The sequence below is a fragment of the Leuresthes tenuis genome, unplaced genomic scaffold (assembly GCF_036924035.1).
Source record: "Leuresthes tenuis unplaced genomic scaffold, fLeuTen1.0.hap1 SCAF_63, whole genome shotgun sequence".
NCBI classification, from domain to species: domain Eukaryota; kingdom Metazoa; phylum Chordata; class Actinopteri; order Atheriniformes; family Atherinopsidae; genus Leuresthes; species Leuresthes tenuis.
Window position 1 is genome coordinate 286,772 of NW_027325417.1, and position 61,410 is coordinate 348,181.

A 61,410-nucleotide genomic window follows, 5' to 3' on the forward strand; every position below is an offset into this window, starting at 1 on the left:
CCGCTTTTTACCAACTATGGTTGGACATTCACACCTTCTTACAGCAGAACACCTCCGCTCCCTGTTTTGATTATGTATGGTTTGACATTCGCACCTTCTCTCACCCGCCTTTTACTATGGTCGGCCATTCACAGCTTCCTCTCCACCATACTTGTATGGTGGGATATTCACACCCACCTGCATCCGAAGACCTCCGCCCCCACTTTTGTTGATATTTAGTCGGTCATTCGCACCTTACCCGCTTTTGGCAAACTATGGCCTTCTTGCAGCCCAACACCTCTGATCTCGCTTTTGATGATGTAAGGTTGGGCATTCAGACCTTGCTTCACCTGCTTTTCACCAAATATAGTCGGACATTCACACCCACTTGCATCCGAAGACCTCCGCCCCAAATTTTGTTGATATTTAGTCGGACATTCGCACCTTACCCGCTTTTGGCAAACTATGGCCTTCTTGCAGCCAAACACCTCTGATCTCGCTTTTGATGATGTAAGGTTGGGCATTCAGACCTTGCTTCACCTGCTTTTCACCAAATATAGTCGGACATTCACACCTTCTTGCAGCCGAACACTTCCGCTCCACCTTTTAGTGTTCTATCACACCTTTTTTTCACCGCATTTTATACATTATGGTTGGAAATTTTCAACCACTCTCATCCGAAGACCTCTCCTCCCGCTTTTGTTAATATATTTGAACTTTATTCGGACATTCAAACCTTCTTGCAGCTGAACCACCTCCGCTCCCTGTTTTGATCATATATGGTCTGGCAATACTACCTTTTCTTACCCGTTTGTGAGTAATTATGGCTGGACATTCACACCTACTTGCAGCCGAACACAACCTCTCTCGCTTTTGATGATGTATGGACCGGCATTCTTACCTTTTCTAACACATTTTTCAGCAATTATGGTCGGAGATTCACACCTACTCACAGCCGAACAACTCCGCTCCCGCATTTGATGATGTATAGTCGGGCATACTCACCCTTTCTCATCAGCTTTTTGCAAATTATGATCTGACATTCACACCTACTTGCAGTCGAACAGCTCTGCTCCCGCTTTTGATTATGTTTGGTTGGATAATCGAACCTTTTCTTAACTTCTTTTTACATATTTTGGTTGGACGTTCACACCTTCTTGTAGCCGAACACTTCCACTCCTGCTTTTGATGATGTATGGTTGGGCATTCACACCTTTTTTTTGCCCATTTTTCAGGAATTATGGGTGGACATTCACACCTTGCAGCTGAACACCTCCTATCCCACTTATGATCATGTGCGGTTTGATTTTCGAAAAGTTTCTTTCATGTTTTCTAGCAATTATTGATGGACATGTAGACCTTCTTTCAGCTGAACACCTACACTCCCGCTTTTGATCATACATTGTCAGGCATTCGCACCTTGTCTTACCCACTTTTTACAAACTTTAGTCGAACAGTCACACCTTTTTGCAGCCGAACACCACCTCTACCGCTTTTGATGATGTATGGTCCAGCATTCTTACCTTTTCTAACACATTCTTCAGCAATTATGGTCGGACATTCACACCTACTCAGAGCCGAACACCTCCGCTCCCGCATTTGATGGTCTATAGTCGGGCATTCTACAGCGGAAAAGACTCATTCTTATGTTTGGTTAGATATTCAAACCTTTTCTTAACTGCTTTTTACAAACTTTGGTCGGACGTTCACAATATCTTGCAGCCGAACACCTCCACTTCCGCTTTTGATGGTGTATATTCGGGCATACGAACCTTTTCTTACCCGCTTTTTACAAACCAAGGTCGGACTTTCACACCTTCTCTTAGCTGAACAACTCCGCTCCCTCTTTTGATTGTGTACAGTCGGGTAATTTAACCTTTTCTTACCCGCTTTTTACAAATTATGGTCGAACATTCACACCTACTTGCAGCCGAACACCTCCGCTCCCGCTTTTGATGGTGTATAGTCGGGCTTTCGAGCCTTTTCTTCCCCGGTTTTTACAAATTATGGTTGGACATTCAGACCTTGCAGCCGAAAACCCCCGCTCCCTCTTTTGATCATACATTGTCAGGCATTCGCACCTACTTGCAGCCGAATACTTCCGCTCCACCTTTTAGTGATGTATGGTTGGCATTTGCACCTTTTCTTACCCTTTCTTACCCTACTGATTGCTTAAGATTAAGTTGTTTTTTCTCAAACTACAACATTTTTTTAATTGTTGAAACTTGATTTGAAGTGGATAAATAAGGAGGACAAACAGTTTTAAGTCAGGCTGATAGAAGGAATTAATTTTATAGCAAAATCTGTATTTCGTCATATGTCGAGAGATGCTTATTGCTGAAGAAGTTCTTTCTCATTCTACAAAGTACAACGTTGTTTATCGTTGAAACTTGATTAGACATGAATAAATATGAAGGACAAAGCAGTCTTAACTTGGTTAGAGTTAAGGAATTCGTTTTATAGGAGAATCCGAATTCGTGCATAACTCGTAAAATAGAGCTTATTTTCGGATTCCTGAAGAATGAGTCTGGTTCTTTCTCATAATACAAAGTTTGTTGTTTATTGTTGAAACTTCATCAGAAGTGAAGAAATAAATGAATGCCTATCAACAAATGTGGGATCTAAACTCTAGTGCTTCCTCTAAAATAATTTCCTTTCTCAATTCAGAAATGTGTGTGTGTAAGTCACAACACCCGTGACACCAAAACGGCTTTCTTTTCTCTCTTTTCTCTACACTCTGCACTGTGAGCACACACACCAAATCAGAAAGGCTTTTTTCTCTCTTTTCTACATTATGGACTGTGGGGACACAAAACCGCTCTCTCTTTTTTTTTTTTATTGTGTGCCAGGGCGTTGTCTCACGTATTAGATTATGCTTACGATACGAATGGGTTTATCAGTCACATCAGAATCCATACATACTGATCCTCCCGTAATAAAATGGTCGGATCTTATCAAACACACTTTGTTTCTTGTGACAATCAAGTCAGCGAAACAGCGTATACACGTCAAGACACTGAATCAAGTTTGCCACAAGAACTCATAAGTTTGGCAGTATTGCTCTGCCGTCAGCAATCATACACCCATTTTATTTTCGTGAGACATGTGCAGGCACCTGTTCATCTACTGTTCTATCACTATGAATTAGTTTATCTATTATCAATAAGGATACTTCTACAACTACTATCAAAGTATGTCCAGACTTCTTATGTTGTCAGTTGCTATATATGAATAAGTGGGTAGCTACTGACAAGCATTAAGCATGTCACACAGCCCAAACATATAACATTTCAGGACACACCACACAGTTAACAACCACAGTGAAGTGTCAAAGCCCAAACATGTAACATTCAACAGGACACTTACACAACACATTCAAATCAAACAGTCAGACAACATACAAGAACATATACCCCAGCCGGCATTGCTCCCTGCCTATTTTCCTACAGCTCACTATGTGTGCGCACACCTTTATTCACAAACTCTTCAACTTATACTCTTTTACCAAAGCTGCTACAGCTCGATTGGCCGAATACCCTTAGATCCTATTTCGGTGAATTTGACATCTGCCTTACATGTAACAGATTAGCGGTTTAGCAGTTTTAATTTAGTTTGAGTGAAGGAATTCATTTTATAGCAAAATCCGAAATCGTGAAGAACTCATGAAAGTAAGCTTATTCTCGGATTCCTGAAACTTTAGATTTGCTCTTTCTTTTACTGCAAAGTACAACGTTGTTTTTTTTTTTGTTTAAATCTTTCTAGACATGGTAAATATGAAGGACAAAGCAGTTTTAACATAGTTTGAGTGAAGGAATTCATTTTATAGATAAAATCCCAAGAGTCTGCTGAGAAAAGAGAGTGAATGCGAAGTAGACTTTAACACGGCTCTGGGAGCGAGCCGAGTGTGGGCTAACCGGGAGAATTGCTTGAAAGAAACGCGACACCGAATGAGCGGTCAGAACAAAGCCTCAATACGGTGTTCCCGTGGTGTTTTTGTTGCTGCCTTGTCGATTGCACAGGGGCAAGCGTTTCAACCAAGCAACGCTCACCATGGGGAAGGTGGCTATGGCAACTAGCCTGATGCCCTGCTCCCGCAGTGACGGATAATCGTACTCTGGTTTCTCTTCATAACATACAAGTCTTTCGCCTTTTACTAAAGACTTTCGTGGAGAGCAGCACTAATGAGTTGTTTCTATTTTTGGCAGGCTTTACCTTTGCGGGTGAAGCCCTTTCTGTCTGTGCAAAAGAAATCTTGTTACTGTGCAGAGTGACTTCTCTGAGTAATGTCGCCTTACTTGTTGTTCGAAGTTCGAAGCTGGAGTGCAAAGTTGTTGCTTGAATGGTGCTTGCTGGAGCATGCGGGAGTGCAAAGTTATACCATTTAAAAGGGCTGAAGAGTGCTCAGTGCAGCGGGTGGGCGGAGGTGCAACGTGACACTCTGGTCACCTATGGCCATAAAAAGAACACTGCTACAAGTGCGCATTGTGCCAGCAAGGGCCCTCGGACCTGAAACAGTGGACAGTTATCGCTTCTCGGCCTTTTGGCTAAGATCAAGTGTAGTATCTGTTCTTATCAGTTTAATATGTCCTCTATACGAGGACTACATATTAAATGGATTTTTAAGAATAGGAGTTGAAAAAGAAGCTTGCTCCGTTCACTCCAAGCATCGACCCAGTACTGCAGTGCCGCTGGGAACGGTGCGCTCTTCTCTGCTCTTGTGAAAAAGCAAACAGCGGTGCAGGATGGAAGTTTCAAGGAGCCCAAGATGAAACTTTCTTTTAATCTGCTGAGAAAAGAGAGTGAATGCGAAGTAGACTTTAACACAGCTCTGGGAGCGAGCCGAGTGTGGGCTAACCGGGAGAATTGCTTGAAAGAAACGCGTCACCGAATGAGTGGTCAGAACAAAGCCTCAATACGGTGTTCCCGTGGTGTTTGTGGCTGCCTTGTCTTTTGCACAGAGTAAAAGACAAGGCAGCCATCGAATAGGGCCCGATTGTTCCTACTTGGTCAGCCGAGGAGCAAGGGGGGGGAGCAAGCGTCTCAACCAAGCAAATCTCACCAAGTAGGAACAATCGGGCCCTATTTGATGGCTGCAACACCTGAAAGAGATATTGATGCGAGACCCGATCAAAAGCTTTTTCAAAGTCTAAATTTAAGATGACAAGCCGGGTGTTTCTGTCTCTAGCGTAATCAATGATGTCTCGAATCAGTACGAGGCTGTCGGTGAGTTGTCTCTCTGAGATGGCACAAGCCTGGTCTGGGTGAATTACCTCCTCTAAAACAGAGGACATCCGTGTCGTTAAAACCTTGCTAAAAAGTTTACAGTCAAAGTTTAAAAGTGTGATGGGCCTCCAATTCTTTAGGTCAGTCTTATCATTTTTATCAGAAGTGAAGAAATAAATGAATGCCTATCAACAAATGTGGGATCTAAACTCTAGTGCTTCCTCTAAAATAATTTCCTTTCTCAATTTAGAAATGTGTGTGTGTAAGTCACAACACCCGTGACACCAAAACGGCTTTCTTTTCTCTACACTCTGCACTATGAGCACACACACCAAATCAGAAAGGGTGTTTTCTCTCTTTTCTACATTATGGACTGTGGGGACACAAAACCGCTCTCTCTTTTTTTTTTTATCGTGTGCCAGGGCGTTGTCTGACGTATTAGATTGTGCTTAAGATACGAATGGGTTTATCAGTCACATCAGAATCCATACATATTGATCCTCCCGTAATAAAATGGTCGGATCTTATCAAACACACTTTGTTTCTTGTGACAATCAAGTCAGCGAAACAGCGTATACACGTCAAGACACTGAATCAAGTTTGCCACAAGAACTCATAAGTTTGGCAGTATTGCTCTGCCATCAGCAATGATACACCCATTTTATTTTCGTGAGACATGTGCAAGCACCTGTTCATCTACTGTTCTATCACTATGAATTAGTGATCTATTATCAATAAGGATACTTCTACAACTACTCTATCAAAGTATGTCCGGACTTCTTACGTTGTCAGTTGCTATATATGAATAAGTGGGTAGCTACTGACACGCATTAAGCATGTCACACAGCCCAAACATATAACATTTCAGGACACACCACACAGTTAACAACCACAGTGAAGCGTGTCAAAGCCCAAACATGTAACATTCAACAGGACACTTACACAACACATTCAAATCAAACAGTCAGACAACATACAAGAACATATACCCCAGCCGGCATTGCTCCCTGCCTATTTTCCTACAGCTCACTATGTGTGCGCACACCTTTATTCACAAACTCTTCAACTTATACTCTTTTACCGAAGCTGCTACAGCTCGATTGGCCGAATACCGAATAATCCTAATTCGGTGAATTTGACATCTGCCTTACATGTAACAGATTAGCGGTTTAGCAGTTTTAATTTAGTTTGAGTGAAGGAATTCATTTTATAGCAAAATCCGAAATCGTGAAGAACTCATGAAAGTAAGCTTATTCTCGGATTCCTGAAACTTTAGATTTGCTATTTCTTTTACTGCAAAGTACAACGTTGGTTTTTTTGTTTAAATCTTTCAAGACATGGTAAATATGAAGGACAAAGCAGTTTTAACATAGTTTCAGTGAAGGAATTCATTTTATTGATAAAATCCCAAGAGTCTGCTGAGAAAAGAGAGTGAATGCGAAGTGGACTTTAACACGGCTCTGGGAGCGAGCCGAGTGCGGGCTAACCGGGAGAATTGCTTGAAAGAAACGCCATACCAAATGAGCGGTCAGAACAAAGCCTCAATACGGTGTTCCCGTTGTGTTTTTGTTGCTGCCGCTGTTTGCTTTTTCACAAGAGCGCACCTGTTGAGGGGGGGCCTGGGGGGGCCTGGGTGATGGTGGGTCTCAGGCCCGGGCTGCTGCGACTGGTGTGACCGGGTGGTTTGTTTGTTGTTGTTGTTTGTTTGTTTTTTGTAGAGGTCCTCCGGAGTGGGGTTGGGTTGAGTGGGGTGGGGCGGGATGGGTACCTTCTGGGGGTACAGTAGCTCCCAGAATATGGTCGCTGCAGGCCCCGAGCCTGGTGGACATCAGGCCCTCCTGTCCTGTGTTGGCTCCCTGGTAGCGGAGATGCCTATTGCAGCCAGTCCCTGGCTGCCCCCAGTGTATATCCCCATACCTCTCTCCCTTCTGGCTCCTGTACACAGCACACACTCACACATGAAGGGTTTTGGGGGCGTGTGTGTTCGGTGGGGTGTAGTGGACTCTGCAGTAGTTGCACTCTGCAGTTCCCACCCATGTTTTAATTACACCTTAGACATTACTACTTATCAAACACACTCACACACACACATTAGGTCTTGGGGGGTGGTTACACTGAGTGGCATCTGGTGGGCGGGGCTCTTTGGGTATGTAGGCTGCCCAGAGGGCCACGCTCCCAGTTCTACAAGTTTGGCTGCCCCTCAATTTTAATTGCTCACTATTAGAAAATATTGAAGAGCCAGAAGGGTGAGGGGAGGGGTCTTCTTCGCACACCCCTGCTTCCTGGTTGCTGCTCGGGGCGGGAGGGGCCAGGAGGATTAATTAATTGTTCTGCTGGTTTGGGGTCTGTGGTGGCTGGGGGGCTGCTGGCCCCCTGGTGTGCCCGCTGCACTACACCCCAGCGGAGTCGAGGGAGGGAGGACGTGTGGATGTATGGGACATGAAAGTGTGTGTGGTAATGATTGGGCCTGGATCTTGGACTTGCTGTCGCCTGGCCTGCCTGTGCTTCTCCCGATGGGGGGGGCGGCGTGGCCTCTCTCCGCTGCTCGCGACTTCACCCACCTGTGGGCACGTCTTGACTCCCAGGGCACTTGGCCAGGTGTGCTGGGGCAGGCGCTGACCCACTGTGTGGCTGTCTGGGGCGCTTGGCCCTCCTGGGTATTGGGTGGGGCCTCTGCCGGGGGGTTTGGGGGCGCTCGGGCTCCTGGGGCCCGGATCCAGTGCACGGCCCATGTCTGGGCGGCTGGGGCCTGGCGACGTCGGTGGGCTTTTGCCCCTGGCTCCCGGAGGGCCTCTGCCCTATGCTTATGGGGGCTCTTTCCGGGGGCTTCCTCTGCAGTCTTCTGGGTGGATGCGTGGTTGCCCCTGCGGTGGGCTTCCTGGGTTCTGTGCTCTGTGGGGGCTGCTGGTGGCCTGGGTCTTGTGGCCCTCTCTGCCTGCTTCTGATTGCTTGGGGGGGCTGTGGATTGTGGCCCTGTACGCTTATACACTCATAACTAAGCACGGTTATCATGTAGGTCCTGTGCCATGGGTGTTGCATGTTCTCACACACACACAACCACATTCATTAGTCCAGTAGCATGGTCGCTAAGCAGTTGATGTATTATCATGTCGTCTCAGGTCATCTATATCCACAGCTGTGTTGTATGCGATGTATGTTCTGTTTTTCTCTTCTTTCCTCTTCTTCTTTCCTTGTCCCCCGGTCCGGTTCAGTTCTATTACATGTCATATATTGTAAACAGAAATAAATAAATGGGAATCAAGGGGAGCTTTACATTTATAAAACTTCCCTTGGCAAAGCAAATCTGTTTGGCATCAAAGGTATTCAGACTACAATTCTGCTGCCATAATGCTGAACACGATAAGGGGAAAAAAAAAAAAAGTAAAGAAGACAGTTCTGCCGAAAGCCAGGGACTAGACCTGTTCTAAGTTCTGTACTTTTTAAAAGGGAGCCAACACAGGACAGGAGGGCCTGATGTCCACCAGGCTCGGGGCCTGAAGCGACCATATTCTGGGAGCTACTGTACCCCCAGAAGGTACCCATCCCGCCCCACCCCACTCAACCCAACCCCACTCCGGAGGACCTCTACAAAAAACAAACAAACAACAACAAAAAACAAACAAACAAACCACCCGGTCACACCAGTCGCAGCAGCCCGGGCCTGAGACCCACCATCACCCAGGCCCCCCCAGGCCCCCCCTCAACAGGTGCGCTCTTGTGAAAAAGCAAACAGCGGCAGCAACAAAAACACAATGGGAACACCGTATTGAGGCTTTGTTCTGACCGCTCATTTGGTATGGCGTTTCTTTCAAGCAATTCTCCCGGTTAGCCCGCACTCGGCTCGCTCCCAGAGCCGTGTTAAAGTCTACTTCGCATTCACTCTCTTTTCTCAGCAGACTAAAAGAAAGTTTCATCTTGGGCTCCCTGAAACTTGCATCCTGCACCGCTGTTTGCTTTTTCACAAGAGTAGAGAAGAGCGCACCGTTCCCAGCGGCACTGCAGTACGGGGTCAATGCTTGGAGTGAACGGAGCAAGCTACTTTTTCAACTCCTATTGCTAAAAATCCATTTAATATGTAGTTCTCGTATAGAGGACATATCAGATATTAAACTGATAAGAACAGATACTACACTTGATCTTAGCCAAAAGGCCGAGAAGCGACAACTGTCCACTGGTTAACGTCCGAAGGCCCTTCCTGGCACAATGCGCACTTGTCCGCTAACACCCCTGTTCTTTTTATGGCCATAGGTGGCCAGAGTGTCACTTTGCACCTCCTCCCACCTGCTGCACTGAGCACTCTTCAGCCCTTTTAAATGGTATAACTTTGCACTCCCGCACGCTCCAGCAAGCACCATTCAAGCAACAACTTTGCACTCCAGCTTCGAACATCGGCACAGTCGCAACAAGTAAGGCGACTCTACTCAGAGAAGTCACTCTGCACAGTAACAAGATTTCTTTTGCACAGACAGAAAGGGCTTCACCCGCAAAGGTAAAGCCTGCCAAAAATAGAAACAACTCATTAGTGCTGCTCTCCACAGAAGCCTTTAGTAAAAGGCGAAAGACTTGTACGTTATGAAGAGAAACCAGAGTACGATTATCCGTCACTGCGGGAGCAGGGCATCAGGCTAGTTGGCATAGCCACCTTCCCCATGGTGAGCTTTGCTTGGTTGAGACGCTTGCCCCCCCCCCCTCTTTTCTCAGCAGACTCTTGGGATTTTATAAATAAATGAATTCCTTCACTCAAACTATGTTAAAACTGCTTTGTCCTTCATATTTACCATGTCTTTAAAGATTTAAACAAAAAAACCAACGTTGTACTTTGCAGTAAAAGAAATAGCAAATCTAAAGTTTCAGGAATCCGAGAATAAGCTTACTTTCATGAGTTCTTCACGATTTCGGATTTTGCTATAAAATGAATTCCTTCACTCAAACTAAATTAAAACTGCTAAACCGCTAATCTGTTACATGTAAGGCAGATGTCAAATTCACCGAATTAGGATTATTTGGTATTCGGCCAATCGAGCTGTAGCAGCTTCGGTAAAAGAGTATAAGTTGAAGAGTTTGTGAATAAAGGTGTGCGCACACATAGTGAGCTGTAGGAAAATAGGCAGGGAGCAATGCCGGCTGGGGTATATGTTCTTGTATGTTGTCTGACTGTTTGATTTGAATGTGTTGTGTAAGTGTCCTGTTGAATGTTACATGTTTGGGCTTTGACACGCTTCACTGTGGTTGTTAACTGTGTGGTGTGTCCTGAAATGTTATATGTTTGGGCTGTGTGACATGCTTAATGCGTGTCAGTAGCTACCCACTTATTCATATATAGCAACTGACAACGTAAGAAGTCCGGACATACTTTGATAGAGTAGTTGTAGAAGTATCCTTATTGATAATAGATAAACTAATTCATAGTGATAGAACAGTAGATGAACAGGTGCCTGCACATGTCTCACGAAAATAAAATGGATGTATGATTGCTGATGGCAGAGCAATACTGCCAAACTTATGAGTTCTTGTGGCAAACTTGATTCAGTGTCTTGACGTGTATACGCTGTTTCGCTGACTTGATTGTCACAAGAAACAAAGTGTGTTTGATAAGATCCGACCATTTTATTACGGGAGGATCAGTATGTATGGATTCTGATGTGACTGATAAACCCATTCGTATCTTAAGCACAATCTAATACGTCAGACAAAGCCCTGGCACACGATAAAAAAAAAAAAGAGAGAGCGGTTTTGTGTCCCCACAGTCCATAATGTAGAAAAGAGAGGAAAAAACCCTTTCTGATTTGGTGTGTGTGCTCATAGTGCAGAGTGTAGAGAAAAGAAAGCCGTTTTGGTGTCACGGGTGTTGTGACTTACACACACACATTTCTAAATTGAGAAAGGAAATTATTTTAGAGGAAGCACTAGAGTTTAGATCCCACATTTGTTGATAGGCATTCATTTATTTCTTCACTTCTGATAAAAATGATAAGACTGACCTAAAGAATTGGAGGCCCATCACACTTTTAAACTTTGACTGTAAACTTTTTAGCAAGGTTTTAACGACACGGATGTCCTCTGTTTTAGAGGAGGTAATTCACCCAGACCAGGCTTGTGCCATCTCAGAGAGACAACTCACCGACAGCCTCGTACTGATTCGAGACATCATTGATTACGCTAGAGACAGAAACACCCGGCTTGTCATCTTAAATTTAGACTTTGAAAAAGCTTTTGATCGGGTCTCGCACCAATATCTCTTTCAGGTGTTGCAGCCATCGAATAGGGCCCGATTGTTCCTACTTGGTGAGATTTGCTTGGTTGAGACGCTTGCTCCCCCCCCTTGCTCCTCGGCTGACCAAGTAGGAACAATCGGGCCCTATTCGATGGCTGCCTTGTCTTTTACTCTGTGCAAAAGACAAGGCAGCCACAAACACCACGGGAACACCGTATTGAGGCTTTGTTCTGACCACTCATTCGGTGTCGCGTTTCTTTCAAGCAATTCTCCCGGTTAGCCCACACTCGGCTCGCTCCCAGAGCTGTGTTAAAGTCTATTTCGCATTCACTCTCTTTTCTCAGCAGATTAAAAGAAAGTTTCATCTTGGGCTCCCTGAAACTTCCATCCTGCACCGCTGTTTGCTTTTTCACAAGAGCAGAAAAGAGCGCACCGTTCCCAGCGGCACTGCAGTACTGGGTCGATGCTTGGAGTGAACGGAGCAAGCTTCTTTTTCAACTCCTATTCTTAAAAATCCATTTAATATGTAGTCCTCGTATAGAGGACATATTAAACTGATAAGAACAGATACTACACTTGATCTTAGCCAAAAGGCTGAGAAGCGATAACTGTCCACTGTTTCAGGTCCGAGGGCCCTTGCTGGCACAATGCGCACTTGTAGCAGTGTTCTTTTTATGGCCATAGGTGGCCAGAGTGTCACGTTGCACCTCCACTGAGCACTCTTCAGCCCTTTTAAATGGTATAACTTTGCACTCCCGCATGCTCCAGCAAGCACCATTCAAGCAACAACTTTGCACTCCAGCTTCGAACATCGGCACAATCGCAACAAGTAAGGCGACTCTACTCAGAGAAGTCACTCTGCACAGTAACAAGATTTCTTTTGCACAGACAGAAAGGGCTTCACCCGCAAAGGTAAAGCCTGCCAAAAATAGAAACAACTCATTAGTGCTGCTCTCCACGAAAGTCTTTAGTAAAAGGCGAAAGACTTGTATGTTATGAAGAGAAACCAGAGTACGATTATCCGTCACTGCGGGAGCAGGGCATCAGGCTAGTTGCCATAGCCACCTTCCCCATGGTGAGCGTTGCTTGGTTGAAACGCTTGCCCCTGTGCAATCGACAAGGCAGCAACAAAAACACCACGGGAACACCGTATTGAGGCTTTGTTCTGACCGCTCATTCGGTGTCGCGTTTCTTTCAAGCAATTCTCCCGGTTAGCCCACACTCGGCTCGCTCCCAGAGCCGTGTTAAAGTCTACTTCGCATTCACTCTTTTTCTCAGCAGACTCTTGGGATTTTATCTATAAAATGAATTCCTTCACTCAAACTATGTTAAAACTGCTTTGTCCTTCATATTTACCATGTCTTACCATGACTTTGCAGTAAAAGAAAGAGCAAATCTAAAGTTTCAGGAATCCGAGAATAAGCTTACTTTCATGAGTTCTTCACGATTTCGGATTTTGCTATAAAATGAATTCCTTCACTCAAACTAAATTAAAACTGCTAAACCGCTAATCTGTTACATGTAAGGCAGATGTCAAATTCACCGAAATAGGATCTAAGGGTATTCGGCCAATCGAGCTGTAGCAGCTTTGGTAAAAGAGTATAAGTTGAAGAGTTTGTGAATAAAGGTGTGCGCACACATAGTGAGCTGTAGGAAAATAGGCAGGGAGCAATGCCGGCTGGGGTATATGTTCTTGTATGTTGTCTGACTGTTTGATTTGAATGTGTTGTGTAAGTGTCCTGTTGAATGTTTGGGCTTTGACACTTCAATGTGGTTGTTAACTGTGTGGTGTGTCCTGAAATGTTATATGTTTGGGCTGTGTGACATGCTTAATGCTTGTCAGTAGCTACCCACTTATTCATATATAGCAACTGACAACATAAGAAGTCCGGACATACTTTGATAGTAGTTGTAGAAGTATCCTTATTGATAATAGATCACTAATTCATAGTGATAGAACAGTAGATGAACAGGTGCTTGCACATGTCTCACGAAAATAAAATGGGTGTATCATTGCTGATGGCAGAGCAATACTGCCAAACTTATGAGTTCTTGTGGCAAACTTGATTCAGTGTCTTGACGTGTATACGCTGTTTCGCTGACTTGATTGTCACAAGAAACAAAGTGTGTTTGATAAGATCCGACCATTTTATTACGGGAGGATCAGTATGTATGGATTCTGATGTGACTGATAAACCCATTCGTATCTTAAGCACAATCTAATACGTCAGACAACGCCCTGGCACACGATAAAAAAAAAAAGAGAGAGCGGTTTTGTGTCCCCACAGTCCATAATGTAGAAAAGAGAGAAAAAAGCCTTTCTGATTTGGTGTGTGTGCTCATAGTGCAGAGTGTAGAGAAAAGAGAGAAAAGAAAGCCGTTTTGGTGTCACGGGTGTTGTGACTTACACACACACATTTCTGAATTGAGAAAAGAAATTATTTTAGAGGAAGCAGTAGAGTTTAGATCCCACATTTGTTGATAGGCATTCATTTATTTCTTCACTTCTGATGAAGTTTCAACAATAAACAACAAACTTTGTATTATGAGAAAGAACCAGACTCATTCTTCAGGAATCCGAAAATAAGCACGAATTCGGATTCTCCTATAAAACGAATTAATTAACTCAAACCAAGTTAAGACTGCTTTGTCCTTCATATTTATTCATGTCTAATCAAGTTTCAACGATAAACAACGTTGTACTTTGTAGAATGAGAAAGAACTTCTTCAGCAATAAGCATCTCTCGACATATGACGAAATACAGATTTTGCTATAAAATTAATTTCTTCTATCAGCGTGACTTAAAACTGTTTGTCCTCCTTATTTATCCACTTCAAATCAAGTTTCAACAATTAAAAAAAAATTGTAGTTTGAGAAAGAACAACTTAATCTTCAGCAATAAGTATAAAAAGAGGGTAACAAAAGGTGCAAATGCCAACCATACATCACTAAAAGGTGGAGCGGAAGTATTCAGCTGCAAGTAGGTGTGAATGTTCGACCATAATTTGTAAAAAGTGGGTAAGAAAAGGTTCGAATGCCCGACTAAATATTAACAAAAGCGGGAGGAGAGGTCTTCGGATGAGAGTGGGTGAGAATTTCCTACCATACAAGTATGGTGGAGAGGAAGCTGTGATTGGCCGACAATAGTAAAAAGCAGGTGAGAAAAGGTGCGAATGTCAAAACATACATGATCAAAACAGGGAGCGGAGGTGTTTGGCTGCGACAAGGTGTGAATGTCCACCCATAATTAATGAAAAACGGGCAACAAGTAGGTTCGAATGCCCAACCATACATCATCAAAAGCAGGAGTGGATGTGTTCGGCTTCAAGAAGGTATGAATGTCCATCAATAATTGCTATAAAACATGAAAGAAAATTTTCGAATATCAAACCGCACATAATCATAAGCGGGAGAGGAGGTGTTCCGCTGCAAGAAGGTGTGAATATCCACCCATAATTACTGAAAAATGGGTAAGAAAAGGTGCGAATGCCCAACCATACATCATCAAAAGCAGGAGTGGATGTGTTCGGCTACAAGAAGGTTTGAATGTCCGACCATAGTTTGTAAAAAGCGGGTAAGAACAGGTTTGTATGCCCGACTGTACACAATCAAAAGAGGGAGCGGAGTTGTTCAGCTACAAGAAGGTGTGAAAGTCCGACCATGGTTTGTAAAAAGCGGGTAAGAACAGGTTCGTATGCCCGAATATACACCATCAAATGCGGGAGCGGAGGTGTTCGGCTGTGAGTAGGTGTGAATCTCCAACCATAATTGCTGAAAAATGTGTTAGAAAAGGTAAGAATGCCGGTCCATACATCATCAAAAGCGGGAGAGGTGGTGTTCGGCTGCAAGTAGGTGTGAATGTCCAGCCATAATTACTCACAAATGGGTAAGAAAAGGTAGTATTGCCAGACCATACATGATCAAAACAGGGAGCGGAGGTGGTTAAGCTGCAAGAAGGTGTTAATGTCCGACTAAGGTTTGTAAAAAGCGGGTAAGAAAAGGTGCGAATGCCCGACAATGTATGATCAAAAGAGGGAGCGGAGGTTTTCGGCTGAAAGAAGGTCTGAATGTCCAACCATAATTTGTAAAAACCGGGGAAGAAAAGGCTCGAAAGCCAGACTATACACCATCAAAAGCTGGAGCAGAGGTGTTCAGCTGCAAGAAGGTCTGAATGTCCATCAATAATTGCTAGAAAACATGAAAGAGAATTTTCGAATATCAAACCGCACATGATAATAAGCGGGAGAGGAGGTGTTCAGCTGCAAGAAGGTGTGAATGTCCACCCATAATTACTGAAAAATGGGTAAGAAAAGGTGCGAATTCCCAACCATACATCATCAAATGCACGAGTGGATGTGTTCGGCTACAAGAAGGTTTGAATGTCCGACCATAGTTTGTAAAAAGCGGGTAAGAAAAGGTTCGAATGCCCAAACATACACCATCAAAAGAGGGAGCGGAGGTGTTCCGCTGTAAGAAGGTGTGAATGTCCGATCATAGTTGGTAAAAAGCGGGTAAGAAAAGGTTAAAATACCCGACTGTACACAATCAATAGCGGGAGCGGAGTTGTTCGGCTACTAAAAGGTGTGAAAGTCCGACCCTGGTTTTAAAAAGCGGGTAAGAAAAGGTTCGAATGCCCGAACATACACCATCAAAAGAGGTAGCGGAGGTGTTCCGCTGCAAGAAGGTGTGAACGTCCGACCAAAGTTTGTGAAAAAGCAGTTAAGAAAAGGTTCGAATATCTAACCAAACATAATCAAAAGCGGGAGCAGAGCTGTTCGACTGCAAGTAGGTGTGAATGTCAGAGAATAATTTGCAAAAAGCTGATGAGAAAGGGTGAGAAATCTCGACTATACACCATCAAATGCGGTAGCGGAGTTGTTCGGCTGTGAGTAGGTTTGATTCTCCAACCATAATTGCTGAAAAATGTGTTAGAAAAGGTAAGAATGCCGGTCCATACATCATCAAAAGCGGGAGAGGTGGTGTTCGGCTGCAAGTAGGTGTGAATGTCCATTAATAATTGCTTTAAAACATGAAAGAAAATTTTCGAATATCAAACCTTACATGATCATTAGCAGGAGAGGAGGTGTTCAGCTGCAAGAAGGTGTGAATATCCACCCATAATTACTTAAAAATGGGTAGGAAAAGATGCGAATGTCCAACCATAAATCATCAAAAGCAGGAGTGGAGTTGTTCAGCTACAAGAAGGTATGAAAGTCCAACCATGGTTTGTAAAAAGCGGGTAAGAGAAGGTTCGAATACCCGATTATATACCATCAAAAGCGGAAGCGGAGATGTTCGGCTGCAAGAAGGTGTGAACGTCCGACCAAAGTTTGTAAAAATCAGTTAAGAAAAGGTTTGAATATCCAACCGAACATAATCAAAAGCGGGAGCAGAGCTGTTCGACTGCAAGTAGGTGTGAATGTCAGAGAATAATTGCTGAAAAATGTGATAGAAAAGACTAGAATGCCGGAAAATACATCATCAAAAGCGGGAGAGGTGGTTTTTCGGCTGCAAGTAGGTGTGAATGTCCAGCCATAATTACTCACAAACGGGGGAAGAAAAGGTAGTATTTCCAGACCACACATGATCAAAACAGGGAATGGAGGTGGTTCAGCTGCAAGGTGTGAATGTCTGACTAAAGTTTGTAAAAATCGTGTAAGACAAGGGGCGAATGCCCGACAATGTATGATCAAAAGAGGGAGCGGAGGTTTTCGGCTGCAAGGTCTGAATGTCAAACCACAATTTGTAAAAATCGGGGAAGAAAAGGCTCGAAAGCCCGACTATACACCATCAAAAGCGGGAGCAGAGGTGTTCAGGTGCAAGAAGGTCTGAATGTCCGACCAAAAATTACTGAAAAATGGGTAAGAAAAGGTGCGAATGCCAAATCATACATCATCAAAAGCAGGAGCGGATGTGTTCGGCTACAAGAAGGTTTGAATGTCCAACCATAGTAAGTAATAGGCAGGTAAGAAAAGGCTCGAATGCCCGACTATATACCATCAAAAGCGGAAGCGGAGGTGTTCGGCTGCAAGACGGTGTGAACGTCCGACCAAAGTTTGTAAAAAGCAGTTAAGAAAATGTTCGAATATCCAACCAAACATAATCAAAAGCGGGAGCAGAGCTGTTCGACTGCAAGTAGGTGTGAATATCAGATCATAATTTGCAAAAAGCTGTTGAGAAAGGGTGAGAATGCCCGACTATACACTATCAAATGTGGGAGCGGAGGTGTTCGTCTGTGAGTAGGTGTGAATGTCCGACCATAATTGCTGAAAAATGTGTTAGAAAAGGTAAGAATGCCGGACCATATATCATCAAAAGCGGGAGAGGTTGTGTTCGGCTGCAAGTAGGTGTGAATGTCCAGCCATAATTACTTACAAACGGGTAAGAAAAGGTACTATTGCCAGACCATATATGATCAAAACAGGGAGCGGAGGTGGTTCAGCTGCAAGAAGGTTTGAATGTCCGACTAAAGTTTGTAAAAAGCGGGTAAGACAAGGTGTGAATGCCCGACAATGTATGATCAAAAGAGGAGCGGAGGTTTTCGGCTGCAAGAAGGTCTGAATGTCCACCCATAATTACTGAAAAATGGGTAAGAAAAGGTGCGAAAGCCCAACCGCACATGATCATAAGTGGATGAGAAGGTGTTCGACTGCAAGTAGGTGTGAATGTAAGATCATAATTTGTAAAAAGCGGGTAAGAAAAGGTAAGAATGCCCAACCATAAATTATCAAAAGCGACAGCAGAGTTTCGGCTCGTATTTATCAATGTCTAGATAGATTTCAACAAAAAACAACGTTGCCGAATCCGAGAATAAGCTTATTTTCATGAGTTCTGCACGATTTCGGATTTTATGTATAAAATGAATTCCTTCACGCAAACTAAGTTAACACTGCTTTGTCCTTCATATGTACCCATTTCTACATATATTTCAAGCATAAACTTTCTCATACTACCCTGAATGAGAAAGAGCCAAACTTGTGATTAAGCCATACGACCCTTTTGAGGAGTTCTGCATGGTTTGGGATTTTATCTATAAAATTAATTCCTTCACTCAAACTATGTTAAAACGGCTTTTACCTTCATATTTATCAATGTCTCGATAGATTTAAACAAAAAAACAACGTTGTACTTTGCAATAAAAGAAAGAGCAAATCAAAAGTTTTAGGAATCCGAGAATAAGCTTATTTTCATGAGTTCTGCACGATTTCGGATTTTATGTATAAAATGAATTAATTCACTCAAACCAAGTTAAAACTGCTTTTTCCATCATATTTATCAATGTCTAGATCGACTTCAACAAAGAACAACATTGTATTTTGCAGTAGAAGAAAGAGCAAAACTGAAGGATCAGGAATCCGAGAATAAGCTTCTTTTCATACGTTCTGCATGATTTGGGATTTTATGTATAAAATGAATACCTTCACTCAAACTAAGTTAACACTGCTTTGTCCTTCATATGTACCCATTTCTACATATATTTCAAGCATAAACGTCCTCATACTACCCTGAATGAGAAAGAGCCACACTTGTGAATAAGCCATACGCCCCTTTTGAGGAGTTCTGCATGATTTGGGATTTTATGTATAAAATGAATTCATTCACTCAAACCAAGTTAAAACTGCTTTTTCATTCATATTCATCAATGTCTAGATCGACTTCAACAAAGAAAAACATTGTATTTTGCAGTTGAAGAAAGAGCAAAACTGAAGTTTCCTGAACTGATCAGGAATCCGAGAATAAGCTTATTTTCTTATGGGCAAGTGGGAACTGCTTTGTCCTTCATATTTATCAATGTGTAGATGGATTTCAACTTCTTCAAAGTCCAATGTTTTTCTTTGTTGAAGTCGATGTAGACATTGATGAATATGGAAGGACAAATCAGTTTTAACTTGGTTTGAGCAAAGCAATTCATTTTATAGCAAAATCCGAAATCGTGCAGAACTCATGAAAGCAGGCTTATACTCGGATTCCTGAAACTTTAGATTGGCTCTTTCTTTTACTGCAAAGTACAACGTTGTTTTTTTGTTTAAATCTTTGTAGACATGGTAAATATGAAGGACAAATCAGTTTTAACATAGTTTGAGTGAAGTAATGCATTTTATAAGCAAAATCCCAAATCATGCAGAACTCACGAAAAGCTTTTTCTCGCTTTTCACTGCTTTTTACAAACTTTGGTCGGACGTTCACACCTTCTTGCATCCGAACACCTCCGCTTCCGCTTTTGATGATGTATATTCGGGCATTCGAACCTTTTATTACCCGCTTTTTACAAACCATTGTCGGACTTTCACACCTTCTTGCAGCCGAACACCACCTCTACCACTTTTGATGATGTATGGTTCAGTATTCTTACTTTTTCTAACACATTTTTCAGCAATTATGGTCGGACATTCACACCTACTCACAGCTGGACACCTCCGCTCCCGCTTTTGATCATACAATGTCGGGACATCGCTCCTTGTCTTACCAGCTTTTTACAAACTTTAGTCGAACATTCACACCTTCTTGCAGCTGAACACCTCCGCTCCCGCTTTTGATGATGTATAGTCGGGCTTTCAAGCCTTTTCTTAACCGGTTTTTACAAATTATGGTTGGACATTCAGACCTTGCAGCCAAACACCTCCGCTCTCTCTTTTGATCATACATTGTCGGGCATTCGCACCTTGTCTTACCCGCTTTTTACAAACTATAGTCAGACATTCCCACCTTGCAGCTGAACCTCCGCTCCCTGTTTTGATCATGTATGGTCTGGTAATACTACCTTTTCTTCCCCCGTTTGTGAGTAATTATGGCTGGACATTCACACCTACTTGCAGTCGAACAGCTCTGCTCCCGCTTTTGATTACGTTTGGTTGGAAATTCGAACCTTTTCTTAACTGCTTTTTACAAACCATGGTCGGACTTTCACACCTTCTTGTAGCCGAACAACTCCGCTCCCGCTATTGATTTTGTACAGTCGGGTATTTTAACCTGTTCTTACCCGCTTTTTACCAACTATGGTCGGACGTTCACACCATCTTACAGCGGAACACCTCCGCTCCCACTTTTTATGGTGTATAGTCGGGCATTCGAACCTTTTCTTACCCGCTATTTACAAACTATGGTAGGACATTCAAACTTTCGTGTATCCGAAAACCTCCGCTCTCTCTTTTGATCATACATTGTCGGACATTCGCACCTTTTCTTACCCGCTTTTTACAAACCATGGTCGGACTGTCACACCTTCTTGTAGCCGAACACATCCGCTCCCGCTATTGATTGTGTACAGTCGGGTATATTAACCTTTTCTTACCCGCTTTTTACCAAGTATGGTTGGACATTCACACCTTCGTACAGCGGAACACCTCCGCTCCCTCTTTTGATGGTGTATGTTCGGGCATTCAAACCTTTTCTTACCCGCTTTTTCCAAACTATGGTCGGCTATTCACAGCTTCCTCTCCACCATACTTGTATGGTGGAATATTCACACCCACTTGCATCCGAAGACCTCCGCCCCAAATTTTGTTGATATTTAGTCGGACATTCGCACCTTACCCGCTTTTGGAAAACTATGGCCTTCTTGCAGCCAAACACCTCTGATCTCGCTTTTGATGATGTAAGGTTGGGCATTCAGACCTTGCTTCACCTGCTTTTCACCAAATATAGTCGGACATTCACACCTTCTTGCAGCCGAACACTTCCGCTTTTAGTGTTCTATGAGGCATTCACATATTTTTTTTCACCGTATTTTATAGATTATGGTTGGAAATTCTCACCCACTCTCATCCGAAGACCTCTCCTCCCGCTTTTGTTAATATATAGTCGGGCATTCGAACCTTTTGTTACCCGCTTTTTACAAATTATAGTCGAACATTCACACCTACTTGCAGCTGAATACTTCCGCTCCACCTTTTAGGTATGTATGGTTGGCATTTGCACCTCTTTTTATACTGATTGCTGAAGATTAAGTTGTACTTTCTCAAACTACAACATTTTTTTATTTGTTGAAACTTGATTTGAAGTGGATAAATAAGGAGGACAAACAGTTCTAAGTAAGGCTGATAGAAGGAATTAATTTTATAGCAAAATCTGTACTTCGTCATATGTCGAGAGATGCTTATTGCTGAAGTTCTTTCTCATTCTACAAAGTACAACGTTGTTTATCGTTGAAACTTGATTAGACATGAATAAATATGAAGGACAAAGCAGTCTTAACTTGGTTTGAGTTAAGGAATTCGTTTTATAGGAGAATCCGAATTCGTGCATAACTCATAAAATAGAGCTTATTTTCGGATTCCTGAAGAATGATTCTGGTTCTTTCTCATAATACAAAGTTTGTTGTTTATTGTTGAAACTTCATCAGAAGTGAAGAAATAAATGAATGCCTATCAACAAATGTGGGATCTAAACTCTAGTGCTTCCTCTAAAATAATTTCCTTTCTCAATTTAGAAATGTGTGTGTGTAAGTCACAACACCCGTGACACCAAAACGGCTTTCTTTTCTCTACACTCTGCACTATGAGCACACACACCAAATCAGAAAGGCTTTTTTCTCTCTTTTCTACATTATGGACTGTGGGGACACAAAACCGCTCTCTCTCTTTCTTTTTTTTTATCGTGTGCCAGGGCGTTGTCTCATGTATTAGATTATGCTTAAGATACGAATGGGTTTATCAGTCACATCAGAATCCATACATACTGATCCTCCCGTAATAAAATGGTCGGATCTTATCAAACACACTTTGTTTCTTGTGACAATCAAGTCAGCGAAACAGCGTATACACGTCAAGACACTGAATCAAGTTTGCCACAAGAACTCATAAGTTTGGCAGTATTGCTCTGCCATCAGCAATGATACACCCATTTTATTTTCGTGAGACATGTGCAAGCACCTGTTCATCTACTGTTCTATCACTATGAATTAGTGATCTATTATCAATAAGGATACTTCTACAACTACTATCAAAGTATGTCCGGACTTCTTATGTTGTCAGTTGCTATATATGAATAAGTGGGTAGCTACTGACAAGCATTAAGCATGTCACACAGCCCAAACATATAACATTTCAGGACACACCACACAGTTAACAACCACAGTGAAGCGTGTCAAAGCCCAAACATGTAACATTCAACAGGACACTTACACAACACATTCAAATCAAACAGGCAGACAACATACAAGAACATATACCCCAGCCGGCATTGCTCCCTGCCTATTTTCGTACAGCACACTATGTGTGCGCACACCTTTATTCACAAACTCTTCAACTTATACTCTTTTACCGAAGCTGCTACAGCTCGATTGGCCAAATACCCTTAGATCCTATTTCGGTGAATTTGACATCTGCCTTGTATGTAACAGATTAGCGGTTTAGCAGTTTTAATTTAGTTTGAGTGAAGGAATTCATTTTATAGCAAAATCCGAAATCGTGAAGAACTAAGCTTATTCTCGGATTCCTGAATCTTTAGATTTGCTCTTTCTTTTACTGCAAAGTACAATGTTGAGCAGCACTATTGAGTTGTTTCTATTTTTGGCAGGCTTTACCTTTGCGGGTGAAGCCCTTTCTGTCTGTGCAAAAGAAATCTTCTTACTGTGCAGAGTGACTTCTCTGAGTAGAGTCGCCTTACTTGTTGCGACTGTGCCGATGTTCGAAGCTGGAGTGCAAAGTTGTTGCTTGAATGGTGCTTGCTGGAGCGTGCGGGAGTGCAAAGTTATACCATTTAAAAGGGCTGAAGAGTGCTCAGTGCAGCGGGTGGGCGACACTCTGGCCACCTTGAAAACCGAGGTTACATCCACTACCAGGGGCGCCCAAGTTCTGCCGCAAGTGTGGTGAGCATGGGCACCTGGTTGAGGCTTGTACCAAGGTGTTATGTGGGAAGAGCAGAGAAATTGGGCAAACTTTTGGAGAGTGTCCAAATGGCAGGAAATCTAATCTCTGTGGAGAATTAAATCACCTCTTCAGAGATTGCCCTAAATCTTTTGCCAACAAATTAAAGACGGTAAAGCCACAGTCAAGCCAACAAAGAGAAGGACCAAAGGTGGCAGTTGGTGAACAAAGTGAAGAGGTTGACCCAATAAATTCAAACTTCCCGCCAAAAGCTTGGATTAGAAGTGAGGAGCAAAAAGGGGAGGGGCCTGTAGAGGCCTCACCACTCAGTGTTGAAGTCTGTGAGAATTCACAGGCAGAGGGTGGAGCTACGCTAAATGAGGAGGAAGAGCAGACAGGTGAGTCTAGTGAAGATACTCACCTCCCCGAAGGTCAACAGCCGAAGAGGACGGCATCTGAGCCTCTGATTCCCCAGTGGTATCAGAGAAGAGGGGAAGGGTTAGGTCCCTTTCAGACAGTTCTTCAGTGGAAGAACCTAGAGTCTTCCCCTCCGACTCACCAAATGAGGTCTCCTTTTTAACTTCAGCTCTGCACTCGACCCCCAGGGACTCAAAGTTAAATGCAACATTGCGTCAGAGGCCAACACCGAGAGTCCGAAAAGGAAATATAGATCACCCTACTCACTTTTCACCTAAAGAAATGAAGGAAGAGCTAGTTTCCCAAGAAATAACCTGTGTGTAATTTGTTTTGATAACTTAGAAAAACGAAAATGACATACCTACTTTCCTTTATGCTTTTAATGGTTCTCACCTTCTCAACACTAAATGTGAGAAGTGTGAAATCAAAGACAAGAGCCCAGAGTATTTTATCCTTCTTAGACTCCATAAAATCAGATGTGTTTTTAATACAAGAATGTGGACTACCTTTTTTAAAAAACCATAGACAATGGGAGGAAATGTGGCCCCATTTATCGATATGGAGTGGCTCAAATCAAAATAAAAATGATGGTGTGGCCATTCTAATTAAAAATCCGCATGTTCTGGTGAAAGGTAGCACAGTGGTGAGAGACGGACGGGCACTTTTAGCACACTTGAATTTTATGGGGCAAGACTTTAACCTCTTAAATATTTATGGTTTCAATGGAAAAAATGAAAGGTATGACCTTTTAGAAGATATACAGCTTTACATGCTAGGGCAAGTACCTTTAGTTGTAGGAGGGGATTTTAACTGTATCTTGAGCAGGAAAGATAGAAAAAGAGCAGGGGTAGATTTTAAAGTGGATAAGACTTCGATTTTACTTCAGGGCATATGCAGGGATTTTAAGCTTACTGACTGTTTTAAAACCATGCATCCCAGAGAGGAGGGCTTCACCTGGTTTAGTCATGATGGCACCAGAGCCTCTCGCATTGATTATTTCTTTACTAGAGATTGCCCACCCACTGATGTTAGATTAACCCCTGTTTTCTTTTCAGACCACCTTATGCTCTCCTGCACCCTTTCACCCCCTTCTGGTGTGACGGTAGGAAGTGGTCTGTGGAAACTCAACTGTTCCCTGTTGGAGGATGAAATCATAGTCAGTCAGTACAGGGAATGTTATAAAGAGTGGCAGACCCTTCAAGACCTCTACGAAACACATGCACAATGGTGGGAAATGGTGAAGGAAACGACCCAGACTTTTTTTAAACAGCAAGGTAAACGTAAAAAAAGGAAAGAGAATAGATGTATGATGGGACTACATAAACGCTTACAGCGCTACTTTAAACTAAATCAGTGTGGCATAGACTTTAAAGAAGAAATCAAAGATGTCAAAAAGGAAATGTCAGTTTTAGCAGAAATAAAGAGTAAAGGAATTTTTGTAAGAAGCAGGGAGCAGGAAATTGAGGAAGGTGAAAAAGAAAGAAAGTTATAAATAAAAAGGAGTGTATTCAAAATCTAAAAAGAGAAGATGGGTTTTTAACAAAATCCACACAAGAGATGATTGAAACTGTACATACCTTTTATAGTAACATGTACAAAGAGAAACCAGTGCACTTGGAAACATCGGCAGAAATCTTAAAATTCGTTGACAAAACCGTAAAAGAGAATGCACACTTGACACAGAATTTTACTGCTTTAGAGTTAAAAAAATGCCTAACAGGTTTTAAGAGAAGTCGAGCTCCGGGTTTAGACGGGCTTCCTGCAGAATTCTATCTGACCTATTGGGACCTTTTATCATCAGACATTTTAGATGTTTTTAAAGATTTTGAAAAACTCGACCGACTGCCTGACAGTTTTAGAGTGGGAATAGTGACTCTACTTTATAAAAAAAATGATAAGACTGACCTAAAGAATTGGAGGCCCATCACACTTTTAAACTTTGACTGTAAACTTTTTAGCAAGGTTTTAGCGACACGGATGTCCTCTGTTTTAGAGGAGGTAATTCACCCAGACCAAGCTTGTGCCATCTCAGGGAGACAACTCACCGACAGCCTCGTACTGATTCGAGACATCATTGATTACGCTAGAGACAGAAACACCCGGCTTGTCATCTTAAATTTAGACTTTGAAAAAGCATTTGATCGGGTCTCGCATCAATATCTCTTTCAGGTGTTGCAGCCATCGAAAAGGGCCCGATTGTTCCTACTTGGTGAGCTTTGCTTGGTTGAGACGCTTGCCCCCCCCCCCCCCTGCTCCTCGGCTGACCAAGTAGAAACAATCTATTCGATGGCTGCCTTGTCTTGTAAGGCGACTCTACTCAGAGAAGTCACTCTGCAAAGTAGCAAGATTTCTTTTACACAGACAGAAAGGGCTTCACCCGCAAAGGTAAAGCCTGCCAATAATAGAAACAACTCATTAGTGCTGCTCTCCACGGAAGTCTTTAGTAAAAGGCGAAAGACTTGTATGTTATGAAGAGAAACCAGAGTACGATTATCCGTCACTGCGGGAGCAGGGCATCAGGCTAGTTGGTATAGCCACCTTCCCCATGGTGAGCTTTGCTTGGTTGAGACGCTTGCCCCCCCCCCCCCCTTGCTCCTCGGCTGACCAAGTAGGAACAATCGGGCCCTATTCGATGGCTGCCTTGTCTTTTACTCTATGCAAAAGACAAGGCAGCAACAAAAACACCACGAGAATCCCGTATTGAGGCTTTGTTCTGACCGCTCATTCGGTGTCGCGTTTCTTTCAAGCAATTCTCCCGGTTAGCCGACACTCGGCTCGCTCCCATAGCCGTGTTAAAGTCTACTTCGCATTCACTCTTTTTTCTCTGCAGACTCTTGGGATTTTATCTATAAAATGAATTCCTTCACTCAAACTATGTTAAAACTGCTTTGTCGTTCATATTTACCATGTCTAGAAAGATTTAAGCAAAAAAAACAACGTTGTACTTTGCAGTAAAAGAAAGAGCAAATCTAAAGTTTCAGGAATCCGAGAATAAGCTTACTTTCATGAGTGCTTCACGATTTCGGATTTTGCTATAAAATGAATTCCTTCACTCAAACTAAATTAAAACTTCTAAACCGCTAATCTGTTACATGTAAGGCAGATGTCAAATTCACCGAAATAGGATCTAAGGGTATTCGGCCAATCGAGCTGTAGCAGCTTCGGTAAAAGAGTATAAGTTGAAGAGTTTGTGAATAAAGGTGTGCGCACACATAGTGTGCTGTACGAAAATAGGCAGGGAGCAATGCCGGCTGGGGTATATGTTCTTGTATGTTGTCTGACTGTTTGATTTGAATGTGTTGTGTAAGTGTCCTGTTGAATGTTACATGTTTGGGCTTTGACACGCTTCACTGTGGTTGTTAACTGTGTGGTGTGTCCTGAAATGTTATATGTTTGGGCTGTGTGACATGCTTAATGCTTGTCAGTAGCTACCCACTTATTCATATATAGCAACTGACAACATAAGAAGTCCGGACATACTTTGATAGTAGTTGTAGAAGTATCCTTATTGATAATAGATCACTAATTCATAGTGATAGAACAGTAGATGAACAGGTGCTTGCACATGTCTCACGAAAATAAAATGGGTGTATCATTGCTGATGGCAGAGCAATACTGCCAAACTTATGAGTTCTTGTGGCAAACTTGATTCAGTGTCTTGACGTGTATATGCTGTTTCGCTGACTTGATTGTCACAAGAAACAAAGTGTGTTTGATAAGATCCGACCATTTTATTACGGGAGGATCAATATGTATGGATTCTGATGTGACTGATAAACCCATTCGTATCTTAAGCATAATCTAATACATGAGACAACGCCCTGGCACACGATAAAAAAAAAAAAGAGAGAGAGCGGTTTTGTGTCCCCACAGTCCATAATGTAGAAAAGAGAGAAAAAAGCCTTTCTGATTTGGTGTGTGTGCTCATAGTGCAGAGTGTAGAGAAAAGAAAGCCGTTTTGGTGTCACGGGTGTTGTGACTTACACACACACATTTCTAAATTGAGAAAGGAAATTATTTTAGAGGAAGCACTAGAGTTTAGATCCCACATTTGTTGATAGGCATTCATTTATTTCTTCACTTCTGATGAAGTTTCAACAATAAACAACAAACTTTGTATTATGAGAAAGAACCAGAATCATTCTTCAGGAATCCGAAAATAAGCTCTATTTTATGAGTTATGCACGAATTCGGATTCTCCTATAAAACGAATTCCTTAACTCAAACCAAGTTAAGACTGTTTTGTCCTTCATATTTATTCATGTCTAATCAAGTTTCAACGATAAACAACGTTGTACTTTGTAGAATGAGAAAGAACTTCTTCAGCAATAAGCATCTCTCGACATATGACGAAATAAAGATTTTGCTATAAAATTAATTCCTTCTATCAGCCTGACTTAAAACTGTTTGTCCTCCTTATTTATCCACTTCAAATCAAGTTTCAACAATTAAAAAAAAATTGTAGTTTGAGAAAGAACAACTTAATCTTCAGCAATCAGTATAAAAAGAGGTGCAAATGCCAACCATACATACCTAAAAGGTGGAGCGGAAGTATTCAGCTGCAAGTAGGTGTGAATGTTCGACTATAATTTGTAAAAAGCGGGTAAGAAAAGGTTCGAATGCCCGACTATATATTAACAAAAGCGGGAGGAGAGGTCTTCGGATGAGAGTGGGTGAGAATTTGCAACCATAATCTATAAAATACGGTGAAAAAATATATGTGAATGCCTCATAGAACACTAAAAGCGGAAGTGTTCGGCTGCAAGAAGGTGTGAATGTCCGACTATATTTGGTGAAAAGCAGGTGAAGCAAGGTCTGAATGCCCAACCTTACATCATCAAAAGCGAGATCAGAGGTGTTTGGCTGCAAGAAGGCCATAGTTTGCCAAAAGCGGGTAAGGTGCGAATGACCGACTAAATATCAACAAAAGTGGGGGCGGAGGTCTTCGGATGCAAGTGGGTGTGAATATCCCACCATACAAGTATGGTGGAGAGGAAGCTGTGAATGGCCGACCATAGTAAAAGGCGGGTGAGAGAAGGTGCGAATGTCAAACCATACATAATCAAAAGAAGGAGCGGAGGTGTTCTGCTGTAAGAAGGTGTGAATGTCCAACCATAGTCTGTAAAAAGCGGGTAAGAAAAGGTTAAAATACCCGACTGTACACAATCAATAGCGGGAGCGGAGTTGTTCGGCTACAAGAAGGTGTGAAAGTCCGACCATGGTTTGTAAAAACCGGGAAGAAAAGGCTCGAAAGCCCGACTATACACCATCAAAAAGAAGGTTTGAATGTCCATCAATAATTGCTTTAAAACAAGAAAGTAAATTTTCGAATATCAAACCGCACATGATCATAAGCGGGAGAGGAGGTGTTCGGCTGCAAGAAGGTGTGAATGTCTACCCATAATTCAAGAAAAATGGGTAAAAAAAAGGTGCGAATGCCTAACAATACATTATCAAAAGCAGGTGTGAATGTCAGATCATAATTTGTAAAAAGCTGATGAGAAAGGGTGAGAATGCCCGACTATACACCATCAAATGCGGGAGCGGAGGTGTTCGGCTCTGAGTAGGTGTGAATATCCGACCATAATTGCTGAAGAATGTGTTAGAAAAGGTAAGAATGCTGGACCATACATCATCAAAAGCGGGAGAGGTGGTGTTCGGCTGCAAAAAGGTGTGACTGTTCGACTAAAGTTTGTAAAAAGTGGGTAAGACAAGGTGCGAATGCCTGACAATGTATGATCAAAAGCGGGAGCGGAGGTGTTCAGCTGCAAGAAGGTCTACATGTCCATCAATAATTGCTAGAAAACATGAAAGAAACTTTTCGAAAATCAAACCGCACATGATCATAAGTGGGATAGGAGGTGTTCAGCTGCAAGGTGTGAATGTCCACCCATAATTCCTGAAAAATGGGCAAAAAAAAGGTGTGAATGCCCAACCATACATCATCAAAAGCAGGAGTGGAAGTGTTCGGCTACAAGAAGGTGTGAACGTCCAACCAAAATATGTAAAAAGAAGTTAAGAAAAGGTTTGAATATCCAACCAAACATAATCAAAAGCGGGAGCAGAGCTGTTCGACTGCAAGTAGGTGTGAATGTCAGATCATAATTTGTAAAAAGCTGATGAGAAAGGGTGAGAATGCCCGACTATACACCATCAAATGCGGGAGCGGAGGTGTTCGGCTCTGAGTAGGTGTGAATGTCCGACCAAAATATGTAAAAAGAAGTTAAGAAAAGGTTCGAATATCCAACCAAACATAATCAAAAGCGGGAGCAGAGCTGTTCGACTGCAAGTAGGTGTGAATGTCAGATCATAATTTGTAAAAAGCTGATGAGAAAGGGTGAGAATGCCCGACTATACACCATCAAATGCGGGAGCGGAGGTGCTCGGCTATGAGTAGGTGTGAATGTCCGACCATAATTGCTGAAGAATGTGTTAGAAAAGGTAAGAATGCTGGACCATACATCATCAAAAGCGGGAGAGGTGGTGTTCGGCTGCAAAAAGGTGTGACTGTTCGACTAACGTTTGTAAAAAGTGGGTAAGACAAGGTGCGAATGCCTGACAATGTATGATCAAAAGCGGGAGTGGAGGTGTTCAGCTGCAAGAAGGTCTACATGTCCATCAATAATTGCTAGAAAACATGAAAGAAACTTTTCGAAAATCAAACCGCACATGATCATAAGTGGGATAGGAGGTGTTCAGCTGCAAGGTGTGAATCTCCACCCATAATTCCTGAAAAATGGGCAAAAAAAAGGTGTGAATGCCTAACCATACATCATCAAAAGCAGGAGTGGAAGTGTTCGGCTACAAGAAGGTGTGAACGTCCAACCAAAATATGTAAAAAGAAGTTAAGAAAAGGTTCAAATATCCAACCAAACATAATCAAAAGCGGGAGCAGAGCTGTTCGACAGCAAGTAGGTGTGAATGTCAGATCATAATTTGCAAAAAGCTGATGAGAAAGGGTGAGAATGCCCGACTATACACCATCAAATGCGGGAACGGAGTTGTTCGGCTGTGAGTAGGTGTGAATCTCCGACCATAATTGCTGAAAAATGTGTTAGAAAAGGTAAGAATGCCGGTCCATACATCATCAAAAGCGAGAGAGGTTGTGTTCGGCTGCAAGTAGGTGTGAATGTCCAGCCATAATTACTCACAAACGGGTAAGAAAAGGTAGTATTGCCAGACCATATATGATCAAAACAGGGAGCGGAGGTGGTTCAGCTGCAAGAAGGTTTGAATGTCCGACTAAAGTTCAAATATATTAACAAAAGCGGGAGGAGAGGTCTTCGGATGAGATTGGTTGAAAATTTCCGACCATAATGTATAAAATGCGGTGAAAAAAAGGTGTGATAGAACACTAAAAGGTGGAGCGGAAGTGTTCGGCTGCAAGAAGGTGTGAATGTCCGACTATATTTGGTGAAAAGCAGGTGAAGCAAGGTCTGAATGCCCAACCTTACATCATCAAAAGCGAGATCAGAGGTGTTTGGCTGCAAGAAGGCCATAGTTTGCCAAAAGCGGGTAAGGTGCGAATATCCGACTAAATATCAACAAAATTTGGGGCAGAGGGCTTCGGATGCAAGTGGGTGTGAATATCCCACCATACAAGTATGGTGGAGAGGAAGCTGTGAATAGCCGACCATAGTTTGGAAAAAGCGGGTAAGAAAAGGTTTGAATGCCCGAACATACACCATCAAAAGAGGGAGCGGAGGTGTTCCGCTGTACGAAGGTGTGAATGTCCGACCATACTTGGTAAAAAGCGGGTAAGAAAAGGTTAAAATACCCGACTGTACACAATCAATAGCGGGAGCGGATGTGTTCGGCTACAAGAAGATGTGAAAGTCCGACCATGGTTTGTAAAAAGCGGGTAAGAAAAGGTGCGAATGTCCGACAATGTATGATCAAAAGAGAGAGCGGAGGTTTTCGGATACAAGAAGGTTTGAATGTCCCACCATAGTTTGTAAAAAGCGCGTAAGAAAAGGTTCGAATGCCCGACTATACACCATCAAAAGCGGGAGCAGAGGTGTTCCGCTGTAAGACGGTGTGAATGTCCGACCATAGTTGGTAAAAAGCGGGTAAGAAAAGGTTAAAATACAATGTTGTTCTTTGTTGAAGTCGATCTAGACATTGATAAATATGAAGGAAAAAGCAGTTTTAACTTGGTTTGAGTGAATGAATTCATTTTATACATAAAATCCGAAATCGTGCAGAACTCATGAAAATAAGCTTATTCTCGGATTCCTAAAACTTTTTATTTGCTCTTTCTTTTATTGCAAAGTACAACGTTGTTTTTTTGTTTAAATCTATCGAGACATTGATAAATATGAAGGTAAAAGCCGTTTTAACATAGTTTAAGTGAAGGAATTAATTTTAAAGATAAAATCCCAAACCATGCAGAACTCCTCAAAAGGGGCGTATGGCTTAATCACAAGTGTGGCTCTTTCTCATTCAGGGTAGTATGAGGAAGTTTATGCTTGAAATATATGTAGAAATGGGTACATATGAAGGACAAAGCAGTGTTAACTTAGTTTGCGTGAAGGAATTCATTTTATACATAAAATCCGAAATCGTGCAGAACTCATGAAAATAAGCTTATTCTCGGATTCCTAAAACTTTTGATTGGCTCTTTCTTTTACTGCAAAGTACAACGTTGTTTTTTTGTTGAAATCTATCGAGACATTGATAAATATGAAGGTAAAAGCCGTTTTAACATAGTTTGAGTGAAGGAATTGATTTTATAGATAAAATCCCAAATCATTCAGAACTCCTCAAAAGGGGCGTATGGCTTAATCACAAGTGTGGCTCTTTCTCATTCAGGGTAGTATGAGGAAGTTCATGCTTGAAATATATGTAGAAATGGGTACATATGAAGGACAAAGCAGTGTTAACTTAGTTTGAGTGAAGGAATTCATTTTATACATAAAATCCCAAATCATGCAGAACGTATGAAAAGAAGCTTATTCTCGGATTCCTGATCCTTCAGTTTTGCTCTTTCTTCTACTGCAAAATACAATGTTGTTCTTTGTTGAAGTCGATCTAGACATTGATAAATATGAAGGAAAAAGCAGTTTTAACTTGGTTTGAGTGAATGAATTCATTTTATACATAAAATCCGAAATCGTGCAGAACTCATGAAAATAAGCTTATTCTCGGATTCCTAAAACTTTTGATTTGCTCTTTCTTTTATTGCAAAGTACAACGTTGTTTTTTTGTTTAAATCTATCGAGACATTGATAAATATGAAGGTAAAAGCCGTTTTAACATAGTTTGAGTGAAGGAATTAATTTTATAGATAAAATCCAAAATCATGCAGAACTCCTCAAAAGGGAGGTATGGCTTAATCACAAGTGTGGCTCTTTCTCATTCAGGGTAATATGAGGAAGTTTATGCTTGAAATATATGTAGAAATGGGTACATATGAAGGACAAAGCAGTGTTAACTTAGTTTGCGTGAAGAAATTCATTTTATACATAAAATCCGAAATTGTGCAGAACTCATGAAAATAAGCTTATTCTTTGATTCCTAAAACTTTTGATTTGCGCTTTCTTTTACTGCAAAGTACAACGTTGTTTTTTGTTGAAATCTATCTAGACATTGATAAATACCAGCCGAAACTCTGCTGCCGCTTTTGATAATTTATGGTTGGGCATTCTTACCTTTTCTTACCCGCTTTTTACAAATTATGATCTTACATTCACACCTACTTGCAGTCGAACACCTTCTCATCCACTTATGATCATGTGCGGTTGGGCTTTCAAACCTTTTCTTACCCATTTTTCAGTAATTATGGGTGGACATTCAGACCTTCTTGCAGCCGAAAACCTCCGCTCCTCTTTTGATCATACATTGTGGGGCATTCACACCTTGTCTTACCCGCTTTTTACAAACTTTAGTCGGACATTCAAACCTTCTTGCAGCTGAACCACCTCCGCTCCCTGTTTTGATCATATATGGTCTGGCAATAGTACCTTTTCTTACCCGTTTGTGAGTAATTATGGCTGGACATTCACACCTTCTTGCAGCCGAACACAACCTCTCTCGCTTTTGATGATGTCTGGACCGGCATTCTTACCTTTTCTAACACATTTTTCAGCAATTATGGTCGGAGATTCACACCTACTCACAGCCGAACAACTCCGCTCCCGCATTTGATGGTGTATAGTCGGGCATTCTCACCCTTTCTCATCAGCTTTTTGCAAATTATGATCTGACATTCACACCTACTTGCAGTTGAACAGCTCTGCTCCCGCTTTTGATTATGTATGGTTGGATATTCGAACCTTTTCTTAACTGCTTTTTACAAACTTTGGTTGGACGTTCACACCTTCTTGTAGCCGAACACATGCACTCCTGCTTTTGATAATGTATGGTTGGGCATTCGCACCTTTTTTTTTACCCATTTTTCAGGTATTATGGGTGGACATTCACACCTTCTTGCAGCTGAACACCTCCTCTCCCACTTATGATCATGTGTGGTTTGATTTTCGAAAATTTTCTTTCATGTTTTCTAGCAATTATTGATGGACATTTAGACCTTGCAGCTGAACACCACCTCTCCCGATTTTGATTATGTATGGACCGGCATTTTTACCTTTTCTAACACATTTTTCAGCAATTATGGTTGGAGATTCACACCTACTCACAGCCGAACAACTCCGCTACCGCATTTGATGGTGTATAGTCGGGCATTCTCACCCTTTCTCATCAGCTTTTTGCAAATTATGATCTGACATTCACACCTACTTGCAGTTGAACAGCTCTGCTCCCGCTTTTGATTATGTATGGTTGGATATTCTAACCTTTTCTTAACTGCTTTTTACAAACTTTGGTTGGACGTTCACACCTTCTTGTAGCCGAACACTTCCACTCCTGCTTTTGATGATGTATGGTTGGGCATTCACACCTTTTTTTTACCCATTTTTCAGGTATTATGGGTGGACATTCACACCTTCTTGCAGCTGAACACCTCCTCTCCCACTTATGATCATGTGTGGTTTGATTTTCGAAAATTTTCTTTCATGTTTTCTAGCAATTATTGATGGACATTTAGACCTTCTTGCAGCTGAACACCACCTCTCCCGATTTTCATTATGTATGGACCGGCATTTTTACCTTTTCTAACACATTTTTCAGCAATTATGGTTGGAGATTCACACCTACTCACAGCCGAACAACTCCGCTACCGCATTTGATGGTGTATAGTCGGGCATTCTCACCCTTTCTCATCAGCTTTTTGCAAATTATGATCTGACATTCACACCTACTTGCAGTTGAACAGCTCTGCTCCCGCTTTTGATTATGTATGGTTGGATATTCTAACCTTTTCTTAACTGCTTTTTACAAACTTTGGTTGGACGTTCACACCTTCTTGTAGCCGAACACTTCCACTCCTGCTTTTGATGATGTATGGTTGGGCATTCACACCTTTTTTTTACCCATTTTTCAGGTATTATGGGTGGACATTCACACCTTCTTGCAGCTGAACACCTCCTCTCCCACTTATGATCATGTGTGGTTTGATTTTCGAAAATTTTCTTTCATGTTTTCTAGCAATTATTGATGGACATTTAGACCTTCTTGCAGCTGAACACCACCTCTCCCGATTTTCATTATGTATGGACCGGCATTTTTACCTTTTCTAACACATTTTTCAGCAATTATGGTTGGAGATTCACACCTACTCACAGCCGAACAACTCCGCTACCGCATTTGATGGTGTATAGTCGGGCATTCTCACCCTTTCTCATCAGCTTTTTGCAAATTATGATCTGACATTCACACCTACTTCCAGTTGAACAGCTCTGCTCCCGCTTTTGATTATGTTTGGTTAGATATTCGAACCTTTTCTTAACTGCTTTTTACAAACTTTGGTCGGACGTTCACAATATCTTGCAGCCGAACACCTCCGCTTCCGCTTTTGATGGTGTATATATTCGGGCATACGAACCTTTTCTTACCCGCTTTTTACAAACCAAGGTCGGACTTTCACACCTTCACTTAGCTGAACAACTCCGCTCCCTCTTTTGATTGTGTACAGTCGGGTAATTTAACCTTTTCTTACCCGCTTTTTACCATCTATGGTCGGACATTCACACCGTCTTACAGCGGAACACCTCCGCTCCCTCTTTTGATGATGTATGGTTAGGCATTCGCACCTTTTCTTACCTATTTTTCAGTAATTATGGGTAGACATTCACACCTTCTTGCAGCTGAACACCTCCTCTCCCACTTTTGATGGTGTATAGTCGGGCTTTCGAGCCTTTTCTTCCCCGGTTTTTACAAATTATGGTTGGACATTCAGACCTTCTTGCAGCCGAAAACCTCCACTCCCTCTTTTGATCATACATTGTCGGGCATTCGCACCTTTTCTTACCCGCTTTTTACAAACCATGGTCGGACTTTCACACCTTTTAGTAGCCGAACAACTCCGCTCCCGCTATTGATTGTGTACAGTCGGGTATTTTAACCTTTTCTTACCCGCTTTTTACCAACTATGGTTGGACATTCACACCTTCTTACAGCAGAACACCTCCGCTCCCTGTTTTGATTATGTATGGTTTGACATTCGCACATTCTCTCACCCGCCTTTTACTATGGTCGGCCATTCACAGCTTCCTCTCCACCATACTTGTATGGTGGGATATTCACACCCACCTGCATCCGAAGACCTCCGCCCCCACTTTTGTTGATATTTAGTCGGTCATTCGCACCTTACCCGCTTTTGGCAAACTATGGCCTTCTTGCAGCCCAACACCTCTGATCTCGCTTTTGATGATGTAAGGTTGGGCATTCAGACCTTGCTTCACCTGCTTTTCACCAAATATAGTCGGACATTCACACCCACTTGCATCCGAAGACCTCCGCCCCAAATTTTGTTGATATTTAGTCGGACATTCGCACCTTACCCGCTTTTGGCAAACTATGGCCTTCTTGCAGCCAAACACCTCTGATCTCGCTTTTGATGATGTAAGGTTGGGCATTCAGACCTTGCTTCACCTGCTTTTCACCAAATATAGTCGGACATTCACACTTTCTTGCAGCCGAACACTTCCGCTCCACCTTTTAGTGTTCTATCACACCTTTTTTTCACCGCATTTTATACATTATGGTTGGAAATTTTCAACCACTCTCATCCGAAGACCTCTCCTCCCGCTTTTGTTAATATATTTGAACTTTATTCGGACATTCAAACCTTCTTGCAGCTGAACCACCTCCGCTCCCTGTTTTGATCATATATGGTCTGGCAATACTACCTTTTCTTACCCGTTTGTGAGTAATTATGGCTGGACATTCACACCTACTTGCAGCCGAACACAACCTCTCTCGCTTTTGATGATGTATGGACCGGCATTCTTACCTTTTCTAACACATTTTTCAGCAATTATGGTTGGAGATTCACACCTACTCACAGCCGAACAACTCCGCTACCGCATTTGATGGTGTATAGTCGGGCATTCTCACCCTTTCTCATCAGCTTTTTGCAAATTATGATCTGACATTCACACCTACTTGCAGTCGAAGAGCTCTGCTCCCGCTTTTGATTATGTATGGTTGGATATTCGAACCTTTTCTTAACTGCTTTTTACAAACTTTGGTTGGACGTTCACACCTTCTTGTAGCCGAACACATGCACTCCTGCTTTTGATGATGTATGGTTGGGCATTCGCACCTTTATTTCACCCATTTTTCAGGTATTATGGGTGGACATTCACACAATCCTGCAGCTGAACACCTCCTCTCCCACTTATGATCATGTGTGGTTTGATTTTCGGAAATTTTCTTTCATGTTTTCTAGCAATTATTGATGGACATTTAGACCTTCTTGCAGCCGAACACCACCTCTCGCGATTTTGATTATGTATGGACCGGCATTTTTACCTTTTCTAACACATTTTTCAGCAATTATGGTTGGAGATTCACACCTACTCACAGCCGAATAATCCCCTACCGCAATTTGATGGTGTATAGTCGGGCATTCTCACCCTTTCTCATCAGCTTTTTGCAAATTATGATCTGACATTCACACCTACTTCCAGTTGAACAGCTCTGCTCCCGCTTTTGATTATGTTTGGTTAGATATTCGAACCTTTTCTTAACTGCTTTTTACAAACTTTGGTCGGACGTTCACAATATCTTGCAGCCGAACACCTCCGCTTCCGCTTTTGATGGTGTATATATTCGGGCATACGAACCTTTTCTTACCCGCTTTTTACAAACCAAGGTCGGACTTTCACACCTTCACTTAGCTGAACAACTCCGCTCCCTCTTTTGATTGTGTACAGTCGGGTAATTTAACCTTTTCTTACCCGCTTTTTACCATCTATGGTCGGACATTCACACCGTCTTACAGCGGAACACCTCCGCTCCCTCTTTTGATGATGTATGGTTAGGCATTCGCACCTTTTCTTACCTATTTTTCAGTAATTATGGGTAGACATTCACACCTTCTTGCAGCTGAACACCTCCTCTCCCGCTTATGATCATGTGCAGTTTGATATTCGAAAATTTTCTTTCATGTTTTCTAGCAATTATTGATGGACATTCAGACCGTGTTGCAGCTGAACACCTCCGCTCCCACTTTTGATGGTGTATAGTCGGGCTTTCGAGCCTTTTCTTCCCCGGTTTTTACAAATTATGGTTGGACATTCAGACCTTCTTGCAGCCGAAAACCTCCACTCCCTCTTTTGATCATACATTGTCGGGCATTCGCACCTTTTCTTACCCGCTTTTTACAAACCATGGTCGGACTTTCACACCTTTTAGTAGCCGAACAACTCCGCTCCCGCTATTGATTGTGTACAGTCGGGTATTTTAACCTTTTCTTACCCGCTTTTTACCAACTATGGTTGGACATTCACACCTTCTTACAGCAGAACACCTCCGCTCCCTGTTTTGATTATGTATGGTTTGACATTCGCACATTCTCTCACCCGCCTTTTACTATGGTCGGCCATTCACAGCTTCCTCTCCACCATACTTGTATGGTGGGATATTCACACCCACCTGCATCCGAAGACCTCCGCCCCCACTTTTGTTGATATTTAGTCGGTCATTCGCACCTTACACGCTTTAGGCAAACTATGGCCTTCTTGCAGCCCAACACCTCTGATCTCGCTTTTGATGATGTAAGGTTGGGCATTCAGACCTTGCTTCACCTGCTTTTCACCAAATATAGTCGGACATTCACACCCACTTGCATCCGAAGACCTCCGCCCCAAATTTTGTTGATATTTAGTCGGACATTCGCACCTTACCCGCTTTTGGCAAACTATGGCCTTCTTGCAGCCAAACACCTCTGATCTCGCTTTTGATGATGTAAGGTTGGGCATTCAGACCTTGCTTCACCTGCTTTTCACCAAATATAGTCGGACATTCACACTTTCTTGCAGCCGAACACTTCCGCTCCACCTTTTAGTGTTCTATCACACCTTTTTTTCACCGCATTTTATACATTATGGTTGGAAATTTTCAACCACTCTCACCCGAAGACCTCTCCTCCCGCTTTTGTTAATATATTTGAACTTTATTCGGACATTCAAACCTTCTTGCAGCTGAACCACCTCCGCTCCCTGTTTTGATCATATATGGTCTGGCAATACTACCTTTTCTTACCCGTTTGTGAGTAATTATGGCTGGACATTCACACCTACTTGCAGCCGAACACAACCTCTCCCGCATTTGATGATGTATGGACCGGCATTCTTACCTTTTCTAACACATTTTTCAGCAATTATGGTCGGAGATTCACACCTACTCACAGCCGAACAACTCCGCTCCCGCATTTGATGGTGTATAGTCGGGCATTCTCACCCTTTCTCATCAGGTTTTTGCAAATTATGATCTGACATTCACACCTACTTGTAGTTGAACAGCTCTGCTCCCGCTTTTGATTATGTATGGTTGGATATTCTAACCTTTTCTTAACTGCTTTTTACAAACTTTGGTTGGACGTTCACACCTTCTTGTAGCCGAACACTTCCACTCCTGCTTTTGATGATGTATGGTTGGGCATTCACACCTTTTTTTTACCCATTTTTCAGGTATTATGGGTGGACATTCACACCTTCTTGCAGCTGAACACCTCCTCTCCCACTTATGATCATGTGTGGTTTGATTTTCGAAAATTTTCTTTCATGTTTTCTAGCAATTATTGATGGACATTTAGACCTTCTTGCAGCTGAACACCACCTCTCCCGATTTTCATTATGTATGGACCGGCATTTTTACCTTTTCTAACACATTTTTCAGCAATTATGGTTGGAGATTCACACCTACTCACAGCCGAACAACTCCGCTACCGCATTTGATGGTGTATAGTCGGGCATTCTCACCCTTTCTCATCAGCTTTTTGCAAATTATGATCTGACATTCACACCTACTTGCAGTCGAACAGCTCTGCTCCCGCTTTTGATTATGTATGGTTGGATATTCGAACCTTTTCTTAACTGCTTTTTACAAACTTTGGTTGGACGTTCACACCTTCTTGTAGCCGAACACTTCCACTCCTGCTATTGATTGTGTACAGTCGGGTATTTTAACCTTTTCTTACCCGCTTTTTACCAACTATGGTTGGACATTCACACCTTCTTACATCAGAACACCTCCGCTCCCTGTTTTGATTATGTATGGTTTGACATTCGCACCTTCTCTCACCCGCCTTTTACTATGGTCGGCCATTCACAGCTTCCTCTCCACCATACTTGTATGGTGGGATATTCACACCCACCTGCATCCGAAGACCTCCGCCCCCACTTTTGTTGATATTTAGTCGGTCATTCGCACCTTACCCGCTTTTGGCAAACTATGGCCTTCTTGCAGCCCAACACCTCTGATCTCGCTTTTGAATATGTAAGGTTGGGCATTCAGACCTTGCTTCACCTGCTTTTCACCAAATATAGTCGGACATTCACACCCACTTGCATCCGAAGACCTCCGCCCCAAATTTTGTTGATATTTAGTCGGACATTCGCACCTTACCCGCTTTTGGCAAACTATGGCCTTCTTGCAGCCAAACACCTCTGATCTCGCTTTTGATGATGTAAGGTTGGGCATTCAGACCTTGCTTCACCTGCTTTTCACCAAATATAGTCGGACATTCACACCTTCTTGCAGCCGAACACTTCCGCTCCACCTTTTAGTGTTCTATCACACCTTTTTTTCACCGCATTTTATACATTATGGTTGGAAATTTTCAACCACTCTCATCCGAAGACCTCTCCTCCCGCTTTTGTTAATATATTTGAACTTTATTCGGACATTCAAACCTTCTTGCAGCTGAACCACCTCCGCTCCCTGTTTTGATCATATATGGTCTGGCAATACTACCTTTTCTTACCCGTTTGTGAGTAATTATGGCTGGACATTCACACCTACTTGCAGCCGAACACAACCTCTCTCGCTTTTGATGATGTATGGACCGGCATTCTTACCTTTTCTAACACATTTTTCAGCAATTATGGTCGGAGATTCACACCTACTCACAGCCGAACAACTCCGCTCCCGCATTTGATGATGTATAGTCGGGCATACTCACCCTTTCTCATCAGCTTTTTGCAAATTATGATCTGACATTCACACCTACTTGCAGTCGAACAGCTCTGCTCCCGCTTTTGATTATGTTTGGTTGGATAATCGAACCTTTTCTTAACTTCTTTTTACATATTTTGGTTGGACGTTCACACCTTCTTGTAGCCGAACACTTCCACTCCTGCTTTTGATGATGTATGGTTGGGCATTCACACCTTTTTTTTGCCCATTTTTCAGGAATTATGGGTGGACATTCACACCTTGCAGCTGAACACCTCCTATCCCACTTATGATCATGTGCGGTTTGATTTTCGAAAAGTTTCTTTAATGTTTTCTAGCAATTATTGATGGACATGTAGACCTTCTTTCAGCTGAACACCTCCACTCCCGCTTTTGATCATACATTGTCAGGCATTCGCACCTTGTCTTACCCACTTTTTACAAACTTTAGTCGAACAGTCACACCTTTTTGCAGCCGAACACCACCTCTACCGCTTTTGATGATGTATGGTCCAGCTTTCTTACCTTTTCTAACACATTCTTCAGCAATTATGGTCGGACATTCACACCTACTCAGAGCCGAACACCTCCGCTCCCGCATTTGATGGTCTATAGTCGGGCATTCTACAGCGGAAAAGACTCATTCTTATGTTTGGTTAGATATTCAAACCTTTTCTTAACTGCTTTTTACAAACTTTGGTCGGACGTTCACAATATCTTGCAGCCGAACACCTCCGCTTCCGCTTTTGATGGTGTATATTCGGGCATACGAACCTTTTCTTACCCGCTTTTTACAAACCAAGGTCGGACTTTCACACCTTCTCTTAGCTGAACAACTCCGCTCCCTCTTTTGATTGTGTACAGTCGGGTAATTTAACCTTTTCTTACCCGCTTTTTACAAATTATGGTCGAACATTCACACCTACTTGCAGCCGAACACCTCCGCTCCCGCTTTTGATGGTGTATAGTCGGGCTTTCGAGCCTTTTCTTCCCCGGTTTTTACAAATTATGGTTGGACATTCAGACCTTGCAGCCGAAAACCCCCGCTCCCTCTTTTGATCATACATTGTCAGGCATTCGCACCTACTTGCAGCCGAATACTTCCGCTCCACCTTTTAGTGATGTATGGTTGGCATTTGCACTTTTTCTTACCCTTTCTTACCCTACTGATTGCTTAAGATTAAGTTGTTTTTTCTCAAACTACAACATTTTTTTAATTGTTGAAACTTGATTTGAAGTGGATAAATAAGGAGGACAAACAGTTTTAAGTCAGGCTGATAGAAGGAATTAATTTTATAGCAAAATCTGTATTTCGTCATATGTCGAGAGATGCTTATTGCTGAAGAAGTTCTTTCTCATTCTACAAAGTACAACGTTGTTTATCGTTGAAACTTGATTAGACATGAATAAATATGAAGGACAAAGCAGTCTTAACTTGGTTAGAGTTAAGGAATTCGTTTTATAGGAGAATCCGAATTCGTGCATAACTCGTAAAATAGAGCTTATTTTCGGATTCCTGAAGAATGAGTCTGGTTCTTTCTCATAATACAAAGTTTGTTGTTTATTGTTGAAACTTCATCAGAAGTGAAGAAATAAATGAATGCCTATCAACAAATGTGGGATCTAAACTCTAGTGCTTCCTCTAAAATAATTTCCTTTCTCAATTCAGAAATGTGTGTGTGTAAGTCACAACACCCGTGACACCAAAACGGCTTTCTTTTCTCTCTTTTCTCTACACTCTGCACTGTGAGCACACACACCAAATCAGAAAGGCTTTTTTCTCTCTTTTCTACATTATGGACTGTGGGGACACAAAACCGCTCTCTCTTTTTTTTTTTGATTGTGTGCCAGGGCGTTGTCTCACGTATTAGATTATGCTTACGATACGAATGGGTTTATCAGTCACATCAGAATCCATACATACTGATCCTCCCGTAATAAAATGGTCGGATCTTATCAAACACACTTTGTTTCTTGTGACAATCAAGTCAGCGAAACAGCGTATACACGTCAAGACACTGAATCAAGTTTGCCACAAGAACTCATAAGTTTGGCAGTATTGCTCTGCCGTCAGCAATCATACACCCATTTTATTTTCGTGAGACATGTGCAGGCACCTGTTCATCTACTGTTCTATCACTATGAATTAGTTTATCTATTATCAATAAGGATACTTCTACAACTACTATCAAAGTATGTCCAGACTTCTTATGTTGTCAGTTGCTATATATGAATAAGTGGGTAGCTACTGACAAGCATTAAGCATGTCACACAGCCCAAACATATAACATTTCAGGACACACCACACAGTTAACAACCACAGTGAAGTGTCAAAGCCCAAACATGTAACATTCAACAGGACACTTACACAACACATTCAAATCAAACAGTCAGACAACATACAAGAACATATACCCCAGCCGGCATTGCTCCCTGCCTATTTTCCTACAGCTCACTATGTGTGCGCACACCTTTATTCACAAACTCTTCAACTTATACTCTTTTACCAAAGCTGCTACAGCTCGATTGGCCGAATACCCTTAGATCCTATTTCGGTGAATTTGACATCTGCCTTACATGTAACAGATTAGCGGTTTAGCAGTTTTAATTTAGTTTGAGTGAAGGAATTCATTTTATAGCAAAATCCGAAATCGTGAAGAACTCATGAAAGTAAGCTTATTCTCGGATTCCTGAAACTTTAGATTTGCTCTTTCTTTTACTGCAAAGTACAACGTTGTTTTTTTTTTTTGTTTAAATCTTTCTAGACATGGTAAATATGAAGGACAAAGCAGTTTTAACATAGTTTGAGTGAAGGAATTCATTTTATAGATAAAATCCCAAGAGTCTGCTGAGAAAAGAGAGTGAATGCGAAGTAGACTTTAACACGGCTCTGGGAGCGAGCCGAGTGTGGGCTAACCGGGAGAATTGCTTGAAAGAAACGCCATACCAAATGAGCGGTCAGAACAAAGCCTCAATACGGTGTTCCCGTTGTGTTTTTGTTGCTGCCGCTGTTTGCTTTTTCACAAGAGCGCACCTGTTGAGGGGGGGCCTGGGGGGGCCTGGGTGATGGTGGGTCTCAGGCCCGGGCTGCTGCGACTGGTGTGACCGGGTGGTTTGTTTGTTGTTGTTGTTTGTTTGTTTTTTGTAGAGGTCCTCCGGAGTGGGGTTGGGTTGAGTGGGGTGGGGCGGGATGGGTACCTTCTGGGGGTACAGTAGCTCCCAGAATATGGTCGCTGCAGGCCCCGAGCCTGGTGGACATCAGGCCCTCCTGTCCTGTGTTGGCTCCCTGGTAGCGGGGATGCCTATTGCAGCCAGTCCCTGGCTGCCCCCAGTGTATATCCCCATACCTCTCTCCCTTCTGGCTCCTGTACACAGCACACACTCACACATGAAGGGTTTTGGGGACGTGTGTGTTCGGTGGGGTGTAGTGGACTCTGCAGTAGTTGCACTCTGCAGTTCCCACCCATGTTTTAATTACACCTTAGACATTACTACTTATCAAACACACTCACACACACACATTAGGTCTTGGGGGGTGGTTACACTGAGTGGCATCTGGTGGGCGGGGCTCTTTAGGTATGTAGGCTGCCCAGAGGGCCACGCTCCCAGTTCTACAAGTTTGGCTGCCCCTCAATTTTAATTGCTCACTATTAGAAAATATTGAAGAGCCAGAAGGGTGAGGGGAGGGGTCTTCTTCGCACACCCCTGCTTCCTGGTTGCTGCTCGGGGCGGGAGGGGCCAGGAGGATTAATTAATTGTTCTGCTGGTTTGGGGTCTGTGGTGGCTGGGGGGCTGCTGGCCCCCTGGTGTGCCCGCTGCACTACACCCCAGCGGAGTCGAGGGAGGGAGGACGTGTGGATGTATGGGACATGAAAGTGTGTGTGGTAATGATTGGGCCTGGATCTTGGACTTGCTGTCGCCTGGCCTGCCTGTGCTTCTCCCGATGGGGGGGGCGGCGTGGCCTCTCTCCGCTGCTCGCGACTTCACCCACCTGTGGGCACGTCTTGACTCCCAGGGCACTTGGCCAGGGGTGCTGGGGCAGGCGCTGACCCACTGTGTGGCTGTCTGGGGCGCTTGGCCCTCCTGGGTATTGGGTGGGGCCTCTGCCGGGGGGTTTGGGGGCGCTCGGGCTCCTGGGGCCCGGATCCAGTGCACGGCCCATGTCTGGGCGGCTGGGGCCTGGCGACGTCGGTGGGCTGTTGCCCCTGGCTCCCGGAGGGCCTCTGCCCTATGCTTATGGGGGCTCTTTCCGGGGGCTTCCTCTGCAGTCTTCTGGGTGGATGCGTGGTTGCCCCTGCGGTGGGCTTCCTGGGTTCTGTGCTCTGTGGGGGCTGCTGGTGGCCTGGGTCTTGTGGCCCTCTCTGCCTGCTTCTGATTGCTTGGGGGGGCTGTGGATTGTGGCCCTGTACGCTTATACACTCATAACTAAGCACGGTTATCATGTAGGTCCTGTGCCATGGGTGTTGCATGTTCTCACACACACACAACCACATTCATTAGTCCAGTAGCATGGTCGCTAAGCAGTTGATGTATTATCATGTCGTCTCAGGTCATCTATATCCACAGCTGTGTTGTATGCGATGTATGTTCTGTTTTTCTCTTCTTTCCTCTTCTTCTTTCCTTGTCCCCCGGTCCGGTTCAGTTCTATTACATGTCATATATTGTAAACAGAAATAAATAAATGGGAATCAAGGGGAGCTTTACATTTATAAAACTTCCCTTGGCAAAGCAAATCTGTTTGGCATCAAAGGTATTCAGACTACAATTCTGCTGCCATAATGCTGAACACGATAAGGGGAAAAAAAAAAAAAGTAAAGAAGACAGTTCTGCCGAAAGCCAGGGACTAGACCTGTTCTAAGTTCTGTACTTTTTAAAAGGGAGCCAACACAGGACAGGAGGGCCTGATGTCCACCAGGCTCGGGGCCTGCAGCGACCATATTCTGGGAGCTACTGTACCCCCAGAAGGTACCCATCCCGCCCCACCCCACTCAACCCAACCCCACTCCGGAGGACCTCTACAAAAAACAAACAAACAACAACAAAAAACAAACAAACAAACCACCCGGTCACACCAGTCGCAGCAGCCCGGGCCTGAGACCCACAATCACCCAGGCCCCCCCAGGCCCCCCCTCAACAGGTGCGCTCTTGTGAAAAAGCAAACAGCGGCAGCAACAAAAACACAATGGGAACACCGTATTGAGGCTTTGTTCTGACCGCTCATTTGGTATGGCGTTTCTTTCAAGCAATTCTCCCGGTTAGCCTGCACTCGGCTCGCTCCCAGAGCCGTGTTAAAGTCTACTTCGCATTCACTCTCTTTTCTCAGCAGACTAAAAGAAAGTTTCATCTTGGGCTCCCTGAAACTTGCATCCTGCACCGCTGTTTGCTTTTTCACAAGAGTAGAGAAGAGCGCACCGTTCCCAGCGGCACTGCAGTACGGGGTCAATGCTTGGAGTGAACGGAGCAAGCTACTTTTTCAACTCCTATTGCTAAAAATCCATTTAATATGTAGTTCTCGTATAGAGGACATATCAGATATTAAACTGATAAGAACAGATACTACACTTGATCTTAGCCAAAAGGCCGAGAAGCGACAACTGTCCACTGGTTAACGTCCGAAGGCCCTTCCTGGCACAATGCGCACTTGTCCGCTAACACCCCTGTTCTTTTTATGGCCATAGGTGGCCAGAGTGTCACTTTGCACCTCCGCCCACCTGCTGCACTGAGCACTCTTCAGCCCTTTTAAATGGTATAACTTTGCACTCCCGCACGCTCCAGCAAGCACCATTCAAGCAACAACTTTGCACTCCAGCTTCGAACATCGGCACAGTCGCAACAAGTAAGGCGACTCTACTCAGAGAAGTCACTCTGCACAGTAACAAGATTTCTTTTGCACAGACAGAAAGGGCTTCACCCGCAAAGGTAAAGCCTGCCAAAAATAGAAACAACTCATTAGTGCTGCTCTCCACGAAAGTCTTTAGTAAAAGGCGAAAGACTTGTATGTTATGAAGAGAAACCAGAGTACGATTATCCGTCACTGCGGGAGCAGGGCATCAGGCTAGTTGCCATAGCCACCTTCCCCATGGTGAGCGTTGCTTGGTTGAAACGCTTGCCCCTGTGCAATCGACAAGGCAGCAACAAAAACACCACGGGAACACCGTATTGAGGCTTTGTTCTGACCGCTCATTTGGTGTCGCGTTTCTTTCAAGCAATTCTCCCGGTTAGCCCACACTCGGCTCGCTCCCAGAGCCGTGTTAAAGTCTACTTCGCATTCACTCTTTTTCTCAGCAGACTCTTGGGATTTTATCTATAAAATGAATTCCTTCACTCAAACTATGTTAAAACTGCTTTGTCCTTCATATTTACCATGTCTTACCATGACTTTGCAGTAAAAGAAAGAGCAAATCTAAAGTTTCAGGAATCCGAGAATAAGCTTACTTTCATGAGTTCTTCACGATTTCGGATTTTGCTATAAAATTAATTCCTTCACTCAAACTAAATTAAAACTGCTAAACCGCTAATCTGTTACATGTAAGGCAGATGTCAAATTCACCGAAATAGGATCTAAGGGTATTCGGCCAATCGAGCTGTAGCAGCTTTGGTAAAAGAGTATAAGTTGAAGAGTTTGTGAATAAAGGTGTGCGCACACATAGTGAGCTGTAGGAAAATAGGCAGGGAGCAATGCCGGCTGGGGTATATGTTCTTGTATGTTGTCTGACTGTTTGATTTGAATGTGTTGTGTAAGTGTCCTGTTGAATGTTTGGGCTTTGACACTTCACTGTGGTTGTTAACTGTGTGGTGTGTCCTGAAATGTTATATGTTTGGGCTGTGTGACATGCTTAATGCTTGTCAGTAGCTACCCACTTATTCATATATAGCAACTGACAACATAAGAAGTCCGGACATACTTTGATAGTAGTTGTAGAAGTATCCTTATTGATAATAGATCACTAATTCATAGTGATAGAACAGTAGATGAACAGGTGCTTGCACATGTCTCACGAAAATAAAATGGGTGTATCATTGCTGATGGCAGAGCAATACTGCCAAACTTATGAGTTCTTGTGGCAAACTTGATTCAGTGTCTTGACGTGTATACGCTGTTTCGCTGACTTGATTGTCACAAGAAACAAAGTGTGTTTGATAAGATCCGACCATTTTATTACGGGAGGATCAGTATGTATGGATTCTGATGTGACTGATAAACCCATTCGTATCTTAAGCACAATCTAATACGTCAGACAACGCCCTGGCACACGATAAAAAAAAAAAGAGAGAGCGGTTTTGTGTCCCCACAGTCCATAATGTAGAAAAGAGAGAAAAAAGCCTTTCTGATTTGGTGTGTGTGCTCATAGTGCAGAGTGTAGAGAAAAGAGAGAAAAGAAAGCCGTTTTGGTGTCACGGGTGTTGTGACTTACACACACACATTTCTGAATTGAGAAAAGAAATTATTTTAGAGGAAGCAGTAGAGTTTAGATTCCACATTTGTTGATAGGCATTCATTTATTTCTTCACTTCTGATGAAGTTTCAACAATAAACAACAAACTTTGTATTATGAGAAAGAACCAGACTCATTCTTCAGGAATCCGAAAATAAGCACGAATTCGGATTCTCCTATAAAACGAATTAATTAACTCAAACCAAGTTAAGACTGCTTTGTCCTTCATATTTATTCATGTCTAATCAAGTTTCAACGATAAACAACGTTGTACTTTGTAGAATGAGAAAGAACTTCTTCAGCAATAAGCATCTCTCGACATATGACGAAATACAGATTTTGCTATAAAATTAATTTCTTCTATCAGCGTGACTTAAAACTGTTTGTCCTCCTTATTTATCCACTTCAAATCAAGTTTCAACAATTAAAAAAAAATTGTAGTTTGAGAAAGAACAACTTAATCTTCAGCAATAAGTATAAAAAGAGGGTAACAAAAGGTGCAAATGCCAACCATACATCACTAAAAGGTGGAGCGGAAGTATTCAGCTGCAAGTAGGTGTGAATGTTCGACCATAATTTGTAAAAAGTGGGTAAGAAAAGGTTCGAATGCCCGACTAAATATTAACAAAAGCGGGAGGAGAGGTCTTCGGATGAGAGTGGGTGAGAATTTCCTACCATACAAGTATGGTGGAGCGGAAGCTGTGATTGGCCGACAATAGTAAAAAGCAGGTGAGAAAAGGTGCGAATGTCAAAACATACATGATCAAAACAGGGAGCGGAGGTGTTTGGCTGCGACAAGGTGTGAATGTCCACCCATAATTAATGAAAAACGGGCAACAAGTAGGTTCGAATGCCCAACCATACATCATCAAAAGCAGGAGTGGATGTTTTCGGCTTCAAGAAGGTATGAATGTCCATCAATAATTGCTATAAAACATGAAAGAAAATTTTCGAATATCAAACCGCACATAATCATAAGCGGGAGAGGAGGTGTTCCGCTGCAAGAAGGTGTGAATATCCACCCATAATTACTGAAAAATGGGTAAGAAAAGGTGCGAATGCCCAACCATACATCATCAAAAGCAGGAGTGGATGTGTTCGGCTACAAGAAGGTTTGAATGTCCGACCATAGTTTGTAAAAAGCGGGTAAGAACAGGTTTGTATGCCCGACTGTACACAATCAAAAGAGGGAGCGGAGTTGTTCAGCTACAAGAAGGTGTGAAAGTCCGACCATGGTTTGTAAAAAGCGGGTAAGAACAGGTTCGTATGCCCGAATATACACCATCAAATGCGGGAGCGGAGGTGTTCGGCTGTGAGTAGGTGTGAATCTCCAACCATAATTGCTGAAAAATGTGTTAGAAAAGGTAAGAATGCCGGTCCATACATCATCAAAAGCGGGAGAGGTGGTGTTCGGCTGCAAGTAGGTGTGAATGTCCAGCCATAATTACTCACAAATGGGTAAGAAAAGGTAGTATTGCCAGACCATACATGATCAAAACAGGGAGCGGAGGTGGTTCAGCTGCAAGAAGGTGTTAATGTCCGACTAAGGTTTGTAAAAAGCGGGTAAGAAAAGGTGCGAATGCCCGACAATGTATGATAAAAAGAGGGAGCGGAGGTTTTCGGCTGAAAGAAGGTCTGAATGTCCAACCATAATTTGTAAAAACCGGGGAAGAAAAGGCTCGAAAGCCCGACTATACACCATCAAAAGCTGGAGCGGAGGTGTTCAGCTGCAAGAAGGTCTGAATGTCCATCAATAATTGCTAGAAAACATGAAAGAGAATTTTCGAATATCAAACCGCACATGATAATAAGCGGGAGAGGAGGTGTTCAGCTGCAAGAAGGTGTGAATGTCCACCCATAATTACTGAAAAATGGGTAAGAAAAGGTGCGAATTCCCAACCATACATCATCAAATGCACGAGTGGATTTGTTCGGCTACAAGAAGGTTTGAATGTCCGACCATAGTTTGTAAAAAGCGGGTAAGAAAAGGTTCGAATGCCCAAACATACACCATCAAAAGAGGGAGCGGAGGTGTTCCGCTGTAAGAAGGTGTGAATGTCCGATCATAGTTGGTAAAAAGCGGGTAAGAAAAGGTTAAAATACCCGACTGTACACAATCAATAGCGGGAGCGGAGTTGTTCGGCTACTAAAAGGTGTGAAAGTCCGACCCTGGTTTTAAAAAGCGGGTAAGAAAAGGTTCGAATGCCCGAACATACACCATCAAAAGAGGTAGCGGAGGTGTTCCGCTGCAAGGTGTGAACGTCCGACCAAAGTTTGTGAAAAAGCAGTTAAGAAAAGGTTCGAATATCTAACCAAACATAATCAAAAGCGGGAGCAGAGCTGTTCGACTGCAAGTAGGTGTGAATGTCAGAGAATAATTTGCAAAAAGCTGATGAGAAAGGGTGAGAAATCTCGACTATACACCATCAAATGCGGTAGCGGAGTTGTTCGGCTGTGAGTAGGTGTGATTCTCCAACCATAATTGCTGAAAAATGTGTTAGAAAAGGTAAGAATGCCGGTCCATACATCATCAAAAGCGGGAGAGGTGGTGTTCGGCTGCAAGTAGGTGTGAATGTCCATTAATAATTGCTTTAAAACATGAAAGAAAATTTTCGAATATCAAACCTTACATGATCATTAGCGGGAGAGGAGGTGTTCAGCTGCAAGAAGGTGTGAATATCCACCCATAATTACTGAAAAATGGGTAGGAAAAGATGCGAATGTCCAACCATAAATCATCAAAAGCAGGAGTGGAGTTGTTCAGCTACAAGAAGGTATGAAAGTCTAACCATGGTTTGTAAAAAGCGGGTAAGAGAAGGTTCGAATACCCGATTATATACCATCAAAAGCGGAAGCGGAGATGTTCGGCTGCAAGAAGGTGTGAACGTCCGACCAAAGTTTGTAAAAATCAGTTAAGAAAAGGTTTGAATATCCAACCGAACATAATCAAAAGCGGGAGCAGAGCTGTTCGACTGCAAGTAGGTGTGAATGTCAGATCATAATTGCTGAAAAATGTGATAGAAAAGACTAGAATGCCGGACAATACATCATCAAAAGCGGGAGAGGTGGTTTTTCGGCTGCAAGTAGGTGTGAATGTCCAGCCATAATTACTCACAAACGGGGGAAGAAAAGGTAGTATTTCCAGACCACACATGATCAAAACAGGGAATGGAGGTGGTTCAGCTGCAAGGTGTGAATGTCTGACTAAAGTTTGTAAAAATCGTGTAAGACAAGGGGCGAATGCCCGACAATGTATGATCAAAAGAGGGAGCGGAGGTTTTCGGCTGCAAGGTCTGAATGTCAAACCACAATTTGTAAAAATCGGGGAAGAAAAGGCTCGAAAGCCCGACTATACACCATCAAAAGCGGGAGCAGAGGTGTTCAGGTGCAAGAAGGTCTGAATGTCCGACCAAAAATTACTGAAAAATGGGTAAGAAAAGGTGCGAATGCCAAATCATACATCATCAAAAGCAGGAGCGGATGTGTTCGGCTACAAGAAGGTTTGAATGTCCAACCATAGTAAGTAATAGGCAGGTAAGAAAAGGCTCGAATGCCCGACTATATACCATCAAAAGCGGAAGCGGAGGTGTTCGGCTGCAAGACGGTGTGAACGTCCGACCAAAGTTTGTAAAAAGCAGTTAAGAAAATGTTCGAATATCCAACCAAACATAATCAAAAGCGGGAGCAGAGCTGTTCGACTGCAAGTAGGTGTGAATATCAGATCATAATTTGCAAAAAGCTGTTGAGAAAGGGTGAGAATGCCCGACTATACACTATCAAATGTGGGAGCGGAGGTGTTCGTCTGTGAGTAGGTGTGAATGTCCGACCATAATTGCTGAAAAATGTGTTAGAAAAGGTAAGAATGCCGGACCATATATCATCAAAAGCGGGAGAGGTTGTGTTCGGCTGCAAGTAGGTGTGAATGTCCAGCCATAATTACTTACAAACGGGTAAGAAAAGGTACTATTGCCAGACCATATATGATCAAAACAGGGAGCGGAGGTGGTTCAGCTGCAAGAAGGTTTGAATGTCCGACTAAAGTTTGTAAAAAGCGGGTAAGACAAGGTGTGAATGCCCGACAATGTATGATCAAAAGAGGAGCGGAGGTTTTCGGCTGCAAGAAGGTCTGAATGTCCACCCATAATTACTGAAAAATGGGTAAGAAAAGGTGCAAAAGCCCAACCGCACATGATCATAAGTGGATGAGAAGGTGTTCGACTGCAAGTAGGTGTGAATGTAAGATCATAATTTGTAAAAAGCGGGTAAGAAAAGGTAAGAATGCCCAACCATAAATTATCAAAAGCGACAGCAGAGTTTCGGCTCGTATTTATCAATGTCTAGATAGATTTCAACAAAAAACAACGTTGCCGAATCCGAGAATAAGCTTATTTTCATGAGTTCTGCACGATTTCGGATTTTATGTATAAAATGAATTCCTTCACGCAAACTAAGTTAACACTGCTTTATCCTTCATATGTACCCATTTCTACATATATTTCAAGCATAAACTTTCTCATACTACCCTGAATGAGAAAGAGCCAAACTTGTGATTAAGCCATACGACCCTTTTGAGGAGTTCTGCATGGTTTGGGATTTTATCTATAAAATTAATTCCTTCACTCAAACTATGTTAAAACGGCTTTTACCTTCATATTTATCAATGTCTCGATAGATTTAAACAAAAAAACAACGTTGTACTTTGCAATAAAAGAAAGAGCAAATCAAAAGTTTTAGGAATCCGAGAATAAGCTTATTTTCATGAGTTCTGCACGATTTCGGATTTTATGTATAAAATGAATTCATTCACTCAAACCAAGTTAAAACTGCTTTTTCCATCATATTTATCAATGTCTAGATCGACTTCAACAAAGAACAACATTGTATTTTGCAGTAGAAGAAAGAGCAAAACTGAAGGATCAGGAATCCGAGAATAAGCTTCTTTTCATACGTTCTGCATGATTTGGGATTTTATGTATAAAATGAATACCTTCACTCAAACTAAGTTAACACTGCTTTGTCCTTCATATGTACCCATTTCTACATATATTTCAAGCATAAACTTCCTCATACTACCCTGAATGAGAAAGAGCCACACTTGTGAATAAGCCATACCCCCCTTTTGAGGAGTTCTGCATGATTTGGGATTTTATGTATAAAATGAATTCATTCACTCAAACCAAGTTAAAACTGCTTTTTCATTCATATTCATCAATGTCTAGATCGACTTCAACAAAGAAAAACATTGTATTTTGCAGTTGAAGAAAGAGCAAAACTGAAGTTTCCTGAACTGATCAGGAATCCGAGAATAAGCTTATTTTCTTATGGGCAAGTGGGAACTGCTTTGTCCTTCATATTTATCAATGTGTAGATGGATTTCAACTTCTTCAAAGTCCAATGTTTTTCTTTGTTGAAGTCGATGTAGACATTGATGAATATGGAAGGACAAATCAGTTTTAACTTGGTTTGAGCAAAGCAATTCATTTTATAGCAAAATCCGAAATCGTGCAGAACTCATGAAAGCAGGCTTATACTCGGATTCCTGAAACTTTAGATTGGCTCTTTCTTTTACTGCAAAGTACAACGTTGTTTTTTTGTTTAAATCTTTGTAGACATGGTAAATATGAAGGACAAATCAGTTTTAACATAGTTTGAGTGAAGTAATGCATTTTATAAGCAAAATCCCAAATCATGCAGAACTCACGAAAAGCTTTTTCTCGCTTTTCACTGCTTTTTACAAACTTTGGTCGGACGTTCACACCTTCTTGCATCCGAACACCTCCGCTTCCGCTTTTGATGATGTATATTCGGGCATTCGAACCTTTTATTACCCGCTTTTTACAAACCATTGTCGGACTTTCACACCTTCTTGCAGCCGAACACCACCTCTACCACTTTTGATGATGTATGGTTCAGTATTCTTACTTTTTCTAACACATTTTTCAGCAATTATGGTCGGACATTCACACCTACTCACAGCTGGACACCTCCGCTCCCGCTTTTGATCATACAATGTCGGGACATCGCTCCTTGTCTTACCAGCTTTTTACAAACTTTAGTCGAACATTCACACCTTCTTGCAGCTGAACACCTCCGCTCCCGCTTTTGATGATGTATAGTCGGGCTTTCAAGCCTTTTCTTAACCGGTTTTTACAAATTATGGTTGGACATTCAGACCTTGCAGCCAAACACCTCCGCTCTCTCTTTTGATCATACATTGTCGGGCATTCGCACCTTGTCTTACCCGCTTTTTACAAACTATAGTCAGACATTCCCACCTTGCAGCTGAACCTCCGCTCCCTGTTTTGATCATGTATGGTCTGGCAATACTACCTTTTCTTCCCCCGTTTGTGAGTAATTATGGCTGGACATTCACACCTACTTGCAGTCGAACAGCTCTGCTCCCGCTTTTGATTACGTTTGGTTGGAAATTCGAACCTTTTCTTAACTGCTTTTTACAAACCATGGTCGGACTTTCACACCTTCTTGTAGCCGAACAACTCCGCTCCCGCTATTGATTTTGTACAGTCGGGTATTTTAACCTGTTCTTACCCGCTTTTTACCAACTATGGTCGGACGTTCACACCATCTTACAGCGGAACACCTCCGCTCCCACTTTTTATGGTGTATAGTCGGGCATTCGAACCTTTTCTTACCCGCTATTTACAAACTATGGTAGGACATTCAAACTTTCGTGTATCCGAAAACCTCCGCTCTCTCTTTTGATCATACATTGTCGGACATTCGCACCTTTTCTTACCCGCTTTTTACAAACCATGGTCGGACTGTCACACCTTCTTGTAGCCGAACACATCCGCTCCCGCTATTGATTGTGTACAGTCGGGTATATTAACCTTTTCTTACCCGCTTTTTACCAAGTATGGTTGGACATTCACACCTTCGTACAGCGGAACACCTCCGCTCCCTCTTTTGATGGTGTATGTTCGGGCATTCAAACCTTTTCTTACCCGCTTTTTCCAAACTATGGTCGGCTATTCACAGCTTCCTCTCCACCATACTTGTATGGTGGAATATTCACACCCACTTGCATCCGAAGACCTCCGCCCCAAATTTTGTTGATATTTAGTCGGACATTCGCACCTTACCCGCTTTTGGAAAACTATGGCCTTCTTGCAGCCAAACACCTCTGATCTCGCTTTTGATGATGTAAGGTTGGGCATTCAGACCTTGCTTCACCTGCTTTTCACCAAATATAGTCGGACATTCACACCTTCTTGCAGCCGAACACTTCCGCTTTTAGTGTTCTATGAGGCATTCACATATTTTTTTTCACCGTATTTTATAGATTATGGTTGGAAATTCTCACCCACTCTCATCCGAAGACCTCTCCTCCCGCTTTTGTTAATATATAGTCGGGCATTCGAACCTTTTGTTACCCGCTTTTTACAAATTATAGTCGAACATTCACACCTACTTGCAGCTGAATACTTCCGCTCCACCTTTTAGGTATGTATGGTTGGCATTTGCACCTCTTTTTATACTGATTGCTGAAGATTAAGTTGTACTTTCTCAAACTACAACATTTTTTTATTTGTTGAAACTTGATTTGAAGTGGATAAATAAGGAGGACAAACAGTTCTAAGTAAGGCTGATAGAAGGAATTAATCTTATAGCAAAATCTGTACTTCGTCATATGTCGAGAGATGCTTATTGCTGAAGTTCTTTCTCATTCTACAAAGTACAACGTTGTTTATCGTTGAAACTTGATTAGACATGAATAAATATGAAGGACAAAGCAGTCTTAACTTGGTTTGAGTTAAGGAATTCGTTTTATAGGAGAATCCGAATTCGTGCATAACTCATAAAATAGAGCTTATTTTCGGATTCCTGAAGAATGATTCTGGTTCTTTCTCATAATACAAAGTTTGTTGTTTATTGTTGAAACTTCATCAGAAGTGAAGAAATAAATGAATGCCTATCAACAAATGTGGGATCTAAACTCTAGTGCTTCCTCTAAAATAATTTCCTTTCTCAATTTAGAAATGTGTGTGTGTAAGTCACAACACCCGTGACACCAAAACGGCTTTCTTTTCTCTACACTCTGCACTATGAGCACACACACCAAATCAGAAAGGCTTTTTTCTCTCTTTTCTACATTATGGACTGTGGGGACACAAAACCGCTCTCTCTCTTTCTTTTTTTTTATCGTGTGCCAGGGCGTTGTCTCATGTATTAGATTATGCTTAAGATACGAATGGGTTTATCAGTCACATCAGAATCCATACATACTGATCCTCCCGTAATAAAATGGTCGGATCTTATCAAACACACTTTGTTTCTTGTGACAATCAAGTCAGCGAAACAGCGTATACACGTCAAGACACTGAATCAAGTTTGCCACAAGAACTCATAAGTTTGGCAGTATTGCTCTGCCATCAGCAATGATACACCCATTTTATTTTCGTGAGACATGTGCAAGCACCTGTTCATCTACTGTTCTATCACTATGAATTAGTGATCTATTATCAATAAGGATACTTCTACAACTACTATCAAAGTATGTCCGGACTTCTTATGTTGTCAGTTGCTATATATGAATAAGTGGGTAGCTACTGACAAGCATTAAGCATGTCACACAGCCCAAACATATAACATTTCAGGACACACCACACAGTTAACAACCACAGTGAAGCGTGTCAAAGCCCAAACATGTAACATTCAACAGGACACTTACACAACACATTCAAATCAAACAGGCAGACAACATACAAGAACATATACCCCAGCCGGCATTGCTCCCTGCCTATTTTCGTACAGCACACTATGTGTGCGCACACCTTTATTCACAAACTCTTCAACTTATACTCTTTTACCGAAGCTGCTACAGCTCGATTGGCCAAATACCCTTAGATCCTATTTCGGTGAATTTGACATCTGCCTTGTATGTAACAGATTAGCGGTTTAGCAGTTTTAATTTAGTTTGAGTGAAGGAATTCATTTTATAGCAAAATCCGAAATCGTGAAGAACTAAGCTTATTCTCGGATTCCTGAATCTTTAGATTTGCTCTTTCTTTTACTGCAAAGTACAATGTTGAGCAGCACTAATGAGTTGTTTCTATTTTTGGCAGGCTTTACCTTTGCGGGTGAAGCCCTTTCTGTCTGTGCAAAAGAAATCTTCTTACTGTGCAGAGTGACTTCTCTGAGTAGAGTCGCCTTACTTGTTGCGACTGTGCCGATGTTCGAAGCTGGAGTGCAAAGTTGTTGCTTGAATGGTGCTTGCTGGAGCGTGCGGGAGTGCAAAGTTATACCATTTAAAAGGGCTGAAGAGTGCTCAGTGCAGCGGGTGGGCGACACTCTGGCCACCTTGAAAACCGAGGTTACATCCACTACCAGGGGCGCCCAAGTTCTGCCGCAAGTGTGGTGAGCATGGGCACCTGGTTGAGGCTTGTACCAAGGTGTTATGTGGGAAGAGCAGAGAAATTGGGCAAACTTTTGGAGAGTGTCCAAATGGCAGGAAATCTAATCTCTGTGGAGAATTAAATCACCTCTTCAGAGATTGCCCTAAATCTTTTGCCAACAAATTAAAGACGGTAAAGCCACAGTCAAGCCAACAAAGAGAAGGACCAAAGGTGGCAGTTGGTGAACAAAGTGAAGAGGTTGACCCAATAAATTCAAACTTCCCGCCAAAAGCTTGGATTGGAAGTGAGGAGCAAAAAGGGGAGGGGCCTGTAGAGGCCTCACCACTCAGTGTTGAAGTCTGTGAGAATTCACAGGCAGAGGGTGGAGCTACGCTAAATGAGGAGGAAGAGCAGACAGGTGAGTCTAGTGAAGATACTCACCTCCCCGAAGGTCAACAGCCGAAGAGGACGGCATCTGAGCCTCTGATTCCCCAGTGGTATCAGAGAAGAGGGGAAGGGTTAGGTCCCTTTCAGACAGTTCTTCAGTGGAAGAACCTAGAGTCTTCCCCTCCGACTCACCAAATGAGGTCTCCTTTTTAACTTCAGCTCTGCACTCGACCCCCAGGGACTCAAAGTTAAATGCAACATTGCGTCAGAGGCCAACACCGAGAGTCCGAAAAGGAAATATAGATCACCCTACTCACTTTTCACCTAAAGAAATGAAGGAAGAGCTAGTTTCCCAAGAAATAACCTGTGTGTAATTTGTTTTGATAACTTAGAAAAACGAAAATGACATACCTACTTTCCTTTATGCTTTTAATGGTTCTCACCTTCTCAACACTAAATGTGAGAAGTGTGAAATCAAAGACAAGAGCCCAGAGTATTTTATCCTTCTTAGACTCCATAAAATCAGATGTGTTTTTAATACAAGAATGTGGACTACCTTTTTTAAAAAACCATAGACAATGGGAGGAAATGTGGCCCCATTTATCGATATGGAGTGGCTCAAATCAAAATAAAAATGATGGTGTGGCCATTCTAATTAAAAATCCGCATGTTCTGGTGAAAGGTAGCACAGTGGTGAGAGACGGACGGGCACTTTTAGCACACTTGAATTTTATGGGGCAAGACTTTAACCTCTTAAATATTTATGGTTTCAATGGAAAAAATGAAAGGTATGACCTTTTAGAAGATATACAGCTTTACATGCTAGGGCAAGTACCTTTAGTTGTAGGAGGGGATTTTAACTGTATCTTGAGCAGGAAAGATAGAAAAAGAGCAGGGGTAGATTTTAAAGTGGATAAGACTTCGATTTTACTTCAGGGCATATGCAGGGATTTTAAGCTTACTGACTGTTTTAAAACCATGCATCCCAGAGAGGAGGGCTTCACCTGGTTTAGTCATGATGGCACCAGAGCCTCTCGCATTGATTATTTCTTTACTAGAGATTGCCCACCCACTGATGTTAGATTAACCCCTGTTTTCTTTTCAGACCACCTTATGCTCTCCTGCACCCTTTCACCCCCTTCTGGTGTGACGGTAGGAAGTGGTCTGTGGAAACTCAACTGTTCCCTGTTGGAGGATGAAATCATAGTCAGTCAGTACAGGGAATGTTATAAAGAGTGGCAGACCCTTCAAGACCTCTACGAAACACATGCACAATGGTGGGAAATGGTGAAGGAAACGACCCAGACTTTTTTTAAACAGCAAGGTAAACGTAAAAAAAGGAAAGAGAATAGATGTATGATGGGACTACATAAACGCTTACAGCGCTACTTTAAACTAAATCAGTGTGGCATAGACTTTAAAGAAGAAATCAAAGATGTCAAAAAGGAAATGTCAGTTTTAGCAGAAATAAAGAGTAAAGGAATTTTTGTAAGAAGCAGGGAGCAGGAAATTGAGGAAGGTGAAAAAGAAAGAAAGTTATAAATAAAAAGGAGTGTATTCAAAATCTAAAAAGAGAAGATGGGTTTTTAACAAAATCCACACAAGAGATGATTGAAACTGTACATACCTTTTATAGTAACATGTACAAAGAGAAACCAGTGCACTTGGAAACATCGGCAGAAATCTTAAAATTCGTTGACAAAACCGTAAAAGAGAATGCACACTTGACACAGAATTTTACTGCTTTAGAGTTAAAAAAATGCCTAACAGGTTTTAAGAGAAGTCGAGCTCCGGGTTTAGACGGGCTTCCTGCAGAATTCTATCTGACCTATTGGGACCTTTTATCATCAGACATTTTAGATGTTTTTAAAGATTTTGAAAAACTCGACCGACTGCCTGACAGTTTTAGAGTGGGAATAGTGACTCTACTTTATAAAAAAAATGATAAGACTGACCTAAAGAATTGGAGGCCCATCACACTTTTAAACTTTGACTGTAAACTTTTTAGCAAGGTTTTAGCGACACGGATGTCCTCTGTTTTAGAGGAGGTAATTCACCCAGACCAAGCTTGTGCCATCTCAGGGAGACAACTCACCGACAGCCTCGTACTGATTCGAGACATCATTGATTACGCTAGAGACAGAAACACCCGGCTTGTCATCTTAAATTTAGACTTTGAAAAAGCATTTGATCGGGTCTCGCATCAATATCTCTTTCAGGTGTTGCAGCCATCGAAAAGGGCCCGATTGTTCCTACTTGGTGAGCTTTGCTTGGTTGAGACGCTTGCCCCCCCCCCCTGCTCCTCGGCTGACCAAGTAGAAACAATCTATTCGATGGCTGCCTTGTCTTGTAAGGCGACTCTACTCAGAGAAGTCACTCTGCAAAGTAGCAAGATTTCTTTTGCACAGACAGAAAGGGCTTCACCCGCAAAGGTAAAGCCTGCCAATAATAGAAACAACTCATTAGTGCTGCTCTCCACGGAAGTCTTTAGTAAAAGGCGAAAGACTTGTATGTTATGAAGAGAAACCAGAGTACGATTATCCGTCACTGCGGGAGCAGGGCATCAGGCTAGTTGGTATAGCCACCTTCCCCATGGTGAGCTTTGCTTGGTTGAGACGCTTGCCCCCCCCCCCCCTTGCTCCTCGGCTGACCAAGTAGGAACAATCGGGCCCTATTCGATGGCTGCCTTGTCTTTTACTCTATGCAAAAGACAAGGCAGCAACAAAAACACCACGAGAATCCCGTATTGAGGCTTTGTTCTGACCGCTCATTCGGTGTCGCGTTTCTTTCAAGCAATTCTCCCGGTTAGCCGACACTCGGCTCGCTCCCATAGCCGTGTTAAAGTCTACTTCGCATTCACTCTTTTTTCTCTGCAGACTCTTGGGATTTTATCTATAAAATGAATTCCTTCACTCAAACTATGTTAAAACTGCTTTGTCGTTCATATTTACCATGTCTAGAAAGATTTAAGCAAAAAAAACAACGTTGTACTTTGCAGTAAAAGAAAGAGCAAATCTAAAGTTTCAGGAATCCGAGAATAAGCTTACTTTCATGAGTGCTTCACGATTTC

At 42.4% G+C, this 61,410-nt stretch overlaps 10 non-coding genes across 10 annotated transcripts; 2 read left to right on the forward strand and 8 right to left on the reverse strand.

Annotated features, from left to right (window-relative positions):
* Positions 1-4,088: 4,088 nt before the first annotated feature.
* Positions 4,089-4,202, forward strand: LOC140285912 (U5 spliceosomal RNA). The gene has a single exon (XR_011910850.1). It is a non-coding gene; the product is annotated as a U5 spliceosomal RNA (small nuclear RNA).
* A 301-nt stretch (positions 4,203-4,503) lies between these two features.
* On the forward strand, positions 4,504-4,687 carry LOC140285882 (U2 spliceosomal RNA). Its single transcript, XR_011910822.1, has one exon. It is a non-coding gene; the product is annotated as a U2 spliceosomal RNA (small nuclear RNA).
* Positions 4,688-9,173: 4,486 nt separating this feature from the next.
* LOC140285896 (U2 spliceosomal RNA) lies at positions 9,174-9,364 on the reverse strand. Its single transcript, XR_011910836.1, has one exon. It is a non-coding gene; the product is annotated as a U2 spliceosomal RNA (small nuclear RNA).
* Positions 9,365-9,680: 316 nt separating this feature from the next.
* Positions 9,681-9,794, reverse strand: LOC140285904 (U5 spliceosomal RNA). Its single transcript, XR_011910843.1, has one exon. It is a non-coding gene; the product is annotated as a U5 spliceosomal RNA (small nuclear RNA).
* A 2,044-nt stretch (positions 9,795-11,838) lies between these two features.
* LOC140285883 (U2 spliceosomal RNA) lies at positions 11,839-12,022 on the reverse strand. Its single transcript, XR_011910823.1, has one exon. It is a non-coding gene; the product is annotated as a U2 spliceosomal RNA (small nuclear RNA).
* Positions 12,023-12,317: 295 nt separating this feature from the next.
* On the reverse strand, positions 12,318-12,431 carry LOC140285913 (U5 spliceosomal RNA). Its single transcript, XR_011910851.1, has one exon. It is a non-coding gene; the product is annotated as a U5 spliceosomal RNA (small nuclear RNA).
* Positions 12,432-26,015: 13,584 nt separating this feature from the next.
* Positions 26,016-26,129, reverse strand: LOC140285897 (U5 spliceosomal RNA). The gene has a single exon (XR_011910837.1). It is a non-coding gene; the product is annotated as a U5 spliceosomal RNA (small nuclear RNA).
* Positions 26,130-46,562: 20,433 nt separating this feature from the next.
* Positions 46,563-46,753, reverse strand: LOC140285908 (U2 spliceosomal RNA). Its single transcript, XR_011910847.1, has one exon. It is a non-coding gene; the product is annotated as a U2 spliceosomal RNA (small nuclear RNA).
* A 316-nt stretch (positions 46,754-47,069) lies between these two features.
* LOC140285914 (U5 spliceosomal RNA) lies at positions 47,070-47,183 on the reverse strand. Its single transcript, XR_011910852.1, has one exon. It is a non-coding gene; the product is annotated as a U5 spliceosomal RNA (small nuclear RNA).
* A 13,578-nt stretch (positions 47,184-60,761) lies between these two features.
* Positions 60,762-60,875, reverse strand: LOC140285898 (U5 spliceosomal RNA). The gene has a single exon (XR_011910838.1). It is a non-coding gene; the product is annotated as a U5 spliceosomal RNA (small nuclear RNA).
* Positions 60,876-61,410: the final 535 nt, after the last annotated feature.